At 34.4% G+C, this 72,089-nt stretch overlaps 3 protein-coding genes and 1 long non-coding RNA gene across 10 annotated transcripts; 1 reads left to right on the top strand and 3 right to left on the bottom strand.

Annotated features, from left to right (window-relative positions):
* Nucleotides 1-16,977: 16,977 nt before the first annotated feature.
* LOC145064815 (uncharacterized) lies at nt 16,978-19,236 on the bottom strand. Of its 3 annotated transcripts, none has more exons than XR_013688096.1 (4): nt 18,974-19,236; nt 17,950-18,316; nt 17,483-17,612; nt 16,978-17,296 (listed from the first exon to the last, which is right to left on the bottom strand). It is a non-coding gene; the product is annotated as an uncharacterized LOC145064815 (long non-coding RNA). The 3 variants fall into 3 exon arrangements; XR_013688094.1 differs by having other exon boundaries at nt 18,178-18,316; XR_013688095.1 differs by having other exon boundaries at nt 18,178-18,287.
* A 12,753-nt stretch (nt 19,237-31,989) lies between these two features.
* LOC145062547 (Tetratricopeptide repeat (TPR)-like superfamily protein) lies at nt 31,990-34,120 on the bottom strand. 2 transcript variants are annotated; one of them, XM_079010136.1, is made up of 4 exons: nt 33,840-34,120; nt 33,557-33,768; nt 33,188-33,376; nt 31,990-32,683 (listed from the first exon to the last, which is right to left on the bottom strand). In XM_079010136.1, the coding sequence occupies exons 2-4, from the start codon at nt 33,719-33,721 to the stop codon at nt 32,318-32,320; spliced, it is 720 nt and encodes a 239-aa protein (XP_078866262.1). In that variant the 5' UTR covers nt 33,722-33,768; nt 33,840-34,120; the 3' UTR covers nt 31,990-32,317. The 2 variants fall into 2 exon arrangements, with proteins under 2 accessions (XP_078866262.1, XP_078866260.1); XM_079010134.1 differs by having other exon boundaries at nt 33,557-34,120.
* A 2,682-nt stretch (nt 34,121-36,802) lies between these two features.
* LOC145064978 (uncharacterized) lies at nt 36,803-37,737 on the top strand. Its single transcript, XM_079012330.1, has one exon. It carries the CDS (start codon nt 36,893-36,895, stop codon nt 37,517-37,519), a length of 627 nt encoding a protein of 208 aa, XP_078868456.1. The 5' UTR covers nt 36,803-36,892; the 3' UTR covers nt 37,520-37,737.
* A 14,943-nt stretch (nt 37,738-52,680) lies between these two features.
* LOC145061499 (putative LRR receptor-like serine/threonine-protein kinase At1g56140) lies at nt 52,681-64,752 on the bottom strand. 4 transcript variants are annotated; one of them, XM_079008988.1, is made up of 24 exons: nt 64,594-64,752; nt 62,607-62,799; nt 62,449-62,520; nt 62,260-62,331; nt 62,096-62,167; nt 61,928-61,999; nt 61,731-61,802; nt 61,442-61,513; nt 61,297-61,368; nt 61,122-61,187; nt 60,960-61,031; nt 60,800-60,871; nt 60,648-60,713; nt 58,382-58,447; nt 56,627-56,715; nt 56,006-56,409; nt 55,292-55,490; nt 55,022-55,201; nt 54,828-54,946; nt 54,111-54,321; nt 53,784-54,015; nt 53,548-53,698; nt 53,142-53,466; nt 52,681-53,002 (listed from the first exon to the last, which is right to left on the bottom strand). In XM_079008988.1, exons 1-24 carry the CDS (start codon nt 64,676-64,678, stop codon nt 52,980-52,982), a joined length of 3,057 nt encoding a protein of 1,018 aa, XP_078865114.1. In that variant the 5' UTR covers nt 64,679-64,752; the 3' UTR covers nt 52,681-52,979. The 4 variants fall into 4 exon arrangements, with proteins under 4 accessions (XP_078865114.1, XP_078865115.1, XP_078865116.1 ...); XM_079008989.1 differs by having other exon boundaries at nt 62,260-62,328; XM_079008990.1 differs by lacking the exons at nt 62,607-62,799; nt 64,594-64,752 and having other exon boundaries at nt 62,445-62,512.
* Nucleotides 64,753-72,089: the final 7,337 nt, after the last annotated feature.

Below are 72,089 nucleotides of genomic sequence, written 5' to 3'. Positions count from 1 at the left end.
GAACTTAATCGAACACATCAATTCAGTTCTGACCGGGCCCGACACATAAGTCAAATCAAATCATCGAGCGGCCGAGATATCGCTTTTACCTTCTTAGATAAAAGTTACAGATAAACTTCGACTTATATGCATTTACTTATTCAATAATCAACTATACACAACAATGCGTTTTATAACATTGAGTTACCAATGCGTTTTCGCATTATCAATGTACAATCAATTAACAAATAACAAACCATATATCTAGGTTTTAAGACTATATGATATTATCGTCTTGCGATCACCCTTTTATATCATATTCCATAAGGTGATTCTAGCAAGCGCGGGTTTGTTCCAATGCTCAAAATCAGTTCATAAGCACTCATGAACGTCGCAGCAACCCTTTGCTATGTCTAATACCATTTAGACAATCTACGCACCGATTCATGACAATCTTCTTTCATATCTACTTCCAACATATGAACGATTGTGGACAATTTGAACAATTCGATTATTCCTAATAAACTCAATTATTCTGGAAGTCAAAACATGCAAAGTGAAACAATAGTTAAACAATTAACATAAGATAGTAACATTACTCATAAATAAAACTCCTTTATTTAATCATCAAATGTTAATTACATTTATCTATTACACGTTTCTAATACTATCTAATCTATGCTAATATCATCCTTCAGCCCAATACTCCTAGCATGCTGCAAGTGCTTAACCCTACTCAGTCCCTTCGTAAGCGGATCTGCTGGGTTATCTTCTGATGATATCCTCTTCACTACGAGTTGTCCTTCTTCTACACGATGTCTAATGAAGTGATATTTTCTGTCGATATGTCGTGATCTACCATGATCCCTCGGTTCCTTGGTCAAGGCAACCGCTCCTTCGTTATCACAGAAAATCTCCATGGGCTCCTTTATGGCAGGTACAACTCCAAGATCACCGATGAAGTTCTTTAGCCATATTGCCTCCTTCGACGCTTCGCTCGCTGCAATGTACTCTGATTCGCATGTTGAATCAACTACGGTTTCCTGCTTGGAACTTTTCCATGTCACTGCTCCTCCATTCAGGGTAAAGACCCAGCCCGACTGCGAACGGTAGTTGTCCCTGTCGGTCTGAAAGCTGGCGTCACTATACCCTCGCACCTTCAGGTCATCACTTCCTCCGAGGACTAAGAACCATTCCTTTGTCCTCCGAAGGTACTTAAGGATATTCTTCACCGCAATCCAATGTGCTCTGCTAGGATTCCCTTGATATCTGCTAACCATGCTCAAAGCGAAGGCTACATCAGGGCGAGTACAAGTCATAGCGTACATGATTGAGCCAACTGCGGAAGCGTATGGAACTCGGCTCATTTCTGCTATCTCAGCTTCGGTACTCGGACTTTGAGTCTTACTCAACTTGGCATTACTTTGTATCGGTAATTCTCCCTTCTTTGAGTTTTCCATACTAAAACGTTTTAGTACCTTCTCCAAGTAAGTGTTTTGACTAAGTCCAATTATTCTCTTACTTCTTTCTCTTACTATCCTTATTCCCAAAATGTAAGAAGCCTCTCCGAGGTCCTTCATAGCGAAGCACTTCCCGAGCCAGGACTTAACCTCTTGCAGAGTCGGGATGTCGTTTCCTATGAGTAATATGTCATCGACATATAGAACGAGGAAGCTTACTATACTCCCACTGGCTTTGACATATACACATGACTCATCTTCGCTTCGTACAAATCCAAACTCTTTGACTTTCTCATCGAAGCAAAGATTCCATCTACGAGACGCTTTCTTAAGTCCATAAATGGACTTCTCAAGCTTACACACTCTATTCGGATGCTTCGGATCCACAAACCCCTCTGGCTGAGCCATGTAAACATCCTCAGCCAACTTTCCGTTAAGGAAAGCGGTCTTAGCATCCATTTGCCAAATCTCATAATCATGAAATGCGGCAATTGCTAGCATCACTCTAACAAATTTTATCTTCGCAACTGGTGAGAAGGTCTCATCATAGTCAACTCCGGGAGTTTGAGTAAAGCCCTTCGCAACCAATCGCGCTTTATACGTGTGTACATTTCCATCCACGTCGGTCTTATTCTTGAAGATCCATTTGCACCCAACGGTCTTACGTCCGGGCACATAATCAACCAAATTCCAAACTTGGTTATCATTCATGGATTGGATCTCGCTATCCATTGCCTATTTCCATTTCACAGACTCCGGGCCTGCCATGGCTTCCTTATAGCTATTAGGTTCATCAAGATTTATTAGTGTACCATCACTAATATACGTGTCCCCTTCGGTAGTAATATGAAAACCATAAAACTGGGGTAGAATTCTAACTCTATCGGAACGTCTAAGAGGTAAGGATTCGTCAATCGGTTCAACCGGAGTTTCCTCCTCGGGTTGAGTGCCAGCGGTAGGGGTTCCTTCATCTATCGACTCTTGAATCTCTTCAAGTTCGATTTGCCTCCCACTGTCTCCTTGGCCTATGAGTTCTCGCTCTCGTAAAACTCCTCTCCTTGCAACAAAGACAACATTTTCCTTCGATCTATAGAAGAGATATCCAAAGGATGTCTGCGGGTAGCCGACAAAAATACATCGCTCACTTCGAGGTTCGAGCTTGTCATGAGTATCTCGTCTTACGAAAGCCTCGCAACCCCAAACCTTGATATGTGCCAACGAGGGAGCTTTCCCTGTCCACATCTCGTGAGGTGTTTTGGCAACCTTCTTAGTAGGGACTCGGTTAAGGACATGGGCGACAGTCTCTAAGGCATACCCCCAAAAAGAGATAGGTAGTGAAGCACGACTCATCATAGAGGGAACCATATCCAATAAGGTTCGATTACGCCTTTCTGTCACAACATTCAACTGCGGTGTCCTAGGAGGCGTCAATTGCGAAACTATTCCACACTCCTTGAGATAATCGTGGAATTCAAGACTTAGGTACTCTCCTCCTCGATCGGATCGAAGCATCTTGATTTTCCTGCCCAATTGATTCTCCACTTCATTCTTGAACTCTTTGAACTTTTCAAAGGTTTCTGACTTTTGCTTGATTAAATAGATATACCCATATCTACTATAATCATCGGTAAAAGTCACGTAGAAGCGGTTCCCATCCTTCGTGGTTGATTTAAATGGTCCACATACATCGGTATGTATTAGGTCCAATAGGCCCTCACCCCTTTCACACGTACTTGTGAAGGGTGATTTAGTCATCTTTCCAACTAAACAAGACTCGCATGTGTCATCTTCCCTAAGGTCGAATGACTCCAACACTCCATCCTTTTGGAGTTGGGCTATGCGTTTCTTGTTGACATGTCCAAGACGACAATGCCACAAGGATGCTTTATCCATACTAGTGGAAGAATCTATGTTCAAAACATCATTTCCTAAGTTATCAACAATCATAACAGTTTCATAAATTGCATTACATGGTATAGCTTCAAAGTAAAAGACACCATTTAGATAAGCCAAAATAGAACCATTCTCATTATTAAAAGAAAATCTAAAACCTTGTCTATATAAACCATGAAATGAAATGATGTTTCTAGCCATTTCTGGCGAATAGCAACAATTGTTCAAATCTAAACATAAATTATTCCTAAGCACTAAAGAATACACTCCAATCTTGGTCACAAGCGACGATCTTCTGTTCCCCATGATTAGATTGATTCTTCCTTGCTCCACATCCCTACTTCTTCTTAGTCCCTGCACATTAGAACAAATGTGGTAACCACAACCGGTATCAAGAACCCAAGAAATAGCATGATTAGAATCGTTAGATTTAATTGTATATATACCTGCGAAAGATGGCTTGATCTTTCCTTCCTTGATGGCTTGCAGGTATTCTGGGCAGTTTCTCTTCCAATGTCCTATCTTGTGGCAGTGGTGGCACTCTGCCTCCTTCGGGTTAGGGCAGGGCTTAGCGGGATGAACTTTGGTCCCACTAGAAGAGGCACCATCTCGAGCTTTAACCTTGCGATAGTTCTTAGACGAAGCCTTCCTCTTCTTTCCCTTTCCTTGACCAATAGCCAAGACAGGAGCAGCGGGTGGATTGGGAGTTGGTGCAATAGACTTGTTTTTTAAGTTGCTCTTAGCGACCCTCAAGAGACCTTGGAGTTTGCTTAGGGTGACCTCCTCTTTGTTCATGTGGTAGGTCATCCTAAATTGATTGTACATCGAAGGAAAAGAGTGAAGCACCATGTCGATCGCCAAGTCTTCCCCAAAGTCAACATTTAACTTGCGAAGGCGGTCGACATACCTTTGCATCTTTTGCAGGTGCACGGTAAGAGATTCTCCATGACCCATCTTAGCGGAAATCATGTTAGTGAAAATCTCATACCGCTCTTGTCTTGCGTTTTGGTGGTATCTCTCCAATAATTCTTGATGCATCTCGTACGGGTACATGTCCTCGTAGGAATTTTGGAATTCAGAGTTCATGGTGGCTATCATGATGCAATGTACCTTCGTTGCATCTCGCTCATGAGTTTCAAAAGCGGTAATTTCAGCCGGAGTAGCAATTTCAGGGTTGATTTTCTCGAGCTTCTCATCGAGGACATACTCCTTATCCTCATAGCGAGAAATGGTGCGAATGTATCTTATTCATTCGTTAAAGTTCGTTCCATCGAAGGTGACCTTTTGGCAAAGGCTCATCAACGTGAAAGAACTAGCAGCATCGTTGTTGGCGTTCGACATCTACAAATAGAAAGGACAAAGATAGATTAGAATATGAATCCCTAATTATCACCCAATAAGAAAAATTAGGGCTAGGATCTAACAACAACATTTACATATTAGAAAAGGGATGCCGTAATCTAACATGCAAATAAATTGAAGATAAGTGAATGACGATTCACTAATTCTCCACCATAAAACCTAACTATTAGTCCTAAATGTATTGAGAATTCCTAGGATCGGATTAGATTCATTGAAACTATTCAATGGCATGTTTAAATCTCGATATGCCCCTCTTGTTTGTGACTGGGATACCGAGGATCACAAAGCGGGTGTGAATTACCATGCAAATTCACATGGTGCCTTCATTGTAACGATCACCTATTCGATGTGCCGGTAAACCACACACGCTCCATCAAACTATGATAAACAATGAATCACCTTTTTCCACCTTTGCTTAGAACCAATTAGTGTGCCGGTAAACCACACACGCTCCACTAACTTCTTAGCAAGGGTGCAAAGTGTAATTTCATGGGATTGCATCAATTCACTTTTCCTAAAGTAACTAAGATTGGGAAATTTTAAAAAATATGTGTAGTTACTTTGTATTTCCTATTATACTTTTAATGAGAGGATGAGGTTGCCCTATCCTACCCGTTCGGCTAACGACCCTCCACCAATCAAGCAAGCGGTGGGTGTGAGTGTACACCCATTAAGCGCCATTTTATAGGCCGCAACCTTATACCCACCTTATAGATCGGCTTCGTGAATGAGGCGTACTAACGGTAAGACTAGCATTTTAGTTATACATACATATATATATATATATATATATATATATATATATATATATATATATATATTAATCTTGTAATATTATATTAGTATAGGGTTGTATTTTAAACCTTTTAAAATCTAGGGTTTGAAATTTAAATTGTCTAAATTAAAACTTTTAATTACAAAATATAAATTTCAAAACTTTAGGACAAGTTTTAAACATTTAAAACATGGAGGATCAAATAACAAATAATTTCAATTAACAATTAATTTCCTAATTATCTATATTTGATTTATTCAAGATTTCTTGCAAGATAATTACCAAAATAATCAAAATAATTAATTAATTATCATATAAGGAAATTAAATATTTTATTAGTTGATAAATATCTTTAATTAGATCAAGATAATAGGTATATATATCAAAAAATCGGATTAGGGTTGATCTAATATGATTAAGGTAAGTTTCCATAAGATAAACATGAAGAAATCCCGAATCTGGCCATTCCTGACGCTTGGACTCGCCGAGTGCACCAAGGGACTCGCCGAGTCAGGCCAACTCGCCGTGTCCACAATGGAACTCGCCGAGTCCATGACTCAGAAACACAAAAATCGAATTTTGCAGTTTAGTTTCAGACAATTAAGCAACAATTTAATGAAAACCAAGCTAGGCTCTGATACCACTGACGGGTTTTAGCCATAAGAACTTTCCTATGTGCGCATGCAAAACCCTAATGCTTGGATCTAGGCTTTCTAATTAAACATGCTTTGAATCCAAGACTTCTAATGACTATTTAGGAATAAGAACAATGTTAAAACAGATCTAGAATCATACCTTTGAATTCCTTGTTGATCTTGTTGTCTTGGAGCTTCTAGAGTCACAATTGTCACTCCTCTAATGGCTTACAAACACCAAATAGCAAGGAGGATGATTTGGGAGAGAGGAGAGGGGAGGAAATCGGCCAGGGTTCTCTTACTTTAGATGAAGTATCGATTTCCTTATGCCATAGGGTCTATTTATACTTGTAGACTCCTTAAGGGTTACAACATAAACCCTAATTGGATAATCTTCTCTTAAGGCTATCCAAATCCATTCCTTAGATAAACCCTTGGACGATTTGAAGCAATCCTTAGCTTCTAGAATCCGTCCAATGCATATCTATATAGGGGTGTTCATAACTGGATATCCGAAAATTCGGATATCCGAATTTCGGATATCCGAAATTTCGGATAGTTGATTTTTGGTATCCGATTTCGTATCCGAAATTTCGGATATCCGAAATTTCGGATACGGAATCGGATACCAAATCGGATATCCGAAAAATTGAAATTTTGTTAAAATTTGAAAAACATATGAAGTTTTTAAGTGAAAAATACATATTTTTAAATTAGAAAGGAATATGAAGTAATATAGGTATTTAATTAAGGGTGTTATCAATATGTTTTAGTTACTAAAATTCATATCATAAGACATATGCGACTAAAATAACAAATAATTTATAAAATAAAACCAAAATTTTCGGATATCGGATATCCGAATTATCCGAAAAATCTGAAAAGCATTATCCAATTCCGATTCCGAAAAATTGGATATCCGAAATTTCGGATATCCGATTTTTCGAATAATTCGGATTCGGAATTTCGGAATTCCGGATCGGAATTTCGGATACGGATATTTTTGAACACCCCTATATCTATATGGATTTACAGTCTAAAGTTTAACTATCAAATAATTGACAGTTTATACCCTCTTATTTAATTAATCTTTTTAAGTCACCAAATTAATTCCAATTAATTCTATGACTTATATTAATCAAATAACAATATATTATTCTTTATATTATTCTCATAATATACTAATAATATTTACTCTCTCTTAATAAATCATCCTATCAAGTTGCTATGGTGAAGGCAACCAAAAAGGACCATACACAACCGGGTCAAATACTTGCCTAATATAGTTGCAGCCTTAGACACTATTCCAACACACACACACACACACACACACACACACACACACACATATATATATATATATATATAGGTTAAGGCTCAAACGAGAACCAAAAAATATTAAGAACCGTATGAGCCATTAAATCAGATCTATCTTATGAAATGATAAATTCTTTCAAACTCTCCCACCATTTTTGAAGAACACGCATTCCTTATTACCACCACCACCTACCATCGCCGGCACCACCGTCGCCGACCGCTTAACCTTCGCCGGAATGTCAAGTCAATCATGTTTTTTCTCTTCGGATCTGGAACCACAACAAAAAACGACATCACCGATGTGTTTTCGCTTCAAATTTACCGTCCATCGCCTGTCATTTATGACAACACGATTTCGATGACTTTTTTTTGTGTTTTTTGCTCATATCTAACTGGATCTGAATGATTCTAGTGATTTTTTTTCTCATCTCTGATTGTAATCTTAGTCTTGATCTTTCGAGATGTGTCTGATCTAGAGCCTCCACTTACTGATTTGCCATCATTTTCGCCCCCACCTTCAAATCTAACACTTTTTGTCACCGGAACACTAGATCTACCACTATATCTTCCGTAGCGTTGTCTAGATCTGCAAGCTCCGGTCCAGAGTTACGATTTCTACCACCATCGATGTCCAGATCTTTAAGGTCCAACAATATTGAAAGAGTTCAGACGAGATCTGGTGTCATGTTCTTCGATCAGGTTGCACATTTGTTGTTTCCTTCATCTCAGACCTATGAAATTTGGTTGTTTTTTTTCCTATGAAGATATGGATCTGTTCTTTCCGTCAAACCACTACCGTCAAACCTCTCCGAAGAAACAAACAACATCACCTGACTTCAAAGATGATGAAAATCTTATATGTTTGGTCAAATATGATGTTTTATGGTGATTATGGATCTAATGTATCTGGTGCACACAAAGTGTTCGATGAAATGCCTCAATGAAATGTGTAACATCCGAACTCCCAGTTATATTATTGTGTGCTTAAATTTTTTAGATTTATTGAGTGACTTGACGCGTTAGGAGTCTAACTCGTCGAGTAGAGTCGAGTTGACTGCGTGGGATTAATGAATGGACTCGACGAGTCAGAGAGCCGACTCGCCGAGTTGGTGCTGTGTTGTGAAACCCTAATTTCCCAGGGTTTGGACCTATATAAGGGAACTTATTCCCCCATTTCTGCCTTACCAGCTGCCTAACCTTACTGTGTAAAACCCTAAACGTGTGTAGTGAGCTAAGAGAGTCTTAGAAGCTAAACTTGGAGTAACCTAGTGCATCTTTTGAGGAGAATAGGAGATTATCCAACAAGGAAGCAAGAGAATCGGTTGGATCTAGAGTATCTTCATGCTAAGGCTTCAGTGGGAGGTAAAAGTTTGCACCTTTCTCATTTATTTGCCTAGATCTCATTATATTGGAAGATTAGGGTTTCCTCTACCTTTTGTTGGGACTTTGAGCATATAGAGTTATCATGGGGTTTAAACCGCAGATCTGGACCTTCTGAGGTCCCTAGAGTCCAAAGGTCCCAACTTTATTTATCCACATGAGGCTTATTGTGCTTAACACCTTGTGGGAGCATGTTGTGGTATACCGAAGCAAAATTACCATACATGAATGTAAAGATCGAAGATTTACGTGACAACTGAGTCTTGAGATGCTATATCTAGTGTTTGGAGTGGTAGATCTACTTTGAATCGTCTGAATAAGGAATGAGTTTGAATGGACTCGCCGAGTCGATGAGCCAACTCGACGAGTCGGTGAGGGTTTGTCCCAATGAGCTTGATCATGCGATAACTCGGTGAGTTGGGGGTCAACTCGACGAGTTGAGCTGGACTTCACGAGACTTCTGAGGAAAACGAGTGGACTCGACGAGTCACATGGGTGCACTCGGCGAGTTGGGTCAAGCATAGGGTTGTTAACTCGAGTTTGACTTCTGATGACTTTATGGTTGGGTCAAACATGAGTAATGGAGATCATGGAGGGATAAAATGGTTTTTTATCCACTTCAAGAGTTAGAGAGAGAAAGAATAGTCTTCGGGTATTAGAGTCGTGAAAAGAGTATTAATTTGAGATATTCATCCTTTGTGTTAGGTGGAGGTTAGTTCGAGATTCGAGTACGAGGTTATTTGCTTGCTGGCTTACGAGGTGAGTCTTCTCACTATACTTACCATGAGTGGTATCTATGAGTGACCGGAGGGTCTTATGTGCTTACTTGAGTTATGTGATATTATGCATTTTGTTTGTATGATATATATGTTATATTCTATGTTTTTACTGAGATAGGACCGGAGGGTCCGAACCGAGTTGTGTGACCGGAGGGTTTCCACTGAGACAGGACCGGAGGGTCCAAACCGAGCTGTGAGACCGGAGGGTCCTCACTGAGACACATGACCGGAGGGTCCACACCGAGACGCATGAGACCGGAGGGTCCATGTCGAGTTGTAGCCATGAGAGGCTTATGATTTGTGTATGTGCTATTTTGGGGAACTTACTAAGCTTCGTGCTTACCGTGTTATGTGATATGTGTAACAACGTAATTTCCAAAACAATTTTTTTCATTTTTCAACAACCAAATTTATATAAAAATATTCTCAAAAGTATTCAACAATAGTTATCGAAACATAACATTTCCCAAGATCACAAAATCAAATCCCTTCTCTAGTGTGTACGGGTCATGCCAGCGCCTTCCCACGATCCTCGCTAGTACCTGAAACACATAACACAACAACTGTAAGCATAAATGCTTAGTGAGTTCCCCAAAATACCGCATACAACACATACTCCACTCGAGGCTATAGCATGACCCTCCGGTCGATGTGTCTCAGCGGGACCCTCCAGTCCCGTAGCTTGTTGGACCCTCTGGTCCGGTCATAGCTTGTTGGACCCTCCGGCCCGATCTGTATCGTTGGACCCTCCGGTCCGGTATATAAAATCATACAACATACATATAACACATAGCACATAATCTCATACATAACACATAAGACCCTCTGGTCAACACATAATACCACTCTAGGTAACGTATAGTGAAAAGACTCACCTCGTGTAACTCGGGAATTTTAGACTTAGTGAAGTAAGACCTAGCCTCCGCCTAATCATATGAAATAGACACTCGTCAACAACATATTTCCCAAGGCTAGACCATTCCCTCTAATCACTCTTAGGAAAGGTAAAAGACCATTTTACCCCTTACTTGGCTCAAATACACTAAAGTTGACCAAACCCTAAAAGTCAACAAAAGTCAACCCTCTGGGTTACGCTGCACCTACCAAACGTGTACGATGGGCGTACCCGGAGCCTTCACAGAATCGGGGTACGTGGCCCCTTACGCTGCGCGTACTGGGATTACGCCCAGCGTAATACCCAACTTCCTTATCCATCTCATTCAGGTCTTAATCGGTTAAGTCTTGCATCCAAAATTCAGATCTGACTCCTCTAATATGACTTAATCCATAAAGTTGAAACCTTTAAGCCTTTGCATGGCTGTAAAGGTCACTTTGTTCTCAAAACACCTTTCCTTTTTCCATTATGAGACTATAACTCATGCATGACACAAGATCCACGTCCAAGACTGGATTTTTATGAATCCTCAACACCATATACACTAGAAAAGGTCAGATATAAGCTCATGGAGACTCTTTGCACACAAAGTCTCTAACTTTGAACCAAAAACCCTAAAAATGGTCCAAAAAGCAAGACTTATGAAGAACAAGGAAAGCTTTGAGCTTTTTACCTCAGAAGGGATCTCCAACCACTGTAGAACTTGGATCTACACTTGTTCTTCAACTTCTAGCTCCAACAATGGCTCCTCCTTCTCCTTCTTCACCTTGAAAGGATAACTTCAAGCTCAAAAACACACACACAAGCTAAATCACGGATCTCAGCTCTCAAAGGACTCACTCAAGGGGATATGGTGGCTAGGGCAAAGGACTACATGTTCCTTTTATAGTGCACAAGCCAGAAATTAGGGTTTGCATCTGGGCTCACTACACCCAGCGTAACCCCTGGGTATGCCCAGCGTACCCGGGCGAGTCCGCGTTCAATTTAAGCGCCTGAGTACGTGCGGCGTACACCTCAGTACGCCCAGCGTACTCACCAATCCAACATACAACTTTAAGGAACTAATTTGCCAACTCTCCAAAAATAGAAGGGTCATAAAGCTTACATGGATTTCGGGCTATTACAATATGTGTTTCAGGTTTTTCTCAGGATCACGGGAAGGCGCCGGCTCGATTGTACACACCAGAGAAAGAGTTATGTTTCGAGGATCCTGGATTATTAATCAAACAAGTATGGAGTTACGTTTTGTAAACTTAATAAATGAGATTCTTGTGAAATGTGTTATGAGAATTATGTGATTTTAAAATGAAAATTTTGTTTGGAAATTTACGTCGTTACAAAATGTGGTAAGTTAAGTGTAACGCCCGCAGATCTAGGCTAGTCAATTTAGAGGCAATAAGGGTCGAAAACGACTTTTCGACAAAAGATTATTTAGAATAAATAATCTTAACCAAGTTTTAGAATATGTCACAAGGTTTCCGTACATATAAAGAACGCCGAAATCCGAGTTATAACGAAGACGTTATGGCCCGTCGAAGTTTTACGGCAAAACCGGCACGACACCGGGAAGCGTAAAAAGTGAATTTACGATAGAGCGAGATTTAGCCTTAGTGATCTAAACGAAAGTCGTAGAGTATGTTAAAACGAGAAAATCCATAAAAAGAACGCTCAAATCTGACTTCGTATGAGGAAGTTATGATTTTTCAAAGTTTCGGCTTAGCAGTGTACAGCCCGAAACTCGAATTTTAGCTCGAGCGGTTTTTGGCTTACGCGAACTAAATGAGAGTTGAATATCTCATTAATAGGAACTTAACGGTAAAAAGATGGACGAAAACGGAGTTCGTATGAAGGAGTTACGAATTCTTCGCGGTCATTTAACAGTCTAAACGCCTCCTACTATTAAATTTGAGATCGGTCGAGAATTAGCCGACAAAGTCTAAATGAAAGTTGTGGATCTTAAGTTTACCTACGTGTGGAAAAAAAGAACGTCAAAAACGGAGCTCGTATGCGAAAGCTACGGGGTTTAGAAGTCAGCAGGGTGCTGTTGCAAAAAGGGTGACGTTGCTGAATATGGGCCAAGACTTTCTCCCCAAGGAAAGCCATCAGGTGATGACACGTGGCACTGACTCGGCGTGTCAGTAAACCGGCTCGGCGAGTCCGTCAGGATTTCACCCTATAAATAGAGGTGTCGGGTTCCCTCATTTCCTCACCCCTCAACCTTCTTCTTTCTCTCTTTAAACTCTCTCTCTCTAAGCCTTCCTAACCCCCCCCCCCCCCAAAGCCTAGGGTAACTCCCTAGAACGAGGCGGAAGCCCCGGAGCGCCCGAAGGCCCCGAGAAAAGAGCCTTTCAGCTCGGGAACGCTGCTCCAACGAAGCCCGGTTTTCAAGAAAACCCGTTGTAAGTGAGCTATGCCTACCCTATCTTTAGTATAGCTTATGTTTTAATATAGTAACGTTATTAGGAACTTATAATAAGTATTTGGGCTATTATTATGAGTTATATTGAGTGTTATTTAACACTTATATAATAATAATAATAATAGCTAGACTATTAATTTGTCGCGGTTATCGTTAGACTAAACCCTAGTGGTATTGGTATTAGGTTTTATCGAAGGAAAATTGTTTTAAGAGTATCGAAGCGTTGTCCGAGTGCTGAGTCACCACCTTTCAGGTGAGTGCATGGTACCTTTCATCTTACACATAGATATATAGTATTTTAATATAAATTACGTGTTGTGTGTGCATATTGTCTGAATACTTGCTGTCTATGCTGGGTGAAAGATTTTTATACATGTTTTAAATGATCTAAAGTGTATATGTATTTTATATCTACAAAATGTGTTGGGTAAAACATGGGTAGATGAAATAGTTGTTTTGTGATAACACGATGGAAGACATCAATGTTGTCAGTGATCCAGTCATCTAGTAGAGTATAAATGATGACTATGGACGATACTAGACAGTCCGGTGGAACGCTAACAGACTCGTAACCTGTAGGTGTTTTTGAACTAGGTGCTCATTAGGTATCTTTGAACTGAGTGTGTTCACTAGGTATCTTTGAACTGAGTGTGTTCACTAGGTATTTTGAACTAAGTGTGTTCACTAGTTACTTTTGAACTAAGTGTTTGCCAGACATTTTGGACTACGTGTTCACCAGTTGTAATCTATAAGCTTTGGTAACGATGGACTTTGTGCCGATTCCTTAGGATAATCCTTAGGAATGAATGAACGAGAAATAGCTGATTCTCAGGGTAGATCCTTAAGAGTAAAGAAGATAATGGGGATGGGTAATTGGGTTTAATTGCTTGATTGTTTAAACATAATAATTATATTATTGTGGGTTGAAAACCCTATGTACTCACCAGGTTTCCCAACCTGACCCACTCAGTTTATTTATATCACATGTGTTGATATGAAGTCACATTAAACTGAGAGATTAAAGAGATGTAGATCACTGGTGTAAATAAATGTAAGTTATACTTATGCTTATGTTTCTGTATTGACAATGACATCCCAAATGTTTTAAAATGAATAAAATACGTTTCTTCGAAAATGTTTTAATAACGAATTTATCGTGTTTTTCTGGGAACAAATTCCGCAACATTTTTATTAAAAGTACTCTGATTTTTATAAATCATAAACAAAAATCGGTCTTTTCTGGCTGTGAAAATGGGGATGTCACATTAAGTCATTAAGCTGTGAATATGTGTGTTCTATGTATTAATTTTTCTAAGTTATTAAAACTTTGAATGTGTATTTTTTGATGTATTAAGTGTTGAATTAGTGTCTAAAATGTTGAATTAAGTTTTGAATTTGTGTTTGAAATGTTGTATTACACTGTGAATTCTGATTTTTTTTATCCAGATCTGGTTTTAAAGGGAAGAATATTACCGATGTTGGCACCGATGGTTGGTGGTGGTGATGGTTGATAGCGGTGTACGATAGTTGGTGTTGTTGATACTGGTGGTTGTGGTAGAGTAAGCGTCTTCTTCGTTGATTTCATATAAGTTATTATCTTTTATGATTCATGTATTTTTTTTATGTTTGCTTCTAAAATATGATATAATTTATTTATGTATTGAACTGTGAATGAGTTTTTTAATACACTGAAATATGATATTATACTTGTAAATGAGTTGTGAATGTATTGTATAAAACTGTGAATTTTATTCACGACTTAATATTAAATTCACAATTTAATACATAGAAATGTCTACATGTATTAACGTATAAATATAAGTTTTAAATTGAAAATACGGTTGTAAATATAAAAAAAATTGTCTTAAATTGTGAATTTATTATATTAAGGTATGAATTTTGTATACTAAACAATGAATTGTGTATTATGTTGTGAATTTTATTCATGACTTGATATATTAAATTCACAATATAATACATAGAAATGCCTCCATATATTAACGTATAAATATAAGTTTAATTTGAAAATATGGTTGTAAATATATTCTTTTTGTCTTAAATTGTGAATTTATTATATTAAGCTGTGAATTTTGTATATTAAACTGTGAATTATCTGTATTAAGAGCTTCAAATTGATATTTTGGTTGTGAATTTATATTTTTTTTGTCTTAAACTGTAAATTTATTGTAATAGGCTATGAAATTTATGTATTAAGCTGTGATTTTTCTATTTTAAACTTTGAATTTACTACATTAAGCTATGACTATTTATTTAAATTATGAAATTGACTATATTAAACTGTGATTTTTTTTTGTATTAAATTGTGATTTTTTTTTTGTATTAAACAGTGACTTTTGTGTTTAAAAATATGAATTGAATGCATTAACCTATGGATTTTCTGTTTAAACTATGAATTAACTGCATTTTGCTGTGGATTTTTTTATAATTTGCGTTAAAATATGAATGATTTATGTATAAATTTTTGTGTTAATTTTCTTATAAATATTTTTATTTTTTTGTATAAATTTGTAAGAATCCACTAGTTTTTATAATTGTTTTGCATTAAATTCAAAACGAGTGAATTAATAGGCTTAATTAGACTGTGAATGTAGTATTTAAGTTGTTAATGCATGACTTTATTTACAAATTTAATTTGAAAGAAATGACAGCTACTATGTTGATATAGGTGGTTGGTGGCAACATGTGGTGGTAGAGTTTAAGTTTTTGACTTCTTTGAATTAGTGAATTATTGTAAAACAATTTCTATTAAGTTGTGATTTTTTTGCATTAAACAGTAAATGGACTGCGTAAATTTGTATTTTATATAAGTTTTGTGTTAAAATATGAGAGCATATACGGATGAAAATATTAGACTGTAAAGACTATAAGTTTGCTCTTTTCGTACCAAAAACACAAAAAAAATTAGGATTTTAACATTTTTAATAAGAATGTCTTGTAAGTATTTACTAATTAATTGAGGTTCTTAGGGTTCTTAATCTTTTATTGTTCTCATTTGAACCACTTCCTATATATATATATATATATATATATATATATATATATATACACACACACACACACACACACTACAACAAAATAAAGCTAATGCAACCCCACTAAAAGGTTGCATTAGGCCTTGAAAAGGTTGCATAATGCCTAAAGCAACCTTTTTCCAAAAGTTGCATTAGACAAAGTTGCATTAAACATAAAGCAACCTTTTTCATGGAAAAGGCAACCATTTCTGAAATAGTTGCAAATCTTTTTTAGATGCAACCTTTTTTAATGCAACCATTGTTATGCAAAAGCAACTTTTTTTATGCTAATATGCAACTTTTTTTTTTTGACTTTGTTGCAACTTTTTTAACTGTTTTATAAATGCAACTTTTTTAAAATCAGTTGCAACCTTTATTATGTTTCAAGTAAATAATTGCAACCTTTCTATATGGTATATACAACCTTTGTTATGTCTTTAATTCCCAAAAAGGCAACCTTATTTACAGTCAAATTCAACTTTATTTTTTGACTTTTCTAATGCTAATATGACATCTTTTTTCTAGTAATGCATATGCTATATATGTTTTACTACATTGTTATGAATATCTATTATTACTAAAATTACACCATAACAATAATAATATACATATGTCATATAATTTTATGGTCTCCTATGACATGTCTAAATTCAAAATAACAACCATAAATCAAAGTCAACACAAAGTTGTCAACTACAATCATAAAAACGTAATAAAAACGTCCTAGACGAGTACTAAATATACACAACAAAACATATTAGAAACTATCGACCTTTTGGAGGTTGTTGTCCCGTAAACTTCCATATAATGGCTTCAAAGTTTTCTCGTTGGTTGTTAATATATATTCGCATAGCTTCTAATTCAGCATGTTTTTTTTCATTGTCCTCTTGAATCTTTTTTTGCAATTTAGAATGGGCTTGACCAAATGCACAAGTTAACTCAGAGACACAAACCTTCTTCTATATTCATCCACTTGACAGACACACATAATTATGAAAACATGAATTAGAAAAACATGATATATGTTGTAGTATACCCACCTCGTTCCAACTTTTCAAAATAACGATGAGATAATTGTATTTATATGAGGGTTAAACTGAAAATACACCAACTTTTATGTTACCAATGAAAATATGAATTCATACTTGTAGTTTTGACCGGTCTAAGTGGCATCGTTAGGGCATAAGCATTGATATATTAACCATGAATCACATTCCAGTACTCCAAATATACGTAAAAAATCAAAACATGGAACACCTTTTTCAACATGATGAAAATCCATAAAGAGCTAACAACTGGGAAGATATGTGCCAAGGTGGTAATACTGAAATCAACAACACCAAGCCATGTAAATAGAGAATTCCACATATCTGAAATAGCAAAAAATAGATGAAAAGTTGAACTTTAGTTTCAGTATCACTGTTAGAGAAAAGGCAGTTAGTGCAACAATACAAATACTATGATTAAGGGACAAATTGGTGATTTCAACTCATAATTACGAAGACAAAAAATTATGTTATTGTTATTTTTGTGGAACATGGGTAAGTTAAACATACCAGCTTTTGAGAGCTTATGAGTTGTTGATATTGCTAAATTTAGATCTTCTGTTGTTTTCTCTTCAACAAATAGTCAATGACGATTCCTGAATATTGTTATGAGTTTTGTTTCCATCCGCTTTTGAAATTCCTATAAAATTAAATAACAAAAGTGAACTTTGATAAAATATATGTAATTTGTTATAAATTTGAGATGTAAACTTCAGCATGTATAACCTCATCCTCTCTTGGAATTTCATTTAAGGATTTTGCTCACCTACACTTTCTCTTCAAGTTCTACTAATTGTAGGTAGCGATATAAACTTACCAAATATAATCCTCAAATAAATCTCTAGCAAATAGTATGCTAAAAACAACTACAACACCCATAATTATATCAATAAAAGAATATTATATGTACGAAACCTATAACTTAAGCCTTTTATTTAACAAAAATAATATTATATTTTTAAAGTAAATTGATGTACCATCATACTCGATCTACTATTTCTTCTTTTCCATTTTGGTTATATGCTTCAGGAATTTTAGGATCATTCGACACCTGATATGGCTCTCTAAGAAGCTTTGTGCATGAAAGAATCATGAATGAGATTGGCCTAATTCTATTATGCCACATCCAACGTTATAACTCAGAGAGTAGACATGATTTGTATAATGTGAAAAATGATACTTTTAAAATAAATGGTTCTATTTACCTTACTATGGTCGCTGGTAGTTGTTGCAAATGAATCAACATGCTTAGGATGGCTAGCATACAAAACCATAGTTTTCACCATCCCACCCTAACCCAACCCTTCAATGCCATCTGATGATAATTAGATACCATATGAAGATCTGTAAATAACGTTCATCAACTATACGGGAACATTCAAACATATCACATCATGAATAAAAGGAATAATCTAGTCATCATGGATGGCCTGATATAGAAAGACGCATGCGATCTGTAAATAACATTCATCAAGTATCTATGTAAATCAGTTTTTATATCATGCCGGTTATGGAATTCCCTCTAATGCCAACTTTTTTAAGCCAAGTGCACAAGTTAATTAAGACCCTAAATTTAAAGCTTCTCTACAAGAGCATATGCCAGTTCTTTATTAAAATCTGCAACAATATGTTGGCACTGATGAGTTTGACCTTCTTAAAGCTTCTCTCAATGGTGTTCCATCGATTTGGATTGGAGATGATTTTCAAATAGCCATAGATAACCATCTGGAAGTAGTTAGCAATAATCAAATAACCACTTCCGAACATCCCTTAAAAACACTTGTAAAATAAATAGAACATAAAAACTAAAATCACACTCTCGAACAGCAAAAGAAATGAATATATAATAAAATAATGTTAAATTTTTTATAGTTATTTGGGGATAACACATTCAATTGTACTCAAACCGCAAATTCATAAGCAATCAGACACCAATATCACGTTCTTTAAGTAAAATCAAAGTTAGTTCATGGCAAATATGAAACACATTTCAGTATAAACCTGGTGTGTTACTATAATCGATTTCTGGAACCGATTTCATGTGTAGACTTCAAGAACGGTTTTCATAGCAATCGATTTCTTAAGGTCGACGATGGGGGTAGCAGTGTTGTGCGATATCAATGATGGGGGGAGGTTGTCGGCAATGGTAGGAAGTTGTCAACGCTGGAGTTGGTCGGAGGTGGGAGCAGACCGGAGGCATATCTGGTGAAGGTGGGTGTGTGTTTGATGGAGCGTGCGTATGATGTCAATCGAGGGAAGGGTGTATGAGGGCAAAAAAAAAAGCAAGGGTTTCTCATTTTTTTTATTATTTAATACCAGTTACAGTTTTCTTTAATAATTGTTTTTTTAAGTTAATATTTAATAAAATAAAAGGAAAATAAATTTTTTAAATTTATTTGGAGGGAAATTAAAAAAATTATATTTGGAGGGAATAAAAAAATAACAATGTAACTTTTATAATAAAAGTTGCAATTTTTAATAAGATTTGCAACTTTTTTTTTAAAAAAGTTGCAATTTTTAATAAAATTTGTAACCTTTTTTTTTTTTAAAAAAAAAGTTGTAATTTTTAAAGAAATTTGCAACTTTTTAAAAACAAAGTTGCAATTTGTAATAAATTTGGCAACTTTTTTTAAACAAAATTGCATTTAATCTTCTAGTGCCACTTTTTTGTTCCACCAGACCTTTTTTACAATCAAATGCTACTCTTGTGAAAATGTTACATCTAAAATGTCGCATTAGACTCATTTTGTAGTAGGGATATATATATATATATATATATATATATATATATATATATATATGGAAAAGTTCAATAGAGAGTCATAATTATGGGTTCAACAAGGAACCAAATATTTTTTTTTCAATTTTTAGAGTTTATTCTTTATCAAAAAAATAATCTAAAAATATCTAAATTCATATATTAACACTGTGAATGTGAAAAATATTTTTCGGATTCACGTTGTGAATTTTCGAAGATTCATATTGTGAATTTGACGTAAAAAAAATCGAATTTTATATCATTGGAAAAAGGATAAAAAGTTATGAATTTCTGTATTTTTAGTTTTTTATTTTGATAAAAAAAATAAGTTCTAAAAGTTGAAAAAAAAGATTGGTTCCTTGGTTCCTTGGTTAATTATGGTTCTCTATTGAACCTCACCCTATATATATATATATATATATATATATATATATATATATATATATATAGAGAGAGAGAGAGAGAGAGAGAGAGAGAGAGAGTTAGGTTCAAATGTTTTCAACAAGTATTGTGTACACATATGGGCCAATCAGAATTTAGCACAAATTAAATTTATAACTAAATCAATAAGGGTAAATTAGTAATATTGCATGAATATTAAATAAATTCCAAAATTAAAATCAAATCAAATCCCTATAAAATTGTAATTAGTTTTTAAACCCTACAAAAACCACCATGATAGAAAAGTAATCGACATGTTCTTTCCCCATAGCAGCCGTAAAACACCAAATCACAACCACCAACCGTCTCTTTCTTCATCGAAGACAATCGCATCTCCCTGCAATACCGACCATTATCTCCAACAACCCTTGTACCCCAGCACCAATGTCATATATTTGTGCAATACCAACCATTATCTTCTTTATTTACCACGAGTACCACCCAGTACGACCAAAACAAACACATTATCTATATCAAGGTTCTTATTCTTTTTTTTTTTCTATCTTAAATTCCTTAAATTTTTTTGCCCTACATCCATTCTTTCATAACTCACAATCACATTCTTCACCATTACTGCCGATTTTACTGGTTTTGCTGGTCATAATATCTCAACAGTTGTTGCTACAAGTTGTTCTTATTTATTTATAAGTAATTATTAGATTTTTGAAGTTTCTGAAACTTTTGAAGTTTTGTTTGTTTAGTAATGTTATGTCAACATGTCTATAGTCCCTAGCACATGGCTCCAAAACAAGAATATATATTTATTAAAAGTAGTGCAATATATGTCATAAAGAAATTCATCATAAGGGTATGTATAGTCCATCAAAATGAAACTCAATCATAAAGTTGGACTATTAATTGAATATAGCTTTGTTAAAACTTAAATCGTCAAATTTCCAACTATATTATTTTATAGTGATCAAATAAATGACTCGAAGTGCTTAATATGTGTCACACCCCTGAACCGGAGAAAACGGCGGAAACGTCTGGGGGCTTGTGTGACTTCATCTTGTAATATCATCACAAGATGAATAAGAACCTCTCTTCCTGTTCTTGTCTGATAAAGGCTTTGGGACTCGAAGCATGACCTGAATACTTGATTGGCATATAGTCGAACGAGTCTTCGACCCATGATTTATTTGGTTGGCAGGTAGTGATAAAATTGTGTGACAACCCGAAACTTTGTCCGTTTCTGTCACGCGATTTCCGTTAATAAAGTTTTGAATTCATTAATTTTTCCGTCAAAACTTTGGTTTAATAAAATAATCTAGTTATATTTAATTAAACTATTAACGAGTCGGAACCAAAAATCGCGCGGAAACCCAAATATCTCGAGAAATCAAACATTTTTGGTCTAAATGGGATTACGACCGTAAACCCTGTTTCCGGTCAGTGATGAGTGGACCCCATTTTTCACCCTATAAATACGATACCCCCACTCTCCTTAGAACATTTTTCTGGCCACATTCTCTCCTCTTCTCTCTCTAAGTTCTTCAACCCTAAACTCACAAAAACGCTTTTAGGCTCCGGGAAACGTCGAAGAACACCTTTTGGAGCACTTTGGAGTGTCTGGAATCACTTCTCGCATCGAAATCTGCATTCAAAACCCCGTTTTCCGAGTTTACGGTCCGAGCTTCAAAGACCGTAAACTCAGTTCTTGAGTTTACGGCCGTAAACTCAGCCACCTGCTGAAACCGTAAACTCATTTTAGAAACCGTAAACTCACCTTCAGAATCCGTAAACTCGTGTTTTAAGGTTGTCAACTCATTTCTTCGATTCAAGCAAGTCTCGGTAACATTCCTCAACCAAATTCAAGTGTTTCTGACACTTTATTTATCGAAATCGCTAATTTAGATACATATACGTATTTATTTGATAATAGGATTTCGTTAAGTGTCACGCGCAACAACTCGGGAATTTTCATTCCAGTCAACAACTCCACGAAACAACAGTGAGTTCATACCCCTACGCTTTTTCCGAGTTTTTCATGTTTTCAGGGGGAATACAAGCAAAAGTACACGGAAACTTGTGCTCAAATATATTATTTTGTTTAAGATAATTATATTTCCAGTATGCTTTTAAATACGGAAAACAGTTTTATCAACCGATTAAGAAATCAACACGTTGAAACAGTTTTCAAAACTATAACAATGAACTTGTGAATCATGTAGTAAAATGTATTATTTTATAGAGGATTCATGCAAACCATAAACAGGACTTTCTGTATTATTATTTGTAAATTTGCTAGGCTAACTTTGAGACACGTCCTTGGTAACACTCCCACAGAATCTAGAGTGTAGGACTAGCACTCATGACCAGAATCTCTTGTAGGGAGAGCGTGACTGTTGTGTATAGATCTATACGGGACTGACAATCCCGCACCTTGCTGCTAGCTACAGCCAGACCGGCAGGTCTGCAGGTGACAAAGTCATTAAGGATGCAGGTCGTTGCGGACTATATCCAGTATGTTATGGTCATGAAACTCAAAACCTAGGTGGCAGAAATTTACTTTTGTAATAATGAATCAAGTGAACTAACCTCAAAGTAATAAACGATTTAATTACTGAAAGGTATTAGTAATAATATCTTTAGGACTTAGTTCATCACGGTTTTCTTTTATTTAGCTTTTAAAAGCTAATATACCTCTCTGGGTGTAACCAGGGTTATTAAAAGAAAACTGCTCTCATCAACACGAGTATGGTAGATACTTGCAAACTTCAGCTTAAAACGGATAATCAACCATCAACCTTTAGGGAAAATATAGGATTTTCCCAGGATAAACCGGATATTCAAAACGGATTGTTTTACAACCTACAGATAATCATATTCATTCCACGACTCCTTGGGTTGTACATATCTTGTACGAATCTGGAATTCATGGAAGGAATGGGCTTTCGAAAACACTTTTCATAAGAAAATATAGGATTTTCTTGAGAAAACTTGTCAAAAAAGATCAAAGAACATTTTCTCACAAAAACTTAAAGCTTATGAACTCACCAGCTTTATGCTGATATTCTTTCAAAACTGCTTGTATTCTCAGGGAATTAGTAGACATGTACTTCCAGGAGTTCGGAGAAGTCGAAGCATTAGTGTCGTGAATTTCTATTTTACTTTTGATAAGAACAGAACTATGTATTAAACAATGTAAACCTTTTTCACATATGTATTCAATGTCTGGTTGTGTTTACTATGCTTGCTGTTATTCATTGGTTGTGATGCTATACATGACGTCACCTCCGCCCCGGAATGTTTCCGCCATCGGTTTCGGGGTGTGACAAATTGTTGTAAGACTGTGGGGTGGTCGCAACATCCACTAGGTTGGCAGGTAGTGATAGAAGTATTATAAGACTAGGGGTGGCCGTAACATTCACTAGGTTGACAGGTAGTGATAGAAATGTTATAAGACTGTAGGGTGGCTGTAACATTCACTAGGTTGGAAGATAGTGATATAAATGTTGTAAGATTGCTGGGTGACCGTAGCATTCACTAGGATGACAAGTAGTGGTAGAAGTGTTGCAAGACTAGCATTCACCTGGTCTATGAGCAGCTCTGAGAGTGTGGTGAATCTACGATTCAGCTCACAGTTCCCTCTAGGTGGTATTTGACCTTGGTAGGATGGGTAGTGATATTGTAGGAAGGCCACATCATTCGTGGAATCAAGGAAGGTTCAGGGCCGTATGAGGCCAGTTATGATGTAGGTTACATTGCATCGGTGTGATGTTTGGTTATGATATCCTTGGTTGGATTATGAGTGTTGTTGAAGCCTTTTATACAAGTAGGTTAGAGTAGCTTTTCCAGAAAAATTCTTGGATAGAGTCTCGTGGTGCAGTCGTTTGAAAGGATGTCGGTTTCAGCGACCGATCGGAAATTCGACGTTTCAGATAATTGGTAGATTAGCCTTGAGCTCAAAATATCTTGGATAGATCGAAAATGCGAATGTTGGTCAGCAGGATAATTTAGGGTTGTAAGGATTTCATTTGGATTCGATTGTAAATTGGAGCCATTTTGGATATGATTCAGAATAGGTTTTGTATGTTGGGAAGTCAGACAAGGTATTGAATTCATGGATTTGAGATGAGTAATGATAGTTGTCCTTTATTGGTTAAGGTCAACGTGTGACAACCCAAAATTTCCATTCTGAACAAACCATATCAAGCCAATAGAAGTTATAGCAGTCACAGTTAATTTTCAGACTTTTCGCGTAAGTTTGAGTAATTCAGGGTTTACACTTCAGGAAATATCAGGAGAGTGGGTGCACTAGGGTTTTGTGCAACACTGTTATTCCAACACTCTATTATATTAGAGATCATTTCAGGAATAAAAATATTTTCTGCCAAAATATCTCAGGACTATAAATAGAATTCTGAGCCAAATTCATTTATTATTCACATTTCCAACTAGAGAAAAGCCATTTTCTCTCTCACGGATCTTCGGGTTTTTATACCAAAACGTGAGTAACTCTTTCTAGTAATGTTAGAATGCTTATTAGGTGCTTATAACATGATTTAGATGGCTAAATCATTAGATCTAGGAGTTTACTCCCCAAGGTGTTCTTGGGCGGTAAACTCCCGAAACCGAGCCTAGCTTGTTCCTTATGTTATGCTACTGCCTTAGACTCAATTGTAGGTGTATTAAGGACAAGAAAACAATCAAAGAACACAAAAACATGGGAGTTCACGGCCCAAGAGCAATCTTAGGCCGTAAACTCCATGGAAATGGACCAAAGGGTGTTATTAATACACCTAAAGCCCTAGACCTTTACATAGAATTGTTTCCCATTTAATCTAAGGCCTTAAACACATAAGAATCACATTTCAAAGAGATTTTACGGCCATGACATGGTTCATGGGCCGTAAACTCACTAAAGGGGCACCAAAGTGTGCCTAATGCCTTCATATGCTTGGAATAAAAGCCTAGAACCTATACCACATATGCAAGAGACTTGAAAGCATCAAAATCAACTCTTGAAGTGAGTTTACGGCCTTGGTAATGCTCCTAGGCCGTAAACACCTAACAAGGGCACCAAAGTGTGCCTAGGGTCCCCAATTGCTTTAAACAAATATCTAGAACCTATCCTTCAAATGCATAAGGCTTGAAAACAACAAAAACAACACCCCAAGGGAGTTTACGGCCGTAAACTCCAAGGGGAATGACCTTGGGGCCGTAAAATCCTATTGGAGTATTTCTAGACCTTAAACCCCTTCAAGGATGGAACCACCAAGTTAGAATAATTCTAGAAAGCATTTGAGACTTCAAAACACACAAATACCCCATGGTTGGGAGTTTACGGCCGTAAACTCAAGAGTTTACAACCGTAAACTCCATGTGTGTTAGTATATGAGGAGTAAACTCATATATGGGGTCCTTTGGAACCCTAAACACAAGTACCTTGTCCCACAATAGCTTAGATGCAATCCTTAGGGCTTAAAACACTTATATAAAGTGTTTATTATGTCTAGGATGTCTTAACTTTATCATTTAGTGATTTAAGACTAATTGAATGCATATATGTGTGATTATATGTTCATTAGGATCGTAGTGTGTGTACAAGTCCTCACTTGACACCTATCAATCCTATACCGTTCAGTTCATCCCAATCACCAACTACAGGTGAGTTCATACCCCTTAATCAATGTTTTAAATGCTTTTAAAAGTTTTAGTGGGGGGGGGGGAATACAAGTAGGAAACAATATGTTATTAAATCAATCTTATGTATTTTGTAACTGTGTTTTCACTCGGTAGATTTCACATATTTCAAAAGGTGACACATGAAGTGGTTTTCTATCTTAAAATACCTTGATAACAAAAGTATTAGTTTTGAAATGTTTAATGACATCAAGTCACTCTAAATTATTGTTCAAAACTCCTAGATATCTTGCAAAACCATTATTTTACCTTCTTGAATCAAACTATAATTATGCGCATATGTTCATATATATGTTAGAGATTATAGTTTTCACCCTTCATTTAGTTTCCAATACTCTTGGGTAGCAAGAGTGCATAAACCTACGTAAACAACCAATTACCTTCCAGTTAGCTATCATAGGGATTGTTAGAAGATATCAAACATTATTACTATTACAAGGAATCACACAAGAGTCAGTTCATTCATGAGTCCATACCAATACCTTACATGATACATGAGTACACTTACTTAGGATTACCTGATACATGAATATGTTTACATATACTTACCTGTTACATGAACACACTTACATGAATACCATACAGGAAGACTGTTACTTAGGTGCATTATCCTGTATTTACTTACCTGGATACTTGTACTTAGAACTACGAGGATGATTTATTAGTATTTACTGTGTAAATTATCTTTCCTACCCCAGTTAAATGGGATAACTCGGCGGGACTGACCATTCCGAATCCCATTGATTAGCACCAGTGGTCGATGAATATCTACGGATGTTTAAGGTTGTCACTTACTTAGTAGTCAGTGACGGGACTAACCATCCATCTGTCCACTGTTGCAACAGGGGCTGAGATGTGAATCTTCGGAAGATCATTAGGTTGACGATCTGTATTAAGAGATCGATGCGAGGACTAACCCTCCCTCCATCCTGCTGCCGCTACAGAGGATGAATGGACAATCTTTGGATGTTCATTAGGTTATATGGATTATGTTAGCCCTAGTACCTCGGGATAACAGTTACATTCGTCTTGTTAGCACCAGTACCTCCGGCTAACACTTACATGATTATATTTTTCCTGTTTACTTTATTTTGTGATACTTTCAGTCTTTCACATAAACGATGAGTTAAACTAAGTACTCTAGTACTAGTCAATAGAAAGGAAAAGTTATCATATTACTTACAAAACATTCGAGTCTTGGTAGAAGACTACCTAGTCATAACAGAACATTCGAGCCTTGGTAGAAGACTACTTAGTCATAACAGAACATTCGAGTCTTGGTAGAAGACTACTTAGTCATAACAGAACATTAAGGTCTTGGTAGAAGACTACCATATCATTTTCCTATTTTACTTTATTTTGTGATATATTCACATAAACGATGAGTTAGACTAAGTACTTTAGTACTAAACAACCAAAGGAAAACTATCATTTTACTTACAAAACATTCGGGTCTTGGTAAAAGACTACATTTCATACTTATAGAAAATAAGGGTTTTTCTAGAGATTTCATACTTACCTCAACATTTTCATTTAAAGGTTTACATGGCTTTCATAACAGATTTTCATAAGCAAGACAACGACACTTAATTTCTTATGAATTCACCAGCTTTAAAGCTGATACTCATTTTCAAAATAACTTGTATTCTCAGGTCATCAGTTAGACAGGTGCGGTGGTCAGGTTTTTGAGAAGATGGAGCACAGACAAGACTCGCCTTATTTTGATTTTTCATTTTATTGTTGTACATTATGAAAGAACACACATGTATTGAAACTCTACTTATAATGCAATGGATGATGTTGTTGCTTGTTTATTATATTACACTGTTGTGATACTGTACATGACGTCCTCCACCCTTGAACGTTTCCGCCGTTCGTGGTTTTGGGGTGTGACACAACGTGAGCAAGGAGTCATTCGTTGTCAGTGTGTGACTTATGTTAAGGCCAGTAGGTGAGTCTTCAACCATCTCCAGGCTGACGGCCAAAGTGAGCAGATGATTATGATACTCAAAGATATGCTCCGGGTTTGTGTACTAGATTTTGGAGGGAGTTGGGATACTTACCTTCCTGTGGCCGGGTTCTACAACAATAGTTATCATGCCAGTATTGACCAACAACCTTTTGAGATGTTGTATGGGAGAAGGTGCAGGACCCCAGTTTGTTGCATGGGAGGTCGAGCATCGGTTCATGGGGAGTACCAAGGTGGTACTCAAGACCACATAGTTGATTTAGCAGGTGCATGATAGGCTGCGAGTCACGCAAAGTCAACATAAGAGTTATGCTAATTGGCGACATTCGAATCTTGAGTTTCAGGTGGGAGATTTGGTGCTTCTGAAGGTGTCATCCTCAAGGGTTGTCATCTAATTTCGAAAGGAGGGCAAGCTGGTCCCCAGATTCATTGGTCCTTTCATTATATCAGCCCAGGTGGGCAGGGTCGCATACCGGTTGGATTTTCCTGATTAGCTCAGTCAGATCCATAACACCTTCTATGCATCACAGCTTCAAAAGCGTGTGGCTAATGAATCTGTAGTAGTTCATGTGGAAGGTATTCAGGTGGATGCACGCATGAATTACATTGAGAGACCGATAGCGATCCTCAACCAGGAGACGAAGACCTTGCGAAACAAGGTGGTGAGTTTAGTGAAGGTGAAGTGGCTCCACCGAAAGGGTTCAAAGTGGATGTAGGATCCTGAGGATGAGATGAGACAACATTATCCCGAGTTATTTGCGGCGGCCGACTTCGAGGACGAAGTCCGATTCTAGTGGGGGAGAATTGTAACACCCAGATCATCGAGGTACTTACTTATCGATTTATAGCTTTGGAGGCGGGTCACGACGTGTGACTTGGTGGTCACCTCGTAAGTGAACGATGACTTGTTGACCTATATTTTTGAGTCTCACAACGTGAGACTTTGGATGCTCACGATGTGAGAACAACCTGATGACCAAAACCCTATTATTTCGGGTATTTAATGGAATGAGAGGTCTAGGGTTTCCCATCCTTAGCCTCCCTCACTCTCTTGCCTCTTGGAAACCCTAATCTCGACATTGCTTGAGGTCCTTACCCATTTTTGGTGACATTGAATCACTTTTTGGTGGTTTTTGGCTCATTGACCTTGGTAGAGCAATCTCTTGGCAATCTAGCTTCAACCTCACCTTCTTGTAGAGCTTTTGGACCATTTGTGAGGATCCGTTGTATAGAAAACCTGGGCGTGAGTTTTGCTATCTTCTGATTGAGATGAGTCTCCTCACTAGATGCATGGGTCGAAGGCATCAGTGTCGGCCCATTACTTTGTTGTATAGAATGTTATTTTGTCTCTGTGACAATTGTATAAAAGACTAGGATCTGACCCCTGACAATTGTATGAAAGACCAGGATCTGACCGTTGACACTTGTATGAAAGACTGGGATTTGGCCCTCGACATTGCAAGGGAAGACCAAGATTTGGCCCATGGTATGAAATGATTGTAAGACTATAATTTGGCCCATAACATTCACTTTCTTATGTATGATATGTGTTATTTTAGGGAGATCACTAAGCTTTGTACTTACAGTTCATGTTTATGGTTTCAGTCACTTCCGATTCGAAAGGGAAGGGCTCGACATGATGGCACAACATCCTCCCCTCATGGTTTCCACATTTGAAATAATTTGTGCTCTAATGTTTAAATGCTATTTTTATCTTGAATGGTTTTAAGAACAATTTGTTATATAAATTATTGTCTTAAAATGAAAATTTTACCTTTGATTTTCGGGACGTTACACTTTCCAGATTTATCAGAGCACTCATTGCTTCCTAGACATCTTCCTATCCTTTCACCAGTGATAGGTCTTGGTTGATTCCGGGATCTTCCCACTAAATAAACTAAAGTAGGATTGTAAACACCAAAATGAACAGAACCAGACTTCCCAAACTTAGGCGGATTGCCTATCTCCACAAAACTGACTTTCTTCTGTCTGCCAATAGAACATGGCTTAGAAGCATTTGTCACAATCTTCGGAGCTGGCATTCTCCATTTGGATACAAGCTTCCTCACTCATATGAAAAAAATATTTGTTAACATAGAGTGGATGTCCCAACTCATTCAACAACGCGTGCTCCATCTTCAGAAAATTCCACCATATACAATGTACCTTGTTTTTGACCCTTAGCGACAATCAAGTTTTCCTTCTTCACTTTCCATTTGTGATCGCCAAACGTAACATGATGGCCTTCATTATCAAGTTGCTCAATATATATCAACATACTCTTTAGGTCTGGAAAGAACTTGGTATTTTTTAAAGTCCAATATGTACTTAGGGTCGTCTTGAAAACCACATCTTCGATACACTTGATACTTAGACACTTGTTATCTGCTAGTTTGGCCTTCCCTTTACAATGCTTGAAGTTCTGCTTTACATTTCTGGAATGATGCGTAAAATAACGCACCAAAATCCAAGACCCATGATTTTATTGAGTTTTCAACTGAACAAATGAGCGCACCATCTTCAAATTTTGATGCCATATTCATCTCTTTTTGGCCTTTATCTGCAATGAGCATTGGACACTGACTTTTGACATGACCACTCTCTTTGCAGTTCCAACAGGTAACATCCCCCATGTTGTTCTGTCCACATGTTGTTCTCGACTTTGACCTTCCACTACCTCCAAACCCTCTGTTGGACTCCTTATTTTCTTTAGTACTCAGAAGACTATTGGAAGCTCTCTTAGCACTTCGTCTGCATACATCCTTACCAATGATTAAATCACAAATTTCATGCTGAGTTGCTAACCCTTATCACTATACCAAACCAACTATAAGGCAAAGATGACAAAAGTAGAAATGTCATGACTTCATCTTCAAATTTAATCTCAACCGACATCAACCTTGATAGGATTGAATTAAATTCATTAACATGATCGGTCATTGAGCCACCCTCCTTCATCTTCAAATTTACTAATTGCCGAATCAAATAAACCTTATTTGCTGCTAGGGGGTTTCGTACATGTTAGATAACACCTTGATCAACCCACGAGTAGTCTTTACATTAGCAATGTTATACGTTACATTCTTTGCCAAGGATAATCTCACCACACAAAGTGCCTACCAATCTAACAGTTCCCAATCTTCTTGCTTCATGTCTACAAGTTTACTTTCAGACAATGGTTCATTTAACTTTTTTTGGTAGATGTAGTATTCGATTTGCATTTTCCAAAAACCGAAATCTTGACCATTGAATTTGTCGATCTTAACTCTCTCATCTTCAACCATAACTCTAATACCAATTTGTTGGGATAACAATAAAACAAGTTAAACACTTTAGACAAATGTCAAACAAACTTCGGTGAAACTAGCGGAATAAAACTTTAGAAAAAGTGCGTAGATCAACTCTGTGACGTATGAGTGAGGAAGTGTTGTGCAAGGTTGTGGATCAAATGACTACTGCTAGGCTACGGAAGAAACTTTGCCATAAATATCAATAACTCTCTCACAAGTCGGTTGTATTAGAAGCAATGTTTGTATATTATCCGAATGATAAAACAGGTAAAAGATAATATGGATAATTTTAATCATATTATCTATGATTTAGAAGGGGTTGAGGTTAAAATTAAAGATGTAGATCAACCCCTTATTTTGCTGTGTTTTGTAACCAATTCAGATGAGAATATCGTTATACCATTTCGTATGGTAGAACAACAACTATTGTCAATGATATGAAGGATGTCATTTTGTTTAAAGAACTAAAACGTAAGGTCTCTTGTAACAAAGATGGTTCTATTTTGGTTTCATGTCTGCTTGTAGGCAGAGGAAAAAAACACAAGATGAAGAGGGTGGAAACAAGGGGAGTCATGTTCCAAGCCTAAAGCTTCATCCAAGGTTAAATGCTACCTAATCTAAAAAAAATCTCAAAAAACAAGGGCATACTAAAAGAGATTGTCCGCAATAAAGAAAAGAAAACAGTAAGTCAAAAACAAGCAAAGGTAGAAGTATTATATGGTTCAAGATAGTTTTGACGAAGGAGACATAAGTGACATTTTGACTGTATGTATGATTGGTTTTCGCAGTCACAAGTGCACCCCATAATATAACTTGCTCACATGATTTATTCGTTTCTTTCAAGGAATGGAATGGTAAGGACCTTTTAAACTCATTCACGAAAATTAACTAGCAATGGCATACAATGACACTATTGATAAATTCTATCATCATAGAAGTTCTGGTATCTTTTTATTTTTCAAGTTTTCTGCTTCATAAGTATATTCTTCCCACATCATACTCCACATATACACAAAATAAAAAATAAAAAATAAAAAATAAAAAACAAATTTTATGGTAAAGAGACCCCTTTTTCCAGCCACTCTTTCATCTTCAACCAAATAGTATATTCTACACCGTTTGAACCATTCACCCTGTTCACCAACCAAACTGTACAAACGCATCATCTCCGACCCCTTTCATACGTGGGGCCGTGGCCCAGGGGTATAATAGTAATATACTAAGCTTCTTTATAACGTTATCTACTTTACGGATCTTACACCAATATTTTTTACACGAAAACGATACTGAGGTTGAGAATCTTCATCATCATCTTCATCCTCTTCACTACTATCATCTTCAACTTTATCCCATCTTGAATAATCAAGACGTGAATGCCCTTTCGGTTTTGGAATTTCCTCTTTCAGGCTTTGTGTTTGAGGGGGCGTAATGGTAATTTCCACATTTTCAATATTGCTTACCGCAGTATCAGGCTCATGTCCCTTTGTGTCATCAATATCGTTTTCTGCTATTTCTACTGAAGTAGACTGTTCATCTTCTTCATTATCTTCTTCTTCTTCTTCTTCTTCTTCTTCTTCTTCTTCTAGCTCGGGTATTGGAGCAAGAGACTTTCCTTGACCAAAAATATACAAAAATTAATGCTTTAAATTGTTTCTTTAAAACTAAGTTTCTTAAATTTACCCATTTTTTATCTGTCCAATACAAAAAAAAGTGTACTTTTCACCAATTTCTTGATTCAGCCACCGAGCTATTGTTATTTATGATCATTATAATAATAATTCAGTGGCTAAATCAATAAATAACAACAACTGAGAAGCTAACATATGATTTTCTGTATTTTGCCCTAATATGAAATCCAGATAATAGAGAAAAATGGTATCTTTAAAGTTTATACTGTCAAAAAAAATACTAGTATATAATGGTTTGATCACTAAATAAAATAGTTAATTAGCTAAATTGATAACATGGTGAATGTACAAACACTTTTAGTATTCTGCCCTAAAATATATAACCCACATAGACCCGTTTTAGATAAATGGATAAAACTTCTACCTACAATATTCTAAAAAAAGCAGAGAAAATGATCAAGAAATGTTGTATGGAGGGAGTACCAATTGTGTCTTTAAGCGAGCTTCAAGATTTTGATATACTTCTGATGAAGGATTTAACTCAATCAGCCTGTTTACATCAAAGAGTGCAGAGTGGTACTCTTTAAGGGTGACCAATGTTTGAGCTCTCAACATTAAGGCTCCTGTATGTTCATGATCAAGCTCAAGCACTGAAGTACATTCCTCTGCTGCCTAAATTGATAACCAAAACTTTAATCAACAATCAATAGTTAACAAACAATCGATGATAGTTCATCAATTCGCTCAAAGATTTGATAGATTTTGTCTTGGAACTCAAATTAACACTGGAAAAAAGGTTAATTAGCTTTTGATACTAGATATTGCATACTAAAAAGAAAATGATAAAAGCACCTTTTTAAAGTGGTGGAGTTTGAGAAAACAGGCGGCTCGATTGCTATGAAGGGCGATCTTCTGAGGGTTTGTCTTGGCAATCGAAAGAGCTTCTGTATAAAATTCAAGCGCTTCTTCATAGTTACCATCTCTGTACATCTGATGCGCTCTTTCTATCTTGTTCATTGTTTCTTGCCTTCTGTCAACTAGTTCTTCGATCCCCTTGTATGTCTCTATCGATTGGAAATATCATGTAATCAATAAGCGGATCCCATAAGTTCATGAAAGTTGGAAAACTTATCACCTATCAAAATCAAAGAGTTGTTGATCCGTACTGAATTGAATTGAACTGACGAGGAATTGGAGACGTGATGGGATAAAGAAGGTAAACGTGGTGAAGACAGAAAGAATAAGTTACAGGGACAGAGGAAGAATTGAGTATGAAATTTGCTTAAGGGAGGACGTTAATGGCGGCCATCGTCTTGATTTGGCACTTATTTGAGGAAATTTCTCAACTACATCAACCCTAAATTGCCCCCTGTCATTTGCGTGTTTGTTCTTACCGATTCAAAATTTCACGTTTCAAATGGTTTTTAAATGGTTAATGAGCAAAACGACGTATTTGTTGAATTATGTTAAGGAGATGAATTTTTTTTTTGATAATTTATTATGAAAACTATTAATTTATATATTTATACATCTATGCTAACTTTACATAAATTATTAAAATAGGCATTATGCCAGCAAAAAAAATATTTAATTATATAGAAAATATGAATTGATATATTTTATTATTAATCCTTCAAATATTACTATTATTTAATTTTTGTGATATTGAAAATATAAAACCTAAAAAAATTCAATATATTATCTTATCATATTAGAAACTCCCTGTTTTATATTTTTTTCATTAAAATCATTTATCTCATGCTCTTATCTAAATTAATACTTTGTGGCCATTTTATATCTTTTATTTATTTATTTTTTTGAGATCATGTTATCATAGAAAATAAAATTGGTATGTTGTATCATCTAAGAAGTTCATGTCAAGTTCTTCGGATACAAATACCAAAATGGATGAGGTTAATCTCATAACAACAGTAAAAGGTGTACGTTTCATCCATAGTTTAACTTTGCACGTATCATCCATTCCGAGACATAAAAGGATACAATGCCCTTTTCATTTTTATTTTCATTTATTTTTACGTTTTTAGTTATTAAAAAATATTTTGATTATTTTTCTATCTTGCTAAATAATGCTTGACCACCACCACCATCGGTAATGTAATCTACACCATCACTGGAAATGGAGCACCACCGTTACCCCTCAACTCATTCCACCCACTCCCAGGTTTAAAGCTCAACCGATCCATTGAAAATAACCACCAACCATCACCTTAATCAATCTTTCATTCACCTTTTGTAAAACTTCGGTAACTTCCACAACAACATCATCTAACCAACCTCCAGTTTGATCTTCTCAAGCTTTTTAAGCATTTGTTTTGCTTCCATCATTTCCTCCAATGAAGGATCCACACAAGAGTGCAAATCTAAAGGGTAAGGAGAAGGTTGGGGAGGAGTGTAGATTCGTTAACCTCGAGCTGGAGTGCAAATTCGTTAACCTCGAGCTGGAGTGCAGACCCGCTACCATCTCGTAAGAAAAAATGAGAGGCAGTAAGGGTTCATTGCAACGATCGTGATGCGCAGGTACATATCTCCTTGGAGCTTTCTTTACCATCACTCGTTATGAGACCTACAATTTCATCGGAGAAGGAGATTCCCAAATCTGCACTCCGTTCGACTATTACCACCACCCCTCCACCATACATCTATGCAGAAACCCTAACATCGTCACCTGAAACCCTAACTATCACGTGAAGAGAAAGAGAGGCGGTGGTTTATATATATATATATATATATATATATATATATATATATATATATATATATATGAATGCAAGTTTTGGGTTTAATATTTGATGTCTGATAATCAGACATGGTTCATCAATGGTGGAGTTGGTGGAGATTGACAATAATTGCAGGTGGTGAAGAGGGCTTGTTATTGTTGGTGGTTTATGGAGAGTTGCTTGAGTCGGATGATGGTGATATGAAGGAGGGGGAAACAAACGATTTTTGGCTGGTTAGTTTTGTCGGAGAAAAGAAGAGGACGGGCGGTTGTTGGGAGTGGGTGAAAACCGGAAGACAAAGAAGGAACCGAGGAAAAGGAAGGGGTGGGGATATTTATTTTCATTTTTTTAATTTTAAAAACTGATAAATACATAATAGAAAATTAAAAAAATAATTTGTTAAGGGTAAATTAGTCTTTTTATGTTTGGATGGACTAAAGCATGAAAGAAAACACAAACCCAGAGACGGTCTGAATTAATTTTTGAAAATAAGGACTAAACATGTGTTTGGATACATGCACAAGGGATGAATGATATAATTTACTCAGATCTTTATTATAGATTTCACACATAGAATTATACATCTCAACCGTCAGGATCGCATCATATGGATACAAGTTCATCTTAATAGTTTTAATAAAAGCATGTTACTATATTGTGATTTGAATGAAGATATGTTTCTATAAAATGATCATGAAGCACGTATTTAGGTAAGATTAAAATATAAAGTGGTTTTAATAGACAAAATATTACCTAATGTTTATTTTGAGCATTCAAAGATGATACTTTGTGTTTTAGGGTTTCGTTAGAAAAACTAAACTTTAAAAGAGGTTCACCCACATTATTAGTTTTTAGAATGGGTGAATTTGTATTTTAATTTAATAAGAATTAATTTTCAAAAGAATTAGTTTTGTTATCCAGAAAGGACTAGCGGTGCAACTTGTTGTGCGTTTGCCTTCCATCGATACGTATCGATTTATAAATAATTAATACATTAAATATCTTAAAAAATATTTGTTTTGTTTATCTAACCTTTTTTAATCAACTTAATCATTATAAAACTTGCATTAATCAGTGTTCATACAAACAAATTGTAATTGTCAAATCTAATTATCAATAGTTATATTAAATAACTTTGTTTTGATATTAATTTTTTTTGCCTTCCCGTAATATTGTTTATAAAACACCATATCTTGTAAGAAAAAGTAAAGAAAAGGGGTCAAGCTGTCACTTCTGTATCCTGAAGGAACACTTGGCTAATATAAAGTTGTTAAAGGGTAAAGAGTGAAACATTTGGAATTTGACCGTTGGGAGAAAATTTCAAATACCCAAACGACGCTCCTGTTCTGTTCACCGTTAATCTCTCTCCTTAATCAATACCATCTCTCTCTTTCTCTCTCTCTCTCTCTCTCTCTCTCTCTCTCTCTCTCTCTCTCTAGAAACTGATTTAATGGCGGATGAGAGCAAAGACACTGCTATTACTACAGCGATCATGGAATCATCGTCAAAAACATTTCTCCACCCACTTCACGAAATCGCCATGACTCCAACCCACAAGCTTCTCTTAAAGCAATGGCTTAAAGAAGAAGAACTGATCCTGAATCGAATCGCTCTCAAAGAAATCCAGATCGATGCTGTTCGAAAGGAAATCACTCACATCTACTGTTTCTTCTTCCTGTTTCACTCGATCTCGCTAATGCTCCTCTTCAGCAGCGCATCTTCGTCTACATCTGGATCATGCAACCGATCATGGATCCCATCTCTCTGTTCGCTCCTCTGTTCTCTGGGATTAATCTGGGCCGTTCGTTACAAGACAGACACAGAATCGCATCTGGAGAAATTACTGGAGAGGGAGAAAGAAGATGGGAAGTTATTGGGGAAGTGTGTGGAGGAATTGAAGAAGAAAGGTTTGGAGTTTGATTTGTTGAAGGAAGTTGATGCACTTCGAAGGGCTAAAAGTTTGAGGGTTGAAGGTAAAGCTGTGAAGAAATGGTCAACGAGAGACTTTGTTACTCTGTTTTTCTTCACTGTTTCTTGTTTGGTTCTTGCTCTTACTCGGGTCATTCTCTGCAATTGATCCAAAATGGTGATATGGGTTTTAAATTTTTTGATTACTTCAGTGGGATTTGGGTTCTTTTTCAGTAGATTGGGGATTACAGATGTTTGATTTTTGATGGTGGTGTTAACGGAAACTTTTGGTTTCTGGTTTGACATTGCATAATTATCTATGAATAGCAAATTACAAAGGATCAGATTCAGACACAGTAATAATAATAATATAATGTTTTTATTTCAGTTGCTGTCCAAGTTTGATTTTGTTGATTTAGGATGAAGGTGTTTAAATGTTTGTTACTTTGTTTTAAAGTGATTGATACGATTTTAGGAATCTTGTATACATAATCATTTGGTTAAAGTTATGGATCGTAAATATTTACTGGAACTCTAGAGGTGGTGATAAAATGGTTCTATCCGATGATTAAATAAGGACAAAAAACGGCTAATTCTTTAATTACCAATCAAAACGGCTACTTGTCAAACGTTCTTTGTAGGGTATTTTTCTAATTAATTATTATATAATTGCTCAATTAATTTTTAGCTGATTAATTATTGTAGGTTATTTCATCAATTTATGTATCAAATTCTTTAAGCACTAATTATAATGTTTAGTTATAATTTTAAAACAAAAATTGTTGGGTTTTATCAAATATATACGTTAATTCATATTATTTTTATTTTTATTTTTTATACAATAATACATAAAAGTTGATCTATATTCGTTAATTATTTATAACAAAATCATAAAAATATTAAAAAATCACTTTCAAGTTTAAAAAATCACTTTATTTAGATTTCAGTTTATTTTAGTAGCCCGCAGATGTTAAAAAAACAAACAGTCTTCTTTTTTCAGACTGCAGACGTTTGTTCCACTTTTTCTAATGCAGATGTCTACAGATGTGGTCCGCAGACTGCAGACATTTTGCCTCAGAAAAAACAAACAGCATCTTAGAGTCTAAAAGCTGCAAAAACCAACTTTTATTTTATTGAATAAACAAATTTATTTATTAATTCTTTTTATTTTTGTTCTCTGAAAATGTAAATGAAAGACAATAAAAATAATCATTAAGAAGTACAGTATATATGCAAGTAATTAGTATGGAATATGAGTAACTAGAATCTTATGAGTAAATCGTAAAATATAAATCAAGCAAACATAATAAAAAAATTGATAGGTATTGTTATAATTTTATAATATAAATGTATCTATTAATTATATTAATATGTATTTGTTAAAATCGCTTGTTTGTTATAATATGGTTGTTTGTTAGTAGATATTTGTATTTAGATCACATTATTATGTAAATGTAGTTATTTGCTAACTTTTTATGTAGTGTATATCACTAAAAAATCAATCTATCTTTATATGGTTTGTATTGAAAATTTTATTTCGGCCCCTCCAGTTTTAGGGCTTGTGTTCCGCCCCTGGTGCAGTGTGCACCCACCTTCCAATTTCCACTGCACCATGGCCAGCTAGCTTACCTCACCTCCTTTGTTTCGTTTAGTGACTGTTAACAATTTGTGACCAATTAAAAAAAAATAAAAATAAAATAAAAGTGGAGTAGCATCATCAGTTTTGTGGTATGATACATTATAGTTAGCCATCTTTTTTTCTTTAAATGATATTTATCATATAATAACCACTCATTTATAAAGTGCCATTTTAATCGTTTTTTTAAATAATATATATCATATAATATTCACTCATTTATAAACTTATTTTTTAGTTATTGTACTATTCGTCTCCACCACAATAATCATAAAAGAATTGCAAAAATTTCTTTTGCGGGATGACATCATATTTTTGTATAATGAGATTGACATTTACCAAAATACAATTGAAAAAATGCATGTTGAAAAAAAATAGGAGTTATGAGAAGTCCATCTGAAGAAATTGGTGGTTATTTTGGAATATTTGTTCAAAAGGAAAAAAAATGAAGATAAACAACCTCTAGATAGTCTAACACTGAGTAGACAATTCCCATTTCGGTTATTTTGTAATTAACCCTAAATATGATCCATATTGCCAAATCCTTTGGTAAATGGTTTATGGAGTGGTGTAAAATATCCCCCATGTGGGAATCAAGCTCCATCAATCTAGTCATTGTTTAACTGGATTGCATTTCACACCATGCTCTTGGGGCAAAACGGTGTGGGCCGACTCACCAAGTACAATAAACAAAACTCATTTCTTATCACAAAAAAAGTTGTATCTCGACTTTAACAATTGCATCTTAGTTCAACCTGATGGGTTTTAGGTAAAACAAATAAACTAGAAAACCAATTCCTAAGTTCACATGCAACCTACTTTGGATCTATGTTTTATCTATTGAACATACAACTTTGAATTGCAAAACAAGAACCCTAGATGAGAGAGGCTATTTTCGAAATTCACAAACTAGGGTTTAGAAATTACATACCTTTCAATTGTTATAGTAAACAATTGATAATTCCCTTGATCTTGATCTTGATCTTCTTGGAAGCTTAGCACCACAAGTGTAATGCCTCTAATGGAATCACACCCAAACTAGCAAGAAGGAAAGTAGAAGGAGAGAGAGGGAGTATGCAATTTTTCGGCCCTAAGGGTTTCTTCCAAAGAAAGAGTGACCAAAATGTGAACCAGGAGGCTCCTTATATAGTTGAGGGATCTAGGGTTTAGGAAAAACCCTAATGCTCCTTGCTTAGGGCCTAAGCAAAGCCAAAGGCCTTATCCAAGCCCCCTTGGACGAAATCCTTAGGGTTTCCCCTATAGATTTCGTCCACCTCCTTCCAAGGAGGTTCTGGAGCCTTCCACTCAACTATTAGATAATTGCAAACTAGTCCCTGCACTTTATAATTAATTCTTTTAACCCCAAAATTAATTCTGATTAATTTCTGGCTAACAATTAATTAAACAAAATGATTTCTTATTAATATATTAATCTTTTAACATATTAATAAATTCATTTATATTAATTTATTAATCTTATAATAAATTAATATCTCTCCTTTCATAATTTCCTTGTCCGGTTGCTAGGTTTGAGGGCAACCCAAAAGGACTGTGCTGCTATCAATTCAAGTACATACCAATTATAGTTATGGGCTTAGACACCTAATCCAACAGTCTCCCACTTGGATAAGTCTGTAACTATAATTGCTAGTATGCCTTCTAAATTTGACCAGCAAATTGTAGCTTCCAAAAAGCTGTTGCCGAACTCTGACCCAGTCAGTTACGAGTCCTAAGATAAGTGATCATATAATCCTTCGTTCTGCAAGATATCCCCAGACATAAGACATGGAATACAATCAATCTCTTTGTCCAGAATCTATGTTTCTCGATTTCTGATTTGTGATGATATAGGACTTCTAATCGAACACATCAATTAGTCCTGGCTGGGCCCAGCACATAAGTCAACACCAAATCATCGAGGGGCCCACATATATCGATTTTCCGGTTAAGGCAAAAGGAACGAATAAACATTGACTCATATGCTTGTATCTTTTACTCATCAAACCATACATGACAATACGTTTTATAACACCAAGTTACTGATGCCTTTTCGTATCACCAATGTATAGCCGACTTGCAAATTACAACTCATATATCTCTGTTTCAAGATCATAGATATTATCGTCTCAGTATTACTCGTGATGAATTCCATGAAGTAATACTCTGAGCGTGGGTTTATCCAATACTCAAATCTCAATTTCTGAGTACTCATGAACGTTGCAGCAAATCTATTGCCATGTCTATCCTTAGACAATCTACAATCCAGTTCATGACAGTCTTGATTCACTACTTACTTCCAAAAGTACGAGCGACTGTGGAGTTTGAATAATCTTATTATTCGGGAAGTCAAAACATGCAAAGTGAAACGCAATAATAATATTAATCCTATATGGCCCCAAAGCTTTTGAGCGTAAACAAAAACACTTTTATTTAAACACCATATTGATTACTCATTATTCATTGCTTATAGTTTCAGAAAATCAACTTATTACTTGAATTATAACCACAATTGTCCCATGCTCCAAGCATGCACACTTTGGTTTCCTATGGTCCATACTTTGTGAAATAAATCAATTGAAAAACCTTTCCAATGATGCTCATTTCACAATTCCCAATCCCTATTATTAGTGTTAGAACACAAGGTTCTTGCAACTACGAGAATATGCTAGATTCTAACATTTTATGCAACAATCCTTTCGCAAAGTCATAGCACAAATGTCACCAAGACTTTGGACAATGAAATTACAAAGTACTCTATCGGAAATTGTTACAAGATAATTCCACAGACGTGAAGTCTCACATTCAAAGTACATTCCTTTGAATATCCTTCTTGCATAAAAGTTTCTAATCTAGACATAGACTCTCAACATCCAACTCCCAATATGGAGACATTTCCATATTTACCATATGACAGCTTATTCTTAATAGAATCTTATCTATTCATAATAATGTCAATATAGCCCATTCAGTACTATACTTCTAACTACTCACAAACGACAAATCCTCAGTGCACCTCAGATTTTCCTTTGATAGTTGTTTAATTATTTTAGTCAAAACCGATTCTATTTCCTTTTTCCCTCTTAATGCCCTAGGCATTTGGAAAATTTTAGAATGGTAAAATATTACAGCATATGCAATCAATCCTATACCCGAAGCGTATTGGACACAATGCATAATGTCTCATATAAAGACGTGATACTTTATCATCCTTCTGCCATAATATTTTATGTGTCCTGTTCCCACAATTCGATCTATGAAGAGGGATGCCGTGATCATAATCGAATTTGAGAATGCACTATATATATCCTTGACTAAATTTATTAACTTTTCTCGATCTAAGCTTTAGAATTTTGAAATGAAGTATAATATTCTCTCCCTTAATTATAGCAAAACAACTTTTCAAACATTACAACTTTGCAAAGTGAATCTTTGTTTTCTATAATTAATATTGCTAACTCGCAATACTTTACCATAATAATCATGCTCCCACTAACATGATGATTATTTTCTTACCAGCATAACACTTATGCTCCCACTAGCTTTGACATGTATTCAGAAAACAATTAAACTTCCAGAGAACAATGCTTATTGAATTCCTTAAGTTCATATTTCTAATACCTAACGTTTTGATAAGCCTTTATCAAAGCTTCTTAAAATCATATACCTTTGCCTTAGAAAGCTCATATGTGTGTCTAGACAAATTCAGAACTTATGTCACTAAGTCCCAAATGTTCAGACTAATTGTCAAATCTCATAATTCGAACTATGGAAAGGGATGCCGTAACCATAATCGAATTTGAGAATACAATTTCCACAATTGCTATCTTCTTAAAATCTCTCTTAGTGAAAGCATTTCCTCACAGTCATTTTCATGAAGGAGGTAATCTTATGACACTTAGATTTTGTGGTGTATAAGTTCCTATCCATGTGAATTTGTCAAAACCAAAGTTTGTGACAAATCCAAACTCATATGGACTGAACTTTCTCAATCTCGATTTCTTGCCTCATGGTAACACGGGTGCCCACCATGTCTTCCAAGTGGTTTATCAACTCATCCTTACTTATCAATGTACTTTCCATTGATCAAGGTGCTATGTCTTTATGCATTCACATGAGAACTCATAGAACTCACTTGCATAATTAATTCAATTGGAATGGCATAGAAAAGGAGTATGTCATCCACGATAGGCTATAAACCTCAAGTAGTGTGCTAGTGATGATAGATAAGGTTTATTCTTGATTAGTTCTTGAAACCTTTTTCAAGATCATTAAAACTCCCACTGACCTCTTGACATATACGATTCTCTTGTCAGGAAACTTTCCTCGACAAAACAAATATTCAAGAGTTAGTGTGGTTCTTATCAAGACAAAACACTTCACAATATTTGTCCTAGTTGGTCTTTGTCTTATCCAAGACATCACAACTTACAAATTTTAAATGTGCAAGAATAAGAAAACCTTTCCAAATTCCACATTTGATGAGTGTTATAAACCTTCTTGAGACTTGTCACTCAATTCACAATCTTGGAGTATAACTCTAAGACTTGATGTTGGAACGAAGTATGATTGACTTCTTGATTTTAACCATTTCCACTATTCTCGATTCCTCTTCTTAGACATGCAAATGTACTAAGACTTACTTAGAGGATCAATTGAGATATGGTTCCTAATCATTAAGACTTATCATAAAACACAATAAAAGTTACTCTCCCTTCTTCTTAGAATAGAGATACTTTTATCTTTTTGCCTACTTGATTCTTCTTATTCGTTCTGCCATTGATTGAAACTATTTCAGTTAACTCAGAATTATACTCAATCTTATAAGTATAACCATATTTACTAAACTTTAGTAAATCATGACGAATATCTTAATCACTCTTGTGGTAGACTTGATCAACGTACGACCTAGTGTACTCGATCTCCTAGTCCTTCAATTGACACTTTGTCAAAGAATTAGTCTAAATTTCCCAAATGTGAAAGTTTTTCATTCATCATACAACACACGTTGCATGATTCCAACTTTCTGTCCAATTGAAACTTGGGTGATGAGAAACTCTCCCTATTTGGTAAACTTTTGATATGTCCACAAATAACATAATTAAGAATCAAATCCATTGTCGCTAATAATAGAAACATTCAAACATCAATTTTTTCATACATGCCATTGCAAGGATAAATAAATAAGATAAAGTCAAAATTCATTTTATTGCGGAAAAAATTTGTCCTTACAATGCAATTCAATTGAAAAACTATGTTATTACATATTTCTTAACAATCTATTCTAACTCCAAGTAGTAGCTCAAGAATCCATTCTTCAAGTAATGCGATCGAAATCCATTTCTTCACGATTAGATTCAGCTCACTTCTTCCCTTAAACTTCCTCTCTTTTCTTCGATCCTACAAAACATCAAAATGCAATCTTATCACATCATGTATTAAGAATCTAGAATAGGAACTTAAAAGAGTTAGATAATGGATTTTACCTGAAGTAGAGCCAAACGTCTTGACTCTCCCATCTCTTAGATCTCTCACGTAGTTAGGGCAACTTCGTCTCCAATGCCCTTTCTCTTGGCAATAAAAGCAAATGGACTCCTTTGGCACAGCACATCGGACAATCACAGACTTAGTTCTTTCTGGACTTCCAATGTTGCCAGTGTCCATTGAAGTTTGGGAGTTTGATTCACCAGACAAATTTGCTTGACCAGCACGCCAAATCATTGCTGATTCAGCAACTATAAGCAAATAGGTGAGATCAATTAGGGTCACGTCGTGGTCCATCATATAGTACTCTCTAACAAACTCACTATATGATTCAGGAAGTGACTGAAGAACCCAGTCAACAACCAACTCACTTGAAATCTCGACACCCAACATGTTTAACCTATCAATGTGTGACTTTATCTCTAAGACGTGCGCACACACAGGTTTCCCATCTTCGTGTTTACTTTCCAAAAGGGCTTGAGTGAGCTTGAACTTTTCAAGCCTTTGAACTTGTGGGTTAGGGAGAATGACTGGAGGAGGTGGAGGAAGTGAAGCATGACTCTCATTTCCTTGATCGTATCTCGGAACGTCATCTTCATTTGGAAAGCTTGTTCCAAAGGATTTGGGAAGACCATTGTAAGATGTAGACATCTACAAAACGGGAGAAAATTCAAGTTAAGTTGATTAGAACTCTTGATGCAACACCCAAATGAAACATCAAGCTAGGATCCAACACAATACTCTACAACCTAGAAGAGGGATGTCGTAATCTAGTTGCAGAATATTTGAAGGTAGGTAAATGACGATTTACCAATTTCCACCATGAAAAACAAAAAAGAAGATTAAGTTTTAAAGGAATTGAAACTCCTAGATCTTTTGAGATTCATTGAACTTTTCAATGGCATGTTTAATCTCGATTATGCCCTACTATTTGTGACTGGGATGCCGAGGATCACAAATAAGGTGTGAATAACCATACGAATCACGTGGTGCACCCAATGCTACAATCACCTAATCAATGTGCCGGTTAGCCACACACACTCCATTGATCTATGACAAACATGGAGTCACCCTTCGCTACCAATGTCATCCCCAAATTAGTGTGCCGGTTAACCACACACGCTCCACTAACGTTTGACAGGGGTACGAAGTGTAATTCTATGGATTAGCATACAATTTCACATTTTTCCTAAAGTAACTATGATTTGGGAATTTGAAAAAGCATTTAGTTACTTTGTACTTCATTATACTTATAATGGAAGGTTTCTGTCCTATCCTACCCGTTCGACTAACGACCCTCCACTAGTCAAGAGTGCGGTGGGTAAGAGTGGATACCCATTCAATCGCCATTTTATAGGCAATTTCCTTAAACACCCCTTATAGACCAGCTTCGTGAATGAGGCCTACTAACAGTAAGACTGACCATATTCTTATACATATATAATATTTAACTTTTAATTATAATATACATATAAGGTGTGTTTTAAAACATTTTAAAACTCCAAGGGTTTATATAAATTTTTCGAAATTTAAACTATTAAATTTTAAATTTAAGTAAACCAATTAATTAGATTTAATATTTATCTATTAATTAACTTTTAATTAATTTATTAAATCTTTTAAGGATTATCTAATTAAATTAAACAATTAACTTAATCCTAATCCATGTCCCTTCTAGATTTCAAAAATATGGGGATAGGATAATTTCCTTATTTATCTCAATAATCCAATAAGGCAACTATTATCCAAAACAAAGAAACCTTAAAAGGGGGAGCATATTTCGAAATTACAAGGGGAGGAGGCTAGGGTTTTGGAAACCCTAACCCTAATTTCGACTAGGGTTCATGGAGGCTAGGGTTTTCGAAAACCCTTTGCACCAAAACCCTAAAATCGAAAATTTTGGCCTTTAGGGTTTAATGGCTATAAACCCTAATTTGCAATTCAACTATTATAGCAATTCAATTTAAAACAACAATGGCTCTGATACCACTGATGGGTTTTAGGTAAAACAAATAAACTAGAAAACCAATTCCTAAGCTCACATGCAACCTACTTTGGATTTATGTTTTATCTATTGAACATACAACTTTGAATTGCAAAACAAGAACCCTAGATGAGAGAGGCTATTTTCGAAATTCACAAACTAGGATTTAGAAATTACATACCTTTCAATTGTTATAGTAAACAATTGATAATTCCCTTGATCTTGATCTTGATCTTCTTGGAAGCTTAGCACCACAAGTGTAATGCCTCTAATGGAATCACACCCAAACTAGCAAGAAGGAAAGTAGAAGGAGAGAGAGAGAGTATGCAATTTTTCGGCCCTAAGGGTTTCTTCCAAAGAAAGAGTGACCAAAATGTGAACCAGGAGGCTCCTTATATAGTTGAGGGATCTAGGGTTTAGGAAAAACCCTAATGCTCCTTGCTTAGGGCCTAAGCAAAGCCAAAGGCCTTATCCAAGCCCCCTTGGACGAAATCCTTAGGGTTTCCCCTATAGATTTCGTCCACCTCCTTCCAAGGAGGTTCTGGAGCCTTCCACTCAACTATTAGATAATTGCAAACTAGTCCCTGCACTTTATAATTAATTCTTTTAACCCCAAAATTAATTCTGATTAATTTCTGGCTAACAATTAATTAAACAAAATGATTTCTTATTAATATATTAATCTTTTAACATATTAATGAATTCATTTATATTAATTTATTAATCTTATAATAAATTAATATCTCTCCTTTCATAATTTCCTTGTCCGGTTGCTAGGTTTGAGGGCAACCCAAAAGGACTGTGCTGCTATCAATTCAAGTACATACCAATTATAGTTATGGGCTTAGACACCTAATCCAACACAACCATCTTCCGATAAACAAATCATAAGTTTAGATCAAGGCACTCTACATATATACCATCAAATCATCAAGGCCATTCAGGTAATTATGTTACCTACCTTCTCTAATAGTATCATGAAGCATCGATACAAAAATATCATGTGTAAAACATGGATGAATTAGTCAAATGACTCGTACTTGCCACACTGGTACTTCAATGTGGAAATGTACTATTAAAAGTTGTAGCACCGTTGAACTTAAAACCACTCAGATACTCGGGTCGAGTAATACCACCACTTGCTTCAATATCTCCCAAAATCACTGCTACGACACATGGTATTGATGATCATCACGTTGGCAATGTTTGCATGCATAAAACAACTATAATCACTCTTTTCATTTCGTTTTCATCAAATTTAGACATTTATTTATCCACGACCTTGATTTCGTGGTTCAATTCGTGTAGGTTCCATGCCTAGAATTATAACACACTTTGTTGCCTTTTTTATGTGAAAATGTAAAATTCTACATATATGTTATAGCAGTGCCATGTGGACATGATATGAACAAATTTTGCCACATAGACGCTATACATGGTTTTAGGTTGATTTATTTATATATGATTGTTTGCGGATTTGTCTAGTTTTCCTTTCCTGAATGTCATGCCAAGTTTTTGGTAGAAGTGTTCGAAAGTTTTTTTCACTTTGGATATAGAACTTTGTTCGGTTCCCAACTACAATTGGAACACATGTTTGATTATCTTAAGGATGTCCCAAATTGGACAACATAGGCGGGGTGTTACATTATTTAAAGTTGATGACATAATGATTTGTTATCCCCTTGATCTAATCTTGGTTAATTTGGTGGTGGTGGTCTCTCGTGTGCATTGTTCATTATCTAGCAGAGATCAAGGAAGTGTTTAGGTACTAGAGTAGTTATCAGGTTAATCCTATATATATATATATATATATATATATATATATATATATATATGATAGCATTTATTATAAGTGTCCAATGACTTATTTTTTTAATGAAAGGTCACACCTAGGCTAGTTGCCAAGTAGTTGGCCTAAGTAGTTATACAATGAGACATAACATTGCATTGATATATTGCATCTATTCCATTAAAAAAACATTTTGAGGTAATTATATCTTGTGTTCTATTTTCCTAACATGTATCTCAAAAGACCATTTTGTCATACATTCTATATTCATAACACGCTTTACGTGTCATTAAAGACCCTTTCATAAAGGAAGATGACCTAAATTTTTGTATGTCACAATTTTAAGTGTTTAAAAAAATTATAGATTTACTAATTTTCCAATTAAATGACAATTAATGTCTCATAATACAATATAAAATACATATATAACAAAACAATCAATTTCATACAATAAACAAATAAATGTACTAATATTCAAACTGAATCACATTCAATAAATTCATTATATAAAAAATATCATCTATCAATCTAACACTTTCTATTAAGTTTATAGAAGTAACTGAGTATGAACACACTAATAGCAACAACTCCTACAACAGTTTTGCAAATAATGTAGTGAGAGGTGGGGTGAGCGTGAACCCAAGCTCTGAAATCACCACATATTTTGAGGACACGCACTTTTGCATATCATAAATCATTGTGTGTCATCAAAAACCTATATTCTAACAGTGATTTCTTCGGATCGTGGGAAGAATTAATTTTTAACATCAATAATTTGGAATTGTTGGGTGTGAACGATTAGATGTGATCTACTTTGGTTATTCTTCTTTGGATCGGTGGACTCGATTTCTACATCAAAGGTCTTCACGCAAATTGGTTTTGTTAAAGATTAGTAATTTTGATCCCTCTTGTAATTGTTCATATTACTTAGGTTAAGATCCTTGTAGGTTTTAGTTGTTTGTTTGTCTTAGATTAAAATACTTGTTTCGACTGTCAACTAATGATCTAGGGAAGTATATACAAAACCTATCATAAAGATCCAAGAGTAAATCATAGGGAAATTATGATTGATCATCGATGATTACTAGGCACTTTTGTATATAACAATAGTGAAGAACATTTTATATGGTCTATTTTTTAAGATAATTAGTGTAGTAATAATGATTACATAAACTATTAAAATAGTAATATACTTTTTCGAATTAAATGATCTAAGAAGTTAATATTTAAGAGGTTGTTACTATCCAACAAGGACATATAATTGTGTATAGTTACGTCATGTATTCCTATACAGATTAAGGTTGTCAAATGTGTACCAATAGAAACCAACCAACAAGCTACCAACAGAACCAATTAAGTTGGTAGCCAATTTGATTGGTTGGTAATACTGTACCAATTATGTAATCTTGGCACGGTAGCAGTACATACTTTTGAATACCATGTTTGTACCTTACCAATCAGTTATATATATATATATATATATATATATATATATATATATATATATATATACACACACACACACACACACACATTAGTTGTGAGACCCACGTATTACATGAGTTGATCTAAAAAAAAGAGTTAAATATAAAAGTCAAAATATTTGAAAACTTTGAATTTATAAGAAAAAAAAACAATGAATTATTATAATGGAAATGTTTTTTTATCTTTTAAATTTAAACAAATAATTTAAATAAAGAAAAACAAACATTTGAGTTTTAATTTTGGGAGTTTTGTAATTAAAATGTAAGTTTATTAATGAAATTAATATCCATTTATTGCAATTATTACATTAAAATATTATGTAGAATTTAATAAAATAGAAAATGTTAAATATAAAGGTCATAAATGTTAATATAAATATTAAAATATTTGAGAACTTTCAATTTATAAAAAAGTAAGAAAAATAATGATTTATTATAATGAAAATATTTTTATCTTTTCAATTTAAATAAATAATTTAAATAAAGAAAAGAAATAATGAGCTTTAGTTTTAAGAATTTTGAAATTAAAAGGTAAGTTTATTAGTGTAATTAATATTCATTTATTAATACATTTATTGTAATTACTATATTAAAATATTATGTGGAATTTAATAAAATAGAAAAACTCATAAAATGACATGTGAAAAAAAAAATTAATTCAAAATAACCCCAACATGACATTTGACAAATTGAATGAGAGTGTCACAAGTGGCATAAAAAAACCTTAATTTATTAAAAATGATTTATTGTAATTATTACATTAAAATATTATGTGAAATTTAATAAAATAGAAAACTCATAAAATAACATATAGAACAAAAATTAATTCAAAATAACCACAAAATGACATTTGGCAAATTGAATGAGAGTGTGACAAGTGACAAAAAAAACTTTCATTTATTTTATATATATATATATATATATATATATATATATATATATATATATATATATATATATATATAGGCTAGGTTATTTTGTTTCTTATATCTATTGTGTGCCCGTAAGAACAATTCTGGATCAATGGATGAATAAAATCAATGGTCATGATCTGAGGGTCTACGATATTACAATAGGGTAACATGTACCATATAATCACACAAATTTCAGCAGAAGGGTGTTTTGGTCAATTAACCTATATTAAAAAAGGAAATTTTTGGATTTTAAAAGATAATTAATTTATTTTTTTTTAATTCTGCATTTTTTAAATTAACTCAAATTTAATTCAATTATAATTTCTAATACTAACCGATTTTATTCTGGCAGAAAGAATGACAGAGTCAAACATAAACTAATAAATATATTTTCAATTTTATTTTTGCAGAATATGGTTCATTCAATATAGTTTTTATAGTTAACATGTTTAAAGAATTATACAACATATTATCAAAAATAACATTTTCTAATGAATATTGATTTTATTTTTTAAGAATCCCTAATTACATTAATTCGTAAAGAATAAGACTTACATTTATTCTTAAAGATTAAAACAAAGAATGGTTAAAAAAATAAAAATAAAAACATCAAAATTGAACAAAAAAACTAATCCATTCTGAAAGAATATTATTGTTAAGAAACACTTTATACATTCTGGCAGAATACATTCTGCTGGAATACTCTCGTTCTCCATGTTTTCTTCTTTTTCCATATCAATGACAGTCTCTTCAAAATCTATATCCACAAAAAAAAAAAAAAACATAATCAACTTTAAAATATTAAAACTTTTAGTATATTCTATAAGAATAAACCTATAAAATTTAACAAAAACACTAATCCATTTTAATTGTTAACAATCATTTTATATATTTTTTGTAGAACAAATTTTGTTAGAATATACATTCGTTCTCTATGTTTTGTTTTCTTCATCACATCAATCTCTGCCTCTTTAAAACATAAAATATAAAAAACCATTAAAATCTAACAAAAACATTAATTCGTTTTTCATGTTTTTTTTCCATATCAAAATGCAAACGTCAAGAAAATATTATTATCATTGAGATATAATTAGAATATAGTATAACTTTACTGTAATTTAAATAATTTATGGATTAAATTAAATGAAGTTTTAAAACTACACAACGAGATTGGAAAAATACAATTAAAACCTAATTTTAATGAATCAACCCATTAACCACAAATCAAATAACAAATTGAAGATACCAAACGAAGACGATAATGAAAAAAGCATTAATGACTATATTAATTTGCATATATACAAATCTTATTGCGATTTACATTCACCGATTCTTACAACTTTCAAAAAGCATTAATGTTATTTATTAAAAACAAAAACCAAATACTAATAAAATTCAAAGAGATCTAAATACATTTATCTCAATTGACAGCATAATAAATTATAAAGAGATGATATAGAAATTAACCTGTCATGATTTTCTTTCCACCACCATTGGCATTAGCTTCAAACCTCCTATTTTTCTTGAATATCGATACCTTAATTTTCAAATAAAATTAGGGGGTTCATTGAAACACTATGAGTGACGGCTGAAATAAAATTTCAAGAGAAATAATAGTAGTGTTTTTGATCGGCAGCTAATGGACTTTTCGATTTGCAGAGGAAGAAAGAAAGAGATTAAGCACGTAAGTGGCGGTTTTAAATTAAGAATTTTAATTAAAGATATTATTAGTTCAACATATATTTATTTTGTTTCCTTAATTGCAAATGCAAAAAACCAGAAATACATTTTTTGATTTAATTAATTATTTAATTATTTGCTAAATTGTGATTAGTGCATTTAAGAACACAGTAGTTGCTAGAAATATTTGAACCTAACTCTCATATATATATATATATATATATATATATATATATATATATATATATATATATATATATATATATATATATATATATATATATATATATATATATATATTCCAATTCAATTTTCAAATGCAAGTTGCACATCAGTCATCATCATTTTGGCATTTAGCACACTAAACTAAAAAACTAAAAGGTTAATTAATAAGTTAAAAAAGTGACAAATACAATTTTTAGTAAAGAACAAAAAAACCTGATACATACTCTGGTGTATTACCCGGTACCGCACCATGTTCATCCCTAGACTACAAATGGCGAAGGTTTTCAGTCTAGCATGGAGCTATATTTCCAATGTGGATTAAGTTCCTTGGCTTGACTTGTTAGTAATGAGGCGTTATGTGATCCTCCCAACAAGCCACTATGTATGTAATATAGATCTCATATGATGCTCTTGTGAAGAGACGATTCGGTTCGACTTAACTGTACCTAACATAAAAGCCTTTTTGGTAGCAAGTTATTGTCGAGACAGTATCATTTTACGCATCACAATAAAAGGTTTTATCTATAATTCATTTATACTATCAATATTATAACAATTACATTTGCGTTCAACCATCTTCCACATTTATGTCACATACCTTCTCCCACGATATTGTGAAGCATCGGTAAGGAATCATCATGTGAATGTGGTGAAACTATTGAAAGTGTACTATCACTCTTAAATGTTGTAGAATCATAAAACTCGAAACACGACAAGTACTCTGGTCGAGTAATGACACCGGCTACTTCCATATCTCCAGAAAGCATTGCCACCACACGTGACATTGATGGTCGTTGTGTTGGCGAGGTTTGCGTACACAAATGGGCAATTCTCATCATTCTTTTCACTTCACCCTCATCAAATTCAGACAATTCTTCATCCACCAACTCTAATTCGCGATTATCTTCATGTAGCTTCCACGCCTAAAAATCATACCAAAGGCCAGTAAACATCATAAAAAAAATGCAGGTTTTGGCATGCATCAAGAAGAAGATGAAGCATACCCAATTAAGAAGGTAGATTTTGTCATCTTCCAAACTTGAATCTGAATTGCGCCTTCCACTGATAATCTCTAGAGCCACGACTCCAAACCCAAACACATCAGTCTTCTCCGTAAGGTGTCCCCACATTGCATACTCTGGTGCAAGATATCCACTACACAGTGAATCAGTAAGACTTAGTCGATTCATGTGTTACTTACAATGAGAAAAAGTTGAAATGTCAAGTAATTAAATCTTACAATGTGCCTGCAACACGAGTACTCAAGTGTGTTTTCTTGTCATCGTAAAGCTTGGCTAGACCAAAATCTGCTATCTTGGGGTTCAAATCAGAATCAAGCAAAACATTGCTAGATTTCACATCTCGGTGTATAATTCGTACACGAGATTCCTCATGCAGATATGCGAGACCTCTTGCTATTCCCAAACATATATCAAAACGGGTGGACCATTTAAGTGACAATCTGTTGCTTCCTGCATCACAGATGAAAACCCCAAATGTAACATTATCGCATTATACTTTTTTAGTACTTTATATTTGATGTCTAAAAATATGTAACTTTTTATACCGAATAATGCTTGATCAAGACTCTTGTTTTCAAGATACTCATAGACAAGAAGACGTTTTTCTCCATCGATGCAGCATCCATATAATTTTACAAGGTTACGGTGTTGGACAGCAGATATTGTAGCAATCTCTGCCACAAATTGACTCCTACCGTGGTGTGAGGCTATGGATAGTTTTTTAACAGCTATTACTCTTCCATCTTCCAGTGTTCCCTGTTTATTGTTGAAAAGATTTTTAGGTTGTAGCAACTAGCAATAGTGTTATGATGGAATTGGGGTTGAGAATGGAATGGATCATTACATCCCATTTTCATGTTTGGTTGGCTGGAGGAATGGAATGAGTCATTCAAACATGATGTTGTTATTAATTAATAAATAGACAACAAAATAAGTTAAAACTAATAAATAAACAAATAAAAGAATGTTATAGGAAGCCTCCCATTTTGGTCATTTTAGCTTATTATCCCTTAAAATAATCTATAAAGTATAATTCAAATTATACACTGTATTTACACATACTATAAAACTCATGAAAAATCATATTCCATTCCGACACAACTAAACATGAGCAAGGAATGTAATGAGTAATGACTCATTCCATTAACTAATCTTTCCCTTTTTCGTCATTCCATTCCATCCAACCAATTATGGTTTACTTTATTTATAAGAAGCAAAAACGGACTCTTCATTAAAAAAAAAAAAAAAAGAGTATAAAGTACCTTGTAAACAGGTCCAAAACCACCCTCCCCAAGCTTATTTGCAGGACTAAAATCATCTGTTGCATCTCTCAAGTCTCCATAACCAAAAGTATATGGCCTTGTGTCAATTCCCAAAAACTCTGAAAATTATCAAATGTAAAAAAGAAATCCAAAAGTATCCCTCCTGTCATAAAGAAAGATCCAGAAAAAACCACCTTCATGTTCATCATAATTTCCAGATGTATCCCTCCTTTTCCTTTGCTGACGGATAATATATAGGGCTAATAATGTCAAAAGGCTCACAACTCCAATCGGAGTCCAGATCCCTACAATCAAACTGGTATTATAGTTCTTGTTATTGGAAGACGGATTGTTGCCCACAGTAGGTATGAAATCTGTACAAAAACAAGTAAAGGGCGTTCTCGTCATTTTGTCAAGAATGAATACCAAAAAATTAACAACGAATTTCAAGAAAGAAAACTTACTTGGGGTGGCACTGATTGCTGAGATAAGAGGTCCAAGATCTCCTTGATCACGTATATAAGAAAACCCTTTTCCAGCCCAAAAGAAATGTACTTCAAGATAGTTATTTAAAACCTCAGCTGTCACTTCCCTTGTAACAGGACTAAATGAAGCTCCCCCTGCAGCCCTTTTGATATCAAAATCTTTAAACACCTGGTTTCCCTGAAAAAAAATAACGACCCAGGGACCAAGGTTGCAACAAAGTGAAACCACAAGGACCATGCAACAAAAATCAAAATTTGATGGAATCTGTTATTTCCACCAAACCATGCATAGCAGCCATTTCTACTGTTTCAATAAAGGGACTACTTTTTTTCTCATGAAGTCCTGTATGAAAAAAACGACTAAATGGGTAATGATATATGCCCCAATAAAGTGTTGTATACATAAAGCTTGTTTCTTTTCTCGACGTAATAAATTGTCAGAATGAGATTATATGACCATTTAACATTACATTCCCCCCCCCCCAAAAAAAAAAAAAAAGGAAAAAGAAGAATGACAAATAGGTCAAGAGTTATAGTGTCTTAATACATTAAGCCAGATTTTTGGCTTAACTCATTAAGTCATTATGTCTGGATTAAGTAAAAAAGAAACAGCCATGCATAGCTGTCCAGCTTAAGTGCTTAACTCATTAATCTCATTAAGTCAAAAGGAAATGTTATTTAACACATATATACCTGGATATAAATGTCAAATATTCGCCTTCCAAGGCTTCTCCAAGTGGGACCATCTTCAACCACAAGTTCAGCAAACTGGAGTTTTACAGTGTAGTTACCATTCTCGAGGGCTAAAACGTAATATCTTAATGATTCAGTAGAGAGTCTTGCTGTTTGGAAGAGTTTTGAATCTATAGCGTTTGTGAATTGGCGTAAAGTGGATGCTAATGTGTTGTTGAATTGGCGTTGGGTGGACTCTGTGTTTTTATGAAAGATGCCTCTTCCTCCCACATTGCTGACAGCCCACTTCTTTTCGGGGCTCAAGTAGTATGTTGCTGGTCCAAGAGGTTTGTTGTCTTGCTCGTGGACTATTTGACTTGAGGATGTAATTTGTGGGCCACCACAATTGATTCCAAAGTTACTATCTGTAAATCAACATGAAAAGAGTACTCCACCAATCAATTTAATAAAATACATTAGAGTAAATTACATCTTTGGTCCAAGAATATAACTGGTTTTTGCAATTTTGGTCTTTGTAACGGTTTAGTCCTTATTCCAAGTATATAATCATTTTACTTGGACCAATAATGTAATTTACTTAAAAAATTATTATTAACAAAATAAGCTTCGTTTTTAGCTTACATCTTGGTGATCCACGACCACAAGGGAAACCGCTTTGGAGACAATTCAATTCTGAATTGTTTAAAGTGAAGTTGTTCACAAGTATGTTACTACATGTACACACATCAGTGTAAGAGTTAATTAACTTTCTTAATGATATTTACAATCTCAATCTCTCAACATATAAGTTAGATGAGACCTATCTATAGCGTAAAGAAGGAATTGATTGAGGCTGAAAATACTTTATTTGTTGTGTGTTATACAAGGAAAATGTACAGTTGTACACGACTATAGAAATCTGAAAGCTGGGAATCCTATGACCCATGGGCTAACTGGGCCAAAGATAATAAGTACAATATTTACATTCTAACACTCCCCCTCAATCTGGAGCATAGATGTTAATCATGCCCAACTTGTTACAAATAGCAGAGGTCAACAAACTAGGTAATGCTTTGGTGAAGACATCAACAAGTTGACTTCGAACATGGGGAGTAGAGATAGTTCCATCTTCTAGCTATTCACGAATGAAATGGCAGTATACTTCGATATGTTTAGTCCTTTCATGAATGAAATGGCAGTATACTTTGATATGTTTAGTCCTTTCATGAAACACATGATTGTTTGCAATATGAATAGCCGCCTCATTATTACAATACAAATTCATTGGTCTAGATTGAACAAACCATATTTAGTCTATTCAAGTGCACTTGACTGGGAAATGACATTATGTTTCTTACTTCTACACGAAACTAGATTCCCTCCCAACAAACACATAATAGCATGTAGTAGATTGCAGGTTTGTAGGATCCCATTGTAGTTGACAACCCTTGGATGACATGATGACTGTGATTCTGATATAGGATACCATTGTAGCCAACTTCACTATAGATACGTTAGAATAAGACTAAAAACATCCCAATGTGAGGTTCTTAAGCTTTCCCACAATTCCTCTGTATTTCTTTGGATCCTCAAGTGGATCTCCATCGTCTGGTTTCAATTTCACATTTGGAATTATTAGGGTCTCCCAATGTTTTGTTTCAATCATCCCATAATCCTTCAAAATGCCCAAGCAGTTATTTCCGTTGAGACAAATAGTTCGTTTTTCAAGTATGAGACTTCAATTTCCAAAAAATATTTTAAAGTACCTAAGTACTTAGTTTGAAACCGAGATGAAAAGAAATATTTCGGTTTCTTGATCTCAGTTCCATCACTCCTAGTAATCACAATTCACAATATCATCAATAGACACCACAAGCAAAATGCATCTTAAACCAAGCCCAAGGATATTGCTCTAAACCATACAGTGATTTACACAATTTACAAACTTTTCCAAATTCCCCTTGAGCAGCAAACCCATGTGGTTGCTCCATATAGGTATCTAGAGTTCATCGAGAAAGGAGAAGGAAAATTAATCGTGAAAAAAGAGAGGAGAATAGGAGAAACTTGATCGCCAAAGAAAGAATTAGGGATCTGCGGTTAGGGTGGTCTTTTAGGCTTGATACCATGTAAGACTTAATTAAGTTCCTTTATGATATTTGCAATCTCAACCTCTCAATATATATATAGAAGATGAAACCTATCTATGGAAAGTAGAATCCTAATCTAAAACAACTATATAATTACAATATAACTAGATAGGAATATCTAATAATTAGAAATGTGATATTAGCTTTAAAACTAGGCTATAAGGTAATGTATATTTTACCACTTTTTAATAGAAAATAGACATGGTACAAATTAAAATTTTAAAAGAAATATAAAAAGTAAAGTACGTACAGTTGTAAGGTTGGGTCAATGGCCCAAGAAGGAAGTGTCCCAGATAGTTCATTATATGACAAATCACTGCAAGAAGATAATTATATGAAAATCAGAAAAAGAAACATTTTGATAAGAAGAAAAATTACGATGTAATGAAACTAAAAGAACATAGAAAATTTAGAGAAGATGTATCTGAATGATGTAAATGAAAGGAACTACACAGTCCATCCACGGATTTTTCCTCTCTCTCACATTGACAAGGCTTAGAGTCAATACAATGTGTGCAAAAATAACTAATGATCCCCGAGAATGACGGTGGGAGTTTGGGAAGTTAGAGCTAGTTTATTTAAATATATATATTGTCTCACTTTAGTATTCGGTGGGAGGTTCCATGTATTATGTTACTTTCATTGATAAATGCAGTATAAAAGTTTGGTTTATTTCACAAACAGCTAATCTCAAGTATTTAGTATCTTCAAGAAATGGAAAGTTGCTGTGGAAAACGAAACATGTCAGAAGATTAAATGTTTGAAGTCGGACAATGAGGATGAGTACAACACTAAAAAATTCGATGATTATTGTGATGAATATGCAATCAAGACGTTGAAAACAATTCCTGAAACACCTCAGCAGAATGGTGTGGTTGAGAGATAAGCTGTACACTGAACGAGAGGGCAAATACCATAAGATTAAATGAAGGGTTGCCCACGATGATGTTATGGGCAAATCCAGTTAGCACAACATACTTAATCAATGGAGAACCCTCAATCCCCTGGGTTTTGAATTCCAGAAAAGGAATGGCTAGTCGGAAGGTTTATTTGAATGTACTCGGTTGTGTCTCCTATATGAAGATCAAGGATTTTAAAAGAGACAAACTCAAGGAAAAGGCAAAGAAATATATCTTCATAGGCTATGGGTTGGATGCCAAGGGTTACTGTTTTTGGGATAACCAAAACAAAAAGGTTATCAAAAGTCAAAATGTGGTGTTCAACGAGAGTACCTTATACAAGGATAAGATTGCAATAAGCCCCCACGGAGAAAAGAAACCAAAAAAGCAAGATCAAATTGAGTTCAGAAATCTCAGAAGACAACATTGCAAAACCTATCGGTACTCATGAGATAGCTGAAGATTCAGGAGGTAGTGGGAACTCACATAAACCTGGAGATAAGGGAGTCCAGAGGCTAAACGAGGAAAAGTCTAAATCTCCTGTTGTTCGGAGATACATCACAGAAAGTCAATCATGTAGTCTCCATCAACAAACTATTTGTTATTGATAGAGAATGGTAAACTTGAATATTATTCAAAGGCTTTTAAGGATGAAATACTCCATACAGTGGAAGAAGGTCGTGGAAGAAAAGTTGAACCCTTTTGTCAAAAAAAATACATCAAGAAATTTCTAGAGAAGTTCAGTATAAAAGATACAATACCCAAGAGTAAAACTTTGTGAAGTCAGTTGAGATTCTCAAAGAAATAGTCCCCCAAAAAGGATAAAGACAAAGAAGATGGCTAAAGTTCCCTATGTTTTTGTAGTTGACAGCTAGAGGTATGCTATAGTGTGCACCATACCAAATATCGCTCATGTAGTGGGTGTTGTGAGTCATTTTATGTCAAAATCAGGGAGAGAGCATTTGGAAGGAGTCAAGTGGTTGCTAAGCTACTTGAAAGGTGCTTCCGAGGTTGCCTTACGCTTCAGAAGAAAATGGATAGTCTTAGAAGGTTTTTCTGATGTAGATTTAGGGGGTTGTATGGATTTGGGGAAAGAGCGCAACCGGTTATGTTCATGATGAGGGATACAACAATCAGGTTACAAAGACTGTTGCTCTTTCAACCACATAAGCAAAGTACATAACAATTGCTGAAACAAGAAAGAAGCTTATATGGTTGAAGAACTTCCTATCAGAACTTGGGATGCAGCAAGAAGATTGTGTAATGCATTGTGCTCTTTGCATATTTACCAAGGTGGTGACTACAAAGAAGTTGAAGTTGTGCATGGCTTCAACTAGCCTTCCAGGAACTTGAACATGAACAGAAGGCACAAACTAAAGAAATAAAATGGGGGGGTTACAGAGTTCAAGAACGGATGGGGTTACAAAGTTCTAGAATGGATGGCAGCAGATTTGTTCATTTAGCCACTTTCCACATTTGCCCTTTTTTCCCTTCTAGAATAGACACATAATATTCTTGGTTTGATTGTATTTTGGCCAAACATATCTGAATTTGTATCACATTTTCTTTTTGATTAACCAACCTATAATCAATTTTGCAAATACAAAATTCACTTACATATTTCTGAGAGTTGTGCTCTTTGCATCGGGAAGAGTACCCGTTAAACTGTTGTTTCCAAGAGACCTGAGAATGATGATATGTAAAACTGGTCAATAACAAGACCTATTGACCACATATTACTTATCATACAAGAAGAATATGTGTATTACAAGAAAGATAATCGACTCAAGTTGAACAATCCCCTTGGAATCAGTCCACTCAAATTGTTGAAACTCAAATCCCTGAAAAGTAGACACCCAAATGGAGAGCTCTTCTTTATTAGATAATATTCATTTAATGGAAGTAAATCTATATATTCCGATTACTCACAGATATGTCAAGTTTGTATATTCTCCTATGTTATTTGGAATAGAGCCAGAAAGTTTGTTATTTCTCAACATTCTGCAAGAGGTAACATCTTGTTATATATTAAGCTTCGGGATAATAAAGGAAGCATGGGTAGGTTTAAAAAAATATCAAATATTTGCTTACAGAACTCTCAGGGACTTCAAATCCTTAATAAAATCCAGAGTTCCATTAGATAAGCCACTTATCCTCCTATAACGTTATAGAACCAACGCAGTTTAGAGTTTACTCTGCAAATTAAACGATCAAGATAGTAACTTGCAGAATATAATAATGAATTCTTTAGAAAACAAAGGCTTACAAGTTCTGCAAAGAGGTTAGTCTTGAAAATGTCGGTGGTATAGAATCTTCAAAAGAGTTTCCCTCAAAATTCCTACATCAAGTATGACTTATATTTAAAAAAATTCCAAATGAAAAGCATGTAAATAATCTAGATGCTTGCTTACAATGATACTAACTGTGACCAATTCCCTATAAAGTCCGGTATTCTGCCTGTGAATCCATTATCAGAAGCCCCTCTGAGAAACCAAGAATTATTTTCCACAATAAATGACCCAAATTATTAAAAACTGAGAAGAATAAACATATGGTGCACCTTCTCGAAAATTGTTTATGAAGTAGAAATGTAGAATGAAAATGAGATGTATTTTTATAAGGGTGTATGTATCACAATTCACAATTTTTTATATGATGGATGAAGTGCCTTGAAACATCATTAAATATAAACTCTCTTACACTAGATGTAGGTTCTGTAAATTAGCAAATGTGGAAGGTATATCACCACCAACTCCAGAGCTAATGATCCAACTGACAAAATGAACATACATTAATATGTAATCAGTGATATTGTTCACATATATGCACAACAGAATGCATTGGTGGGTGCAATAGTAATGAAAGAGGAGTTCAAGATGAGTGTTCTTAGTTCTTACAGCCTTTCTAATCTTCTCAAATTTCCAAGTTCAGAAGGCAGAGAGCCTTTGAAATTGTTTGTGCCAAATTTCCTGCAACATAAAAAATTAAAGAAAATATAACAAAGAATTAAACAGAAGAAGTTGCTGATTTGCATAAAGGTTAACAAAGTATAGGAGGAAGTATACAGATGTCTAAGATCAGTAAGCTGTCCTAGCTCACGTGGAACCTGCCCTGATAACGCATTGAAGCTGATATTTCTATTAAAAAAAATCATCATTATATATTATCTTAAAGACATAGAGGTCAAAATCATTATTTGAGTTTAAAATATCAAAAAGGGATGACTTACATGTACTGCATCCGGGTTAAATTGCCAATGGAAGGTGACAAGGGACCTGTTAAGTAATTCTTGACCAAACTACTGTAGCAAAAGTTTGATAGTTTAGCAGAATACAAGCATAGATATTCATAACTTTTAGGTTTTAACTTTCTATGGTAGTTAACAATATAGCTAGTGTAGAAATAGCCGCATACATACAGACTGGTAAGGTAAGTCAAAGTCCAGAGTCCTTCCGGTATTGTGCCCACTGCGTCCATTGCAAAAACGTTTCTGATCGAAGTGACAAAAAGATAATGTTCCTAAAGTTAATTCGAACATAACAGAGTTTTATATTTGAAGGGAAAGAATACACTCACAGGTGGGTGATGTGGCAAGTAGAATTGGGGAAATTACAGTCGCATTTGATACCGGGATTGTAAATATGGTAATCGAAGTTGGTATTGTCAACGGCAGCGCCGCTGCATAATTCTCCGCTTATGTTCCATCCCATCGCTGTTACTGAACTTTCTGGTATCCCCCATTGGCTGAACATTGCATTTATAACTCTCGCTGCAACACCAGTTTTCTTCAGTTTCATTCATAACTATGGTACTAGTAACTCTATTATTCCTCAAATTAACAAAATCGAAAACTAAATTCAACAGTTGTGACATTGATTTTGATAACATTAACCTAATGGCCACAATCTCAGTTTTTCGTATAAACCACCGTGCTACTCCGTTCAAGCGGGAAAAAGAAAGGAATTTGATGAATTGAAGTCGGTGGATATTTGTTTCACAAATTGTCAAATGCAACCTTAATTTTTTAGTTAAATACGAAATGACCCCTAGCCATCCTAACAAATTACCGATTGAGGGTTATGAATTGTTTTTCTAAAGAGCTCTCATTCACCGTGCGATATAAAATTTAGGATTTGACAAAGATCAATGTAATTTGGTTTTTTTATTTAACCATGCAAAGTTTTTTTTTTCCAATTAATTTATCTACATATATAGGGGTGGTTGGATAGGGAAAAAAATGATGTTTATTGTTTATTGCTTATTCCCACCACAATAAGCTAACTTTAAGTGTTTTGATAGAAATCCTTAAAAATCAGCTTATTTATGTAGGAATGAACTAAATAAACTGATTTTAATAAACATCTCATTCTTTGATTATTGTGTATTCTCTTCACAAATAAGCTAATAAGCTAATCTAATTTATCCAAATTCCAAACACCCCTTAGATGTGTTTTCTTTTAAGTCACTCCAGTTATTTTTCTATTGATGAGTTACAAAACACAACCGGACAATTATTTTTTAGGTTAAAGATGTTTTATAAAATTTAAAACTTCCAATGATTAAATTGAAAAATATTAAATTCTTCGAGTAGTTTTTTATAACTTCAGAGATTTATAATAATCGTATGAACTTTATATACATAGTGTGTGTGGTCATATATATAATCTAGAAAGAAAAATCATATAAATAATTCAAGAGTATACAACACAAGCATCCCAATAGTAATATACAAAAGTTTGCGATATTAATTAGAATTGGTACAACTGATGGTAGTACCTGATTTCACAAGTCAAATTTACTTATTTATTATTTTTGGGTATTGGGTATGGGTTAAAATATTATGGATCGGCTTTGGTTGGTGTATAATTTTTTATTTTTTATTTTTATTTTTGAATAACAATTAGTTTCTTAAATGCAAATAATAATTCCAGTTAATGTTACATATATTAACATATTGAAACGTTTTCGTCTAGTTTTTTTTTTTACATTTTACTATATAATAAAAAATGAAATATAACTCATATTTACATATTCTGTTAAAATTACATATGCTAACTGTAGAGAAAACACATGTAACACAGTAACAAAATTAAAAGTCAATAGTACGTCCAAAAATGAGCCGATCGATTCTCTCTCAATGATGACCTCAAGCTAGTCGACTTGTGAGTTTGGATAGCTTTTATATACTATTACATTAGATTCGAAAATACAAATAAGAAAACTAATCAATATTTCAATTGAAAATTTTAATTTAATTTTATTATTATATAATTGAGTTTTTCTAATAAATGCTGGATTTGTTGGAAAATTTTGATAAAATTAAGCTGGGTTTGTTAGAGCATCTAATCTAATCATTAATCAATAACATCTTTTAATGCGAATGAAAATGAAACTCAAATCGAATTCTGAATAAATGAGCGAACGAAATTCTCTCTGGATAAAACACACACACACAACCACTAATCGGAGATCTTGATAAAATTGAGTAGAGGAAAGCAAAACATGTAGACATAGTGAGAGAGAGAGAGAGAGAGAGAGAGAGGGAGGGAGGATGAAGAAGTACCTTCAGCTGGATCGGTGGTGTTTTGAGCTCGAGTTATGGCGGCTGTGATAGTCAAGCAGAAACACAACCACAACGGCGATGCCATCTGCAATACACGCCTCCGTCAGTCGTAGCTTCCTCCGTTTAACAATACCGTTTCACATCATATTATTAATTTATATAATACATACACAGTTTTTCTTGATATCAATAAATGCGTAGAAAATTCAAAGTTTTAAAATATCAGAGGTCGGGTCGGGTCTGTCTCAATAATACCAGATGTAAAAGTTGAAAAAAAAAATACTCCGTAATTTGTATAAAAAAGTAAGTATTAGAAAAAATACAAAAAGCAAAGTTTTAAAATACTTCTTTCTCTCATATCCTTCCATCATTCACTCATTCTAGAGCATCTTCAACTCAGGCACAGATTCAGAAGCTCATCTCCGATCATCTTCACAATCCCTAAAACATTTGGGAGTATTTGGATGCATGCTTAATCTATTTATTTCAATTCCAAGTTAGTAATAATCAGTTTTAGATGTTGAGGTAAACTAGCTATGATTCAGATTCTTCGATTATATACGCAACTGATTATTTGATTCTAAGTCACCATAACCTAAGTTGCACGGAAACGGATATGGCAATGAGAAACGGATACGGAATGGAAACGGGAAACGGCAAAACCCAAAAAATCAAAATATGGATACGACAAAGATACGTCAATATAAAATTGTGTGTGTATGTGTGTGTGTGTGTGTGTGTGTGTGTATATATATATATATATATATATATATATATATATATATATATATATATATATTGATGTCAAGTCCCGCAATAGAGGTTGATCTATTGATTTAGTTGATGATCCTTGTGTTTCTTGAGAAGCCATAATCGATGATGTGATCACGAATTAAGAGAATCAAGAATGGTGATGAATGATGATTGACGATCCTAGTGAATTGTGATCGACTAATCGTCTTTGATCGAGAAGACAGGAGACAACTCACGACAGGGGAGACTTTGACCGACAATCGGTTAGGGACTTAAGGGAATACCAAATACGTTTTGAGCCTTAAAAACAACAGCCCATTAGTCTTTTTTGGATTTAAACTTAAAAAGCTCATGTAAACCTTAAAATAAAATAAAAACGGTTAGGAAACTTCATCGAAACTTTAAGGAAACTTCGCAGAAACGTTTCCATGATATCCGATACTTCCAAGAAACATTTTCAAGGAGTTTCCATGGAGTTTCGGAAACGGAAACGGCAACCTTAGAGAAGTTTCCATGCATCATAGACCATAACTACATTAGCATTAAATATGATATATGAAGGTATGAAGAGTACATATAGAAGTCAAATGAGACTTTTATGGATATGAAGGAGAGTTTGTTTGGGTTTAGACGTTTAGTACACACTGACAGGGCATTACAAACGGCCAAATCCATTGGCATCCGTCGGTAATGAATTTTGCGACGGACCAAAATATGTTTGGTAAAATCTCGTTTGATTAGCTATGATTTCCGTAGCTAAGCTGTTGGTAAATAACAATTTTAGTATAAAAAGTAATTACATGAAAATTTGCATTCTTTTATATTGAATGCACAAAAATATAACAGATAAACATAAAACTCAGAAAAATCTTATTGAAACTTTTTTAAACATTACAATTACCCATAGTTCCTATTTTATTCATTTTCTACCCTCCAACTTTTGTTTTAGTTTAAAAGTTACTTTTTTATTTCTCAGCTCATAATTCCTCTTTTGTTCATTTTCCACCCTCCGACTTTTGTTAGTTTATAAATATGATCTTTGAATAAAGTGAATACGTTTTTCTAAACTTACAATTACGAACCCATCCAAACTTTGTTTACAGTTTCCCTACTTTTTTTTTTTTTTTTCTATTTTCTTTTTTAAGTTCTTTAAAATTAAGTTTTTTCTTATATTTCTTTCAGTTATGACTTCCTTTAAGGTTACAAGTTACAACTACTTATTTTGTCGAATTTGTTTTTACAAATATGTTCTTTGTAGAATAAACTTTTTACATTTTCGATTTTTTACATGTTTTTAAAGATTTTTTCCGTTTCGGTAGCTCTGTTTCTATATGTTTTAAAAACTTTTGTTCTTAACAATTTTCTGTTTTTATAGAACTCCAGCAACAATGCGCACGGGTGTTACAACTATTTTAAACAATTCATATGCACAAAAATGTAATTAGGCTAAAGGGTGTGGTATAATTTTTATCAATAGTAAAAATGTGTCACCTAAGTTTTTGTAGTTTTGACATTTTTTACCTACGAGGTAGGGTGTGGTGATATTTTTACCTACCAAATTTTCCTTTTCTTAATTCAAAAATCTAAATATTTGCATAAACATAAAAATAAATACTAATTAAAATAACATAACATTTCATAAATTAAAAACATTACATTTGATTTAACAATCATAAAATGAAAATTAAATTAACTAACTTAATAAAATATTTCAGTTCGAATATTCACCGATATCATTGTCAATTGACTCGTTTAAATTAATTTCATTAACCCGATATATGTGTTTCGCCAAATTGTTGCGAAGCTCATGGTGTTTTTGATTGTCACGTATCGACCTTCTTCTTGCACACCATGGGATGGAACCAGATGGTATTGGCGCACTAGAGGATGCATTGTCATTTGGTTGAAACTGACAAATTATTTTGTGCTCGTCTTCCAAAATCATATTATGTAAAATGATACATGCATACATAATTATGACAAACTTTTCCACACTTCGAGGACGAGGTGAATGCTGTAGTATACGTCAACACTTCTTGATGACTCCAAATGCCCGTTCAACATCCTTCCTAGCCTTTTCTTGGTACGTTTTATACTTTATGCGTTTTGGATCACCTGGACATGTTAGCGTTTTCACAAACACAACAACTTCAGGGTATATACCATCAGCAATATAATATCCATAACCGTACGTCATTCTATTCACTTGAAAATGACAGTTAGGTGTGGACCCATCACAAAACTCATTGAATATGGGCGACATGTCTAAAACATTAATATCGCTGTTTGAGCCGGGAGCACCAAAAAAAGTATGTCAAATCCAAAGATCTTGTGATGCAACAACTTCAAGTATGAATGTAGGGTGACCCTTATCACCCGGTGTAAATTGCAAGCATACCAGGAAAGCCATGAACACTAGCATGATGAGCATATAATGATTGAACGTCAATAAAAATGGGTTTACGCAAATACTTTGGACCGTAAATAGTGACAACGCATCTACAAAACTCATCCAAACTGTCCCTAGCTACTCGTTCAGACATTTGAAAATATTTTGTCCCATGAATCAGAAACAGAACCGTAAGCTAACTGACAAACCGCAACTGCACATTTTGTATTTCTGAAAAACCCATCTGCACCTCTTGCATCTTGACGTTGTCTGATATATTCAAATGTTAGTAACGTCACCAACTATACGAAGAAATACATGTTTTGCCATTCAGAATCGACGTCGAAACTGGTGTTCCCCGTAAACAGAATTTTCATTAAAGTAGCGTGTCATTAGACAGGTGTTTACATTTCAAAGATCTTTGAGAAGCATCTTCCTCGTCTTAGGTTGCCTAGATTCGACTTCTTCTTCTTCTTCTTGCACCGTTTCTATAATCGTTTCCCATGATTTAACAGAAGCTTGACCAATGGTTAGCAACAACTTATAGTTTTGTAACGGATTTTCCGTTTTTTTAGAGAATTTTTTTAAGAAGATAAGATAAAGATAGGGGTTTGAGTGAATATGTCATGATATGGAGTATATGTTTGTATTTATAGTGGTTAGAAAAAATAAAAAAACATAAATAAATATGGCAACGGTCATTTCCAACGTTCACAAATCCCACCCAACGTCCATGTTTTCAAACTTTCACCCTCGGTATAAAACCATCGCCGTTGTTATACCGGCGGTAAAAGTTACATTGCGGCGTGCAGGTGCGGCGGTGAAGTTGGCCACGTAGGCTTACTGTCAGTGAGATCTTCATGATACCGTCTAGTCTTAAAAAACACAAAACTCATAAAAATATAATAGATACTTTTTTAAACATAAATAATAAACCACTCCCAGATAAAGCTTCCATTCCTGCGGTGTCTGTAAATGGATGCCAAAAACAAGCCGGCCTTTTTCCACAAGCTTTGTATAAAAGTAAAAATGTATATCCTATTTACATGAAAGGTAAATATAGCTGATTAAAATATATTTTTGTTGAATGCCTGAAATCCCTTAATGGTGTCGTAATATGGATCAAGTAACAAATTCGTGAGTGCAACTAGTTGTGTTGTTCTATCCCATCCATCACAGCAAAAAAATCATCCTACTTTTTGTTCCTACATATCCTTCTACCCAATGAAATGGTGACATGTGTAATATTTAATGCTCATTTAATGAGATTTAATGATATTTTAGGATACTAATGGGACACATGTTATCATTTAAATGGGTAGGAGAATTAGTAGGATCAAAAGGTAGGAAAATATTTAATTTCTCAATAACATATTTTTTTAATAATAGAATACATTTTTTTAAATAATAACCGAATGGGAAGAAAATAATTTTTCCTGCAATAAACAAACACAAAAGTTGACTCAGTTGCAACAATCCAAACAAATATACTACTTAAATTACTTCCTTCCACCCCATGTCTATCCACCATTTCTCTTTTAAAATTGATCATTTTCAAGACTTTATATATAAAAAATTTCAAGTCAAAAATAAATTTAATTATACCAAAAACGATGATATACCAAAAATAATGGCATTCCATATGATGATTTAGTATGTGTATCCAAGTAGTCTCTAAGGCGAACAAAGCTTTCCCTCGTAGCATGTATCTTATTTATAGCAAAAAATAATCCAAATAAATAACCCAATTTTAGCAATTTAAAATTGTGGAGACCAAGGTAGTGTTTGTTTTTTGTCTGCAGATCTGCGTGACCTCTTCTGTCTGCGCTGCGCAGACCACACGCAGACATTAGCCTTCACAAACTGTTTGTTTTTTTGAAGACTACAGACATAAAAATGTCTGCGCGCCCTCTTCTTGGCGCAGATGTGGACCAGAGTCTTCAAACATCTTCAGACATCTTTTAGCTTAAAACACACACACACACACACACATATATATATATATATATATATATATATATATATATATATATATATATATATATATATATATATATCTTTATTTTTTTAAAGTTTTTTTAATTTATATTTTTTCCAACTTTATTAATGATAAACAATTTGAAAAAAAAATTACAAAACTTAAAAAAAAAAACGTTCGACGATACAAATATGATATTTTTGACAAATTTATAAATAAAGATTTATTACAATAATAGTCGTTGAAGTTGTTTATATAAATATGAAAAAAAATAATAATATATTATTATATTTTTTTGCCAAATTTTGTAAAACATTATTTAATACAGTATCGTCAATATCTCGAGAAAATATTTATGGTACGTTTTTAATGGATTTAATTGAAAAAATCGAAGTTTATTTCCATCCATTTATGTATCAAATTCTTTGATCACTAATTATAATGTTTACTTATAACTTTGCAACCAAAGTTGTTGGTTTTTATCAAATATATACGTTAATTCATACAATTTTTATTTTTATTTTTTATACCATAATACATAAAAGTTTATTTAGATTCGTTAATTATCTATAACAAAGTCATAGAAATATTAAAAAATCACTTTGAAGTTTAAAAAAAATCAGTTTATTTAGATTTCAGTTTATTTTAATAGCCTGCAGATGTTAAAAAAACGAACAGTCTTACTTTTCCAAACTGCAAACGTTTGGTCCACCTCTTCTACTGCAGAGGTCTACAGATGTGGTCCGCAGACTGCATACATTTTGCCTCAGAAAAAACAAACAACACCTAACATGTTATAATAAAGCATGATATTATTTTACACTGCTTACAAACCTCACATCTTCCATCTGCTTTGTATAACTTTCGAAAAAGTTATATTTATTTTATTAGATCAGATTTAAAAAGGCTTTAGTCGGACATGGCTAAAGCTTGAAAATCAAATTCTAGAAACGGTTAAGATGTTAATTCGACTTACAATAAACCGAAATAATATTTCCAAACAATCTCCAAGTGATTCCTAGCAAGAAACCTCCAAGAAAAATTGCCCCTATGTCATGTAAGATGAGTTCATTCCCCCAAATGGCTTAAAATTCATAAATTAAAGAATCAGTGAAATATGCCAAAAGACAGTTATTGGGTTCCACACACCCCGCGTGGATTTAATATAAATCCACATGCCCCATGTGGGGGGTGAAAGCATATTGCTTTAAATGGGAAGTCCTTAAAAGTCCAATGCCAAAATCAACCAATTTGGGTTCCACACACCCTATGTAGATTAAGTGTAAATCCACATGCCCCGTGTGGAATGAAGTCAATGCTTACAACGGTGGCATTTTTCGGCAAGAAAAGGTTTAAAAGAGAAAGGCGACATTTTCCGGTCGCAATGCTTGTTCCATGGACGCGGAAGGATAAAATCGTTAGGTACTTAGGTTTTGGGGTGATTTGACCCATCTCTTTTATTAAATAAATTCCTTAATAAATATATAATAGATAAATATTAAATTAATTAAAAAGAAAAATACATGGGCAATATAGTCTTTTTATGTCTATCAAGAACCAAACACACAACAAAAATGTTAAATAGGGACCTTCCGAGTTAAGAAAAAGATTTAAGGACTAAACAAATATCTCCGACCATAAAGACCATTCATGTAACTTATGCTATTACCTATTTAATATCTAGACAAAAGTGCAAAAATGGTCCTATATTAGGTATTTTTTTAATAAAAATATCCAAACTACTAAACTTTTGGATTGGTGGTCATTTTGATAATGTTTGTGTGCATTTTTGTCTCTCGAAAAACTAAAACTAAAAAGAATGCGTTACCCCATTTAATTTCCTTTTCCTATTATGTTTCATTTTTATCGAATATATTAAATAAAAAGAAAAAGCAAATAAGACCCCTACCCCACCCCTCCCTCACCCTCACCCCACAAACCTCTTCTTCATCTTCTCCACCGCTCATCTATATATTTGGGGAAAGAGGCCACAACCCCGACAATTCTATATATTTGGCGACTCTATTAAAGCCTTCTTCCAATTCTTCGGAAACAACCCAACCACTGCCTGCCGGAAAATTACCCACACCCAGCCGTTCCTCGGTTTTAAGAGTCATTCAAAAACTTAGTCACCGCCTCCTTCTTGCCACCTTCTACTATTATAATCCACCACCAAACACTCTTGCCATAATTTTGAACCCCTTTGCAGAACCCAACTGACCATCACCAACTTGCTCCATAATTTTCAACGTTTCCCTGTTTTACATCATTTTCTTCTCCAACCCCTCTATAATAGAAACCAATTCAATTTCTCCAAAGAACCCAATCTAATACATAAAATGAGGTTTGGATTTCCCATAAATGTCACAATATTAC

This window comes from Lactuca serriola, chromosome 7, assembly GCF_051521515.1.
Source record: "Lactuca serriola cultivar US96UC23 chromosome 7, Lser_US96UC23_V15, whole genome shotgun sequence".
Classification (NCBI taxonomy): domain Eukaryota; kingdom Viridiplantae; phylum Streptophyta; class Magnoliopsida; order Asterales; family Asteraceae; genus Lactuca; species Lactuca serriola.
The sequence above is the reverse complement of the archived record's forward strand: the minus strand, read 5'-3'. Positions and strand labels throughout refer to the sequence as shown.

Bases quoted from the DNA above. Each gene is read 5' to 3' on its own strand.
- LOC145062547 (XM_079010134.1), bottom strand. From the start codon at position 33,721: ATGAACAAGATAGAAAGAGCGCATCAGATGTACAGAGATGGTAACTAT. The intron at 33,377-33,556 runs GTGCTTTTATCA...TTATCAATTTAG, and splicing joins AACTCCACCACTTTAAAAAG to GCAGCAGAGGAATGTACTTC. The intron at 32,684-33,187 runs GTACTCCCTCCA...GGTCAAGGAAAG, and splicing joins CTCGCTTAAAGACACAATTG to TCTCTTGCTCCAATACCCGA.
- LOC145064978 (XM_079012330.1), top strand. From the start codon at position 36,893: ATGGCGGATGAGAGCAAAGACACTGCTATTACTACAGCGATCATGGAA.
- LOC145061499 (XM_079008988.1), bottom strand. From the start codon at position 64,678: ATGGCATCGCCGTTGTGGTTGTGTTTCTGCTTGACTATCACAGCCGCC. The intron at 56,410-56,626 runs GTAAGCTAAAAA...GTTGATTTACAG, and splicing joins TGGTCGTGGATCACCAAGAT to ATAGTAACTTTGGAATCAAT. The intron at 54,947-55,021 runs GTGGTTTTTTCT...GATAATTTTCAG, and splicing joins AAATTATGATGAACATGAAG to AGTTTTTGGGAATTGACACA.